Source organism: Hemibagrus wyckioides, linkage group LG23, assembly GCF_019097595.1.
Source record: "Hemibagrus wyckioides isolate EC202008001 linkage group LG23, SWU_Hwy_1.0, whole genome shotgun sequence".
Lineage (NCBI taxonomy): Eukaryota > Metazoa > Chordata > Actinopteri > Siluriformes > Bagridae > Hemibagrus > Hemibagrus wyckioides.
The window spans coordinates 3,057,517-3,127,014 of NC_080732.1; the positions used below are offsets into that span (position 1 = coordinate 3,057,517).

General features: G+C 40.8%; 8 protein-coding genes across 11 annotated transcripts in view; 4 read left to right on the forward strand and 4 right to left on the reverse strand.

The window, feature by feature from the left end:
* Positions 1 to 5,056: 5,056 nt before the first annotated feature.
* On the forward strand, positions 5,057 to 7,164 carry urad (ureidoimidazoline (2-oxo-4-hydroxy-4-carboxy-5-) decarboxylase). The gene is made up of 2 exons (XM_058376676.1): positions 5,057 to 5,294; positions 5,807 to 7,164. The coding sequence occupies exons 1-2, from the start codon at positions 5,120 to 5,122 to the stop codon at positions 6,154 to 6,156; spliced, it is 525 nt and encodes a 174-aa protein (XP_058232659.1). The 5' UTR covers positions 5,057 to 5,119; the 3' UTR covers positions 6,157 to 7,164.
* A 1,470-nt stretch (positions 7,165 to 8,634) lies between these two features.
* Positions 8,635 to 15,580, reverse strand: pdx1 (pancreatic and duodenal homeobox 1). The gene is made up of 2 exons (XM_058376675.1): positions 10,897 to 15,580; positions 8,635 to 9,170 (listed from the first exon to the last, which is right to left on the reverse strand). The coding sequence occupies exons 1-2, from the start codon at positions 11,282 to 11,284 to the stop codon at positions 8,815 to 8,817; spliced, it is 744 nt and encodes a 247-aa protein (XP_058232658.1). The 5' UTR covers positions 11,285 to 15,580; the 3' UTR covers positions 8,635 to 8,814.
* Positions 15,581 to 18,644: 3,064 nt separating this feature from the next.
* Positions 18,645 to 20,698, reverse strand: si:ch211-140b10.6 (protein POLR1D-like). The gene is made up of 3 exons (XM_058376677.1): positions 20,539 to 20,698; positions 19,655 to 19,729; positions 18,645 to 19,547 (listed from the first exon to the last, which is right to left on the reverse strand). The coding sequence occupies exons 1-3, from the start codon at positions 20,568 to 20,570 to the stop codon at positions 19,178 to 19,180; spliced, it is 477 nt and encodes a 158-aa protein (XP_058232660.1). The 5' UTR covers positions 20,571 to 20,698; the 3' UTR covers positions 18,645 to 19,177.
* A 194-nt stretch (positions 20,699 to 20,892) lies between these two features.
* lnx2a (ligand of numb-protein X 2a) lies at positions 20,893 to 38,896 on the forward strand. Of its 3 annotated transcripts, XR_009203313.1 has the most exons (12): positions 21,207 to 22,956; positions 23,563 to 24,020; positions 27,624 to 27,856; positions 28,526 to 28,663; positions 28,930 to 29,129; positions 29,505 to 29,888; positions 30,998 to 31,180; positions 31,788 to 31,965; positions 32,664 to 32,889; positions 34,139 to 34,297; positions 35,047 to 35,258; positions 38,766 to 38,896. XR_009203313.1 is itself a non-coding variant. In XM_058376672.1 (11 exons), the coding sequence occupies exons 2-11, from the start codon at positions 23,617 to 23,619 to the stop codon at positions 35,180 to 35,182; spliced, it is 2,241 nt and encodes a 746-aa protein (XP_058232655.1). In that variant the 5' UTR covers positions 20,893 to 21,098; positions 23,563 to 23,616; the 3' UTR covers positions 35,183 to 35,922. The 3 variants fall into 3 exon arrangements, 2 of the variants coding, with proteins under 2 accessions (XP_058232655.1, XP_058232654.1); XM_058376672.1 differs by lacking the exons at positions 21,207 to 22,956; positions 38,766 to 38,896 and adding an exon at positions 20,893 to 21,098 and having other exon boundaries at positions 35,047 to 35,922; XM_058376671.1 differs by lacking the exon at positions 38,766 to 38,896 and having other exon boundaries at positions 35,047 to 35,922.
* On the reverse strand, positions 36,620 to 38,896 carry gtf3ab (general transcription factor IIIA, b). Of its 2 annotated transcripts, XM_058376674.1 has the most exons (9): positions 38,763 to 38,896; positions 38,594 to 38,688; positions 38,416 to 38,512; positions 37,749 to 37,837; positions 37,600 to 37,673; positions 37,436 to 37,519; positions 37,134 to 37,366; positions 37,000 to 37,053; positions 36,620 to 36,823 (listed from the first exon to the last, which is right to left on the reverse strand). In XM_058376674.1, the coding sequence occupies exons 1-9, from the start codon at positions 38,877 to 38,879 to the stop codon at positions 36,701 to 36,703; spliced, it is 966 nt and encodes a 321-aa protein (XP_058232657.1). In that variant the 5' UTR covers positions 38,880 to 38,896; the 3' UTR covers positions 36,620 to 36,700. The 2 variants fall into 2 exon arrangements, with proteins under 2 accessions (XP_058232657.1, XP_058232656.1); XM_058376673.1 differs by having other exon boundaries at positions 37,134 to 37,519.
* An 11,903-nt stretch (positions 38,897 to 50,799) lies between these two features.
* Positions 50,800 to 53,884, reverse strand: rpl21 (ribosomal protein L21). The gene is made up of 6 exons (XM_058376224.1): positions 53,804 to 53,884; positions 53,068 to 53,146; positions 52,920 to 52,981; positions 52,202 to 52,314; positions 51,587 to 51,737; positions 50,800 to 50,923 (listed from the first exon to the last, which is right to left on the reverse strand). The coding sequence occupies exons 2-6, from the start codon at positions 53,132 to 53,134 to the stop codon at positions 50,834 to 50,836; spliced, it is 483 nt and encodes a 160-aa protein (XP_058232207.1). The 5' UTR covers positions 53,135 to 53,146; positions 53,804 to 53,884; the 3' UTR covers positions 50,800 to 50,833.
* A 467-nt stretch (positions 53,885 to 54,351) lies between these two features.
* On the forward strand, positions 54,352 to 63,535 carry usp12a (ubiquitin specific peptidase 12a). The gene is made up of 9 exons (XM_058376222.1): positions 54,352 to 54,511; positions 59,240 to 59,320; positions 59,406 to 59,619; positions 59,824 to 60,056; positions 60,204 to 60,280; positions 60,365 to 60,448; positions 60,547 to 60,744; positions 60,862 to 60,940; positions 62,050 to 63,535. The coding sequence occupies exons 1-9, from the start codon at positions 54,464 to 54,466 to the stop codon at positions 62,149 to 62,151; spliced, it is 1,116 nt and encodes a 371-aa protein (XP_058232205.1). The 5' UTR covers positions 54,352 to 54,463; the 3' UTR covers positions 62,152 to 63,535.
* A 2,565-nt stretch (positions 63,536 to 66,100) lies between these two features.
* The window catches only part of gpr12 (G protein-coupled receptor 12), a 5,874-nt gene continuing 2,476 nt past the window's right edge, over positions 66,101 to 69,498 (forward strand). Inside the window, exon 1 of the mRNA XM_058376223.1 lies at positions 66,101 to 66,341. The gene's annotated coding sequence lies outside the window, so the exon portion shown is untranslated. The remainder of the gene's footprint in view (positions 66,342 to 69,498) is intronic.

Sequence of the window (69,498 nt, forward strand, 5' to 3'; positions counted from 1 at the left end):
GTGTGCTCTATACCAGTGTACGTGGGGCACATGAACGATGTATGTCAACGGTAAATAATCTCAAAGTTCCACAGTCTGTCCAGCAACAGCTTACAGACCACCGTAACTTATCACCGTAACTCACATCTTTTGATGCCCTCTCTTTGTTTTTTTTTGTTTTTTATGAGGAGAGTTTCTGCTAGACTATTAATAGAGTATTAATTATGTAATCAAACTGTCTTCAAATTAACTTTGGAGCTCATCATTCATACTTTGTTCTCATTGATCACTCATACTGTGTGCCTCACCTTATTTGGAGCTTATATGTCACTCACACTTTGTCTCCTTATTTATGGAGCTCATCAATCACTCACTCTGGTCAGCGTGATACTGATCCCGTCCACCTCTGCCGGGTCACACTTAAGTGATGGTCCAGGTGATGTACGAGTCTAGCAAAACTCACTCTCGCACATGCCCATCATAATAATTAATAACTATGTGTAGGGAAACTATGTTTTTCGAGTTTCTGGCATTGGGTATCAAGAATGGCTTACACACACACATAGCCCCAACAGCAGGTCATAATAAACCACACACATTGTTTTGTTTTTTTTCCCTTACCCGAGCACATAACCCTGGGCCCAGCATGCTAAATTTTCTTTATTTGAAAGTATAATATTAAAAATATGAAGTGTAAAATACATATATATTCTTGATTTTTTCCCCTGCAACTGCCCAATTGACTTTTCCTATTCTCTTTTTCCTAATTCTCTACACAATGTATATGTACTCAAGAATATCTCAAATAGCACTTCCATCCAATACACATAAACATGTATACTTATCTTGATTGTATACTTATCTTATTTATCACTTGCTCACTACATAAACCACCACAACAACTAACAACAATCCTCTTATTACTGACTCTCTCAGCAAAATACGAACCTCCAAAATCACTCCAATAAGTACAATCATTTTACTTTGTTTGACCATCACTTTTGACCACACAAGGAGAGGAGCTCCTACTCCTTAGACTGACCAACCCATCAGCCAGAGGGCCCTCTTCATCCCTATCAAGCAGACCTGTTCCACACCGAACAGCGGTATCTAAGGACAACCGTGCATCTTTTCCACCTGCCCATGCAGTCCCGGCTAGCAGGGTTCTCCAGCCCACTCACCAGCAGTATCCACAGGAATTTTCTGAATCCTAAAACCACTCGCCCATTCAGACCTATTCACAGAGTATCTCATCACATCTGGTCATCCATGAGACTTCCTTTCACACACTTACACACTCACACACAGGCTCCACCAAACTAGAGGTGGGAGTTAAATTATTTGCTTATTCTTATCCACTCCTTCTCTCACCACCCTTTTTAAATTGTCACCTCGAAGCCAGCTACCCAAGCCCTCCCTGAGGCCGCCCCTAACCTCCCAGACCACAGACACAACTATGAAACAGACTTTGATTAAACAGGTGTCTGTTTACCTTGCTTTCTGTTGTGGCCCGGCCTCCGTAGCCCAGGAGGCATACGGTCCCAGTTCGGGTTGTTGGGCCTTTGCTGGCTTGTCGAGGTTCCAGGTTTCGGCACCAATAAATGTCAGAACTCAGAGTCCCTCTCGGAATGGACACACTACAGTGTGGTCCAGAGTCAATAAAATAAAATAAAGTAACTTCTTCAGGTTTGGATGAGAAGGAGCAAACTCGGCTTTATTGTAGTAAGACGATTCTTAACAAGAAACACCAAAATGGCACTCAAACACAAAGCGTCAGGCCCGGTGTGGTCAAGTGCGACAACCTGGAAACAATCCCTTCTATTTATCCTGGCATCCTGCCCCTACTATCACATATTTTTCTCAAGATTGTTTTGACTCGTTAGCACACTTTTTCTGAGAATTAACATTCCCTATAAAAACACCCCCCCATCTTTTACGTGTCTATCTTTTTACTTTAACTAATGACCCTTTGAATTCCAACCACTGACCTTTAGACACTGTCGTTTACTATATTTGTTCAAGTGATGCTCTGTTTATTCATTTTTATATTGCGAGGATTATTGTGATTAGCTGACAGTCCCGTCCCCGCCCCCCCCAAACCTGGTCGAAACCGTGACCTTATTTTTGGACATTAATGGTGTAGCTTTCTTTCCCTCTCTCCTGTCCCCTTCTGTCAGTATAACCTTTACATTTCTCAATTAAATACTTCACACAATTATCATTTATCCTATTATGAGGCCTTAACACTGCCATTTACTATTTTCACATCGTAAATATACCATCTGATCTATTTCTGATCAAATGGACCGAGCTACCTGACTTTTAAGTTACATAGGGCCTTTTCTACTACTCCCTAGCTATGTACATACTGATGCTCTTTGAGACATTCGCATATTACTTGCTCATGCATGATATTTGTATGCTGCATGTGAGTTTTAATTTTCTACATTCAGTTGTTTTGCTTACTCATATTGTCATACCCATATCTTATTGTTGTCATATCTGCTAGCTGTTGTGGCTCAGACTCTTCTCTTCAGGCGCTGCACTCGATTAGAGCTTCTTGCCCTATCTAGCAGTTTCACAGGGACATACACAGGCTTGTTGAAATTTCTGACCTGCCTTCCTTTCTCACTATGTTCTGCTTCACCAAATCTGCTAGGAAACACTCTTCAACCTCTCCAACTTATCAGAAATCTGCAGTTCTCTAGTTACATAATATTACACCACCCTGAAAGTCCTGAATGCTGTTGCGCCACGTGAAAGCTTTACATCACTAGCTCAAAGCTGGGCGTTCAGGAATCTTTGGACCTGCTGGGACTATTGGAGATGCCAATATGCTGGAAGATATTGGATCAGAATCTAATGACAGCTCTTATCTAAGAACTAAGAGGTTCCACAGGAGAGGCATGTCTCACAGATCACAGAAGGCCCAATAAAATATCAGTAGATCATTTTCATTAACCATTTTAAACCTCTGTACTACAGTGTGTGAGGGATTGAGTCCCATAGGATGTAAAGCACTGAATGACATGCTTATGATATTGTGCATGAGAAAAATGGCAAAGCTGCCTGTGAAACTCCCACCATGGATACAAGAGACAGGGCATAGCATGTGGCTTCATATAAATAGTCATTCATTTGGATCACAAAATTACACAAAAATGTTCAATATAGAATAGTAAATTGAAGAACTGAAAGATGGTTGCATTAGTTCAAGATCTCTGTGATGTACTCATCCCAAAGTTTGGGAGGCCGCCTCATCGTGTGCCAGGCTCTGCCCAGGGGGGTGGAATTCATCGTAAGTCAAAGAGCCTGAGGATGATTTCATTAGTCCCAGATCTCGTCGTCACAAAGTTTGGTAGACCGTCGGGCTCGGCTTGGATGGCTGTGTCGAGGGATCCATAGAAAGTTGAAAAACCGAAAGATGGCTGCATTAGTCCGTGATCTCTGTGATCTCCTCCTCTCCTCCCTCTGATTCTCATTTTTAGCCTAAGAAGGTGTGTATTGCACTGATGATGTCCTAGAGGACCAGGACAATCCTCCCAATAGTATACATCACTTCCATGCATTTCAGCAACCGTTTCAGACCACTTTCTTTATGTCAGTGGATGTAATTGTGCCCAGTATTGTCCACGTTAGGATTTTCAATATGCAGGTTCACAGGTTCTTGTGGCTGTTGAAAAGGCTTCATCATGTTCAAGGTTGTGTCCATGTCCAGACAAGAGTATTTAACTTGAAGAGTTTCCGTTCAGAGGATCAGCTGAGGGCCGCCTTTGTCACTACCGCTGCATATACAGACAAAAGCATCTGCAGTGTTAATAGTTGAAAGTTCGGGTAAGATCAGAACCAGATCCAGCAGATGGATGTTTTTGTTTCAGAATATCAGTTGAGCACCAGCTTAGTTACCACCTCAACACTTACAGCCGCATATAAAGGTGTGTCCAAACTTTTGACTGGTAGTATATATTAGGTCAAAATGAGCAACTTCGCTTGTTTGGTGCACCGTGGAAGACCACACTTAGAGGAGGAGTGGTGTTATTTACACACACACACACACACATTGCTAGCTATAGCCCAGGTTGCAGGTGAAAAGAAAAAGGCACACACTAATGGGTTCCATTTTCAGGAGAATGGAAATTTTGAGTTGGTCACTAGTCTTTTGCTGCAGTCCATTAAATGCCTATTGTAAATAAAGACAAAATGCTGTAAGGAGTTCTGTTCAGTCAACAGTCATTGCATGTTTTCACTGGATTCTATGCTCGAGGTTAGGGTTAACCCTAACCCCTAGGAATTCAGGAATTTCCAATTTTCAAGTAGTGCACTTCAGCAGTTAGCATAACAGCTCACAGACATTAGCGTAATACATCTCTGGGGCAGACATTTGTTTTTGGTGGCCAATGGTGAAATGGTATTTGATGCCTGTCATTATGAAGCTCCAATGCTCTACTGTACTTTCATTTCAGAAGCAGCTCCAGGATCAAAGCCAGTTTTCTGTGTTTCATGCTTTTGGGACTTCCAAAAACCCTGTGTTGGCATAAAAAATAAAAGTTGTAGAAGCTAACCTGGACAACTTCCAGCCTCCCTGTTTTTCTTAGAATAACAAGGTAGGAAATTTATTGAGCTTTTCCATGTCATTTTGATTTACGCCAATGAAACACGCATACCTTTTGATTATGTTTTAATAAGTGGTGATGGCCCTCGTATTTCTTACTTACAATTCATTTTTGTACATCTTCTATCAAATGCAAGCATTTAGGACACAACCTAAATTTGTAGTGCATGAGGTCCCTAAGAGTGAAATTAGGAAACAATCATCCTACTGGAAGTATTAACATAATACAGCAGCACAATTTTAGAATAAGAAAAATTGAATAACAAAGATTGTAAAACTGGAAACAAACTTGATCAAGAAGACTTTTTCACTTCTTAATCTCAATAATATCAGCATTTACTCTATTAGATTAAATAATCTGGTGCACAGCTAATAAGGACATATGTATAAAATGTCTCACTGGAAGCATTGTTTAACTTGTTCCCAAACAAACAAAACGGGGTTTAAAGTCTCAGCTATGCTTCCAAGGCCATTAACCCTGCCTCAGTTTCCCCTCTAGTTTTCACACTGGAGTTCGCATGAGACACAATGGATATTAACGCGGTAAACGCACTCTCATACGAGGACTTTTTGGAAATATTCGGGAACGTGGTTGAGAAATGTCCCATCATCCCAGCTGCGGTATGGATCCATCGTCCGTTCACGAGCCTAGCAGACATTGAGGCTCACATATCTGACTTCATCAACAGTCTACCTGAATCAGGTACAGTACCTGAATGAAGCTCAAAATCATTGATTTGAAGGAAGGCAGAATAATGATGGGTTAATTGCAGGAGGTGAAAAAAAATACTGAGAAATTATACTTACGTTTGGGGTTCCTCTGGGTTCTCTGGTTTCCTCCCAAAAACATTGAAGTGGGTGAACTGGCTACGTTAATTTTGTGTGTGTGTGTGTGTGTGTGTGTGTGGACTGGAAACTCATCCAGGATCAAGTTTTTAAATGCTAATGGTGAAATAATACAATTTTTTACATTGAAGAACCTAAATGCTATCTTTGTTTATGATTAGGGTGCAGATATTTACTGGATTGGAGAAGAAGAGCTTTTTAACGAACAGTTTGAATGTCGAAATAAAAACATAAGAAGTAAAATTGTATTTTGGGGCGGGTGTAGTTAAGTAGGATTGTACTCAAGTAAAGTAGTGTACTCGGTACTATTTTCCTGCTCTCTGGCTTATGGTTATCAGGCCACATGACGAAGTGAGCTTGTGCACGCAGGTAAAGAGGGAATTCTCCGGTGCCACCCGGACCTGGCGGGCAGGGAGCTGCAGAGCGGCGCGTTAACCCGGGACTCGCAGGACGAGCAGCGCGCGGCCGGCTTCACTGACCTGCAGCCTGCGGAGGTCTCGCGCTTGCGCAGCCTCAATTCTGAGTACAAGGAGCGCTTTGGCTTCCCGTTTGTCATATGCGCGCGACTGAACACCAAACGGGACATAATGCGCGAGCTGCTTCAGTGCCTCGGCAACGACCGTGCGGCGGAGAGAGCGCGCGCCATCGGCGAGGTGAAAAAGATTTGCTCGCTGCGCCTGCGCAACCTCGTGCTCTCCGACTCCACGAACAAGCTCTGAGGTGTCCAGGTTTGTTTGGTCATTGTGTTGAAAACGCACTGGAAAGATAACGACATATCCTGTATCGTTTACTTTTGTTTTATTGGTTCAGTGATCAGTGTATAACATTAACTTTAGAAGCAATAATGTAGCGTGGTTTCATGGGCAGTGCTGTTCACAATTCATAAAGAACAAATATATATATAAATGAAACCTTTAAAGTTCTGCATTTTCATAAATAATCCGGACAACGTGTATATTGTCCTATGAGAGCATTATAACATGATAGGATTGTTTACAGACATCACTCCGAATATGACTTTTATAGGAGAAGGTTTATACAGCTAATGTCAATTTGTTTGGATGTTTTTTTTTTAATACTCAGTTATAACAATATACAAAATGCCTATATTTCAAACAGATATGTGGCGTACAGTGCAACAGACTTTTTAATGAATTTCATACAGTGGGAATGACAACCTACACTTGATATACTATTTTAAATAATAATAACAACAACAACAACAACTATAATAATAATAATAATAATTGGGTCTGAAAATGAGGTATATCCCTAATGGCATCTAAGATTTAAATCTCCGCAAAAAAACAAACAAACAAACAAAAAACCCTGTTTATTCGTTTTTGTTTATTCACGTGAAGGCATCAGGTGCATTTTACTCGTGTAATGTACAGCTGCCTGGTGCAAATATACGAAATAATAACATAATATGACATGACATAGCATGAAAAAACAAAACAATATAACATAACCTAATATAAAATATATGGTGAACTAAGACAGTCTCACTAGAATAAATAAGATTTGGTCCTCACTGTGTTTAAATGAGTAAGAAAAATTAATTCAGAACTTTGTTGTAATCTTTATAATATTCTGTGTTGAAATTCAGAGATCTGAAATGGGGAAAAAAATAATGATCCACAGAAAAATATAAATGCTCCTGCTTCCCTCTAGTGGCGAACAAGCAGACCGCAGGTTGCCTAACAGGAAAAAAAAAAAATATATATATATATATATATATATATATATATATATATATAAATGCTCCTGCTGCCCTCTAGTGGCGAAAAAGCAGACTGCAGGTGGCCTAACACAGATGTAGTTAGAAATAATTTCTTACCTTATTATCTTCTATAATTTCTTACTCATTACTTTGGACTGATTTATAGGATGTTGACTGGGTCAGCATGATATCACGGTTGCAAAGGTATAATATTTTGCATTACGCAATTTGTATTGAATTGTGAAAGTGGGGAAGGTGAGCAAGAAAAAAATAAATAATAAAAAGTGAGCCATAATATCATCATACAGATAAAAAAAATGTGAGGAACTTCATTTGAAATAATATTTAAGGCAGAAAATGCTTTGCCTGAACCTAAACTTAATCTTATTAAATCTTATAGAGGAAATATTTTGACTCTTTTATTTTTTATTTTATTCATATATTTTTTTAAAGCTCTAGTTCATGTTAAACAATTGTAATTTTCCTTGTAGCTGGGGATTTGTTGTATAGATATATATATATATATATATATATATATATATATATATATATATATATATATATATATATATAAAAGTACTATCAAGATAACTAAAAAGTTCATATAACATTCCAAAACAAAAATTAAATCTACAATACTCGTGGCATTAAACCTCTTTATTATTGCACTGAAAGGTCCAGCTTCCAAAACACAGGCCCAGGTGCTGAAACTGGTTGACCACAGTTACCAGATTAAATGAACACAACAGTAATAGAATCAGAAAATCTCAGGCGTATAGTGATCAGTTTTAGTGAAGTTGGAAAATAACTCACCAGATGGAAAACATGGTCTCCCAGTACGAACCGGTCGGCTTGTGTTCTGGCAACTGGTAGCTGGTCTTGACCTTTCAGCAGGGAGGGCAATCTGCACAGTTCATTGTACGCCAAAGAATCTAAGCTAACGTGTGATGACGTGTTTGCTTTGGTCATCACAAGTGCAGTCATTTTTAATGCGGGGTGAATATTGGTCAAGTGGGACACTTAAGCTTGATCCTCTATATCTTCACCTGCTGAGTCGATGCTTAGGAAGTAAAGAGTTTCTCCAGTGTAAATTTCCAGTTGCACGAAAAGTATTAAACACACCCGGGTTGTATAAAAAAAGATTTTTATGTTTTAGGTACATTACATTACAAGCCAACTAAAATACAATGAAAGATGTTAATTAGAACATTAGCTTCTGTCCTTTCTTTTATTTGAGTTACAGCCTCATCTGAAACATTACATGGTGATAAAAGAGGCAGTAAAAAGTACGTGTTTTGGTATTTCTTCATTTTTGTGTTTAAGAACAGCGAGATCTTAAGGTGTATATATATATATATATATATATATATATATATATATATATATATATATATATGTGTGTGTGTGTGTATATATATATATACACACATATATATATATATATATATATATATATATATATATATATACCTTAAGAAAATACCAAGGTGCTATTGTCAACCGTGTCCCACTTTAGCAGTGTTCACCCTCCTCTGCACTCATTTTGGACAAAGCACTGGTGGTGACGTCACCTATAGCTTTTATTTACAAACTAGAGTCCAAGAGTTTTTAGTATTTCTGAACAAGGTCCTGAATGCCAGCACCGCTCCAGGGCTCAGGCGGGGTCTCGCGGAACCGGAGGCGCGGTGTGTGACTGCAGAGGTGAAGGAGGTGTCGCGTGCGTGCCACACGCGTCGTCCCTAAGGTCGCCGGAAGTGACGGAGGAGTCTTGCTCGGGGTCCGTGCCGCGCGCCCTCCGCTTGTCCTCCTCCTTCTTCCACTTCATGCGCCGGTTCTGGAACCAGATCTTGATGTGGCGCTCGGTGAGGCTGAGCGTGAGCGCGAGCTCGACCCGCCGCGGCCGCGAGATGTACTTGTTGAAGAGGAACTCCTTCTCCAGCTCGAGCAGCTGCGCGCGCGTGTAGGCCGTGCGCGTGCGCTTGCTCTCCTCGGGCTCCGCCGCGTACGCACCTGCCGGGAGAATTTCCAATAGATTTAGTCTTACATGTGATCGAATAGCCACGATAAGACAAGTGTCTAATGTTTTGCACTTAAGCTACAAAAAAAAACCACAAGACAAAACAAAAACGTTGCATTTAATTTTTAAAGCTAACACACTTACACTCTACACTCTGGCTTTCCTGGTCTCAGATCTTTCCTATCTTTAATATGTGTCTTTTACCTGGAAAAGTGAATATAGGACACATAACTGCACCAGAATTCATTTACAGAGTAAACCTTGTGTAAAGATACACTACAGGCACATGACTGAGTAAAACATCTATCACTTGAGAATATATGAGTGTCTTATATTTGTAATTTAGGTTTAATCCAGTCTACCTGGACAAATTAATATTCTTAAACATAGATTAGGATTTTTTGGCCCACTTTTTGTGAATGATTTTAGACACAATGAATACTTTCATATTTATTTATGCTACAATAATCCAATAGCTATTAAGCTGTAATATCTATCAAATATTTATAATGGCTACAATAAGAGTCCAGACTACTCTTACATTATTAAACATAAATGTAAAATGATTGAATGGACCTTTCGACTACACTTCTCGGCGTTGTCTAAGTGTCACATGGAGAATCCAGGTTTTGGATGAAACTGTTGCATTATCGGCTAATACACTGTCCAGTTACATGCTGTTAAATTCTTGCTTTTCTGATACGCAGTACAGTAGGTAAGTGACGATCTGAAACAAGGTGTGATTTCAATCCTCTTAAAACTCTAAAATCTTTGTAAACATTGATTTTAGTTTTAATGTAATTGTATGATGCAGTTTCTTTAGGATAATATTGACATAATAATGATCTAATAGTAGTGAGTACAGGAGAAGCTCTCTGTCCTAATGGATATGAAGAGGTGATAGGTGGAGAAAATGTCCTTATCAATATATTTGGTATTTGGATCGAAGATTGGTTTTTAGTTTAAAGGTCATTTATATATATATATATAAAATTACATTGGAAAAATCAAATAACTTTTAAAAAATATGTTATGAATATATATATATTATATATATATATATATATATATATATATATATATATATATATATATATATATAAATATATATATATATATATATATATATATATATAAATATATATATATATATTTTTCCAAGTTTAAGCTTTGTCATTTACCCTCTACTTTAAACAACTGTATAAAATGATATTAGCAAGACCACCAAGGCTAGAAATTTGAGGGATGAGAATCATACAAAGAACCGGGGAAAAAAAGTGAACGAAAATATTCTGTACTAATAAAATGATAAAGAAAGGGCCAGTGAGTATAATGAATACAAAGTATAAAAGAGTATAATGAATACAAAGAGCAGGCCGCACCATTCGTTCAGCCGCTGAACAATCCAACATTTACGCTTTTTAGTCATGTGTGAGTAAATTAATACGAAATCAGAGAATCATTCTGAGCGTTTCACAAAAGCTATAACAAATCAAGCCACATGTTTATGGAAATCCAAGCCGATTAATCCCGAAGCTCATCTAAAAATTTTTAACAAGGTAAAGGCTTAAAGACCAGATTTAACTGATTCAAGCAATTCTTAGAGATTTATACAGATTCTTATAGATTTAAGTCTCAAGGTTAGGTTTAAGACTGTAACACAAAAACCATAAATACAAATGTTTGGGTACAGATCGTTGGGCAAAGTACACCCATTACCTGTCCATTGTCCTTTCCAAGCATGCGTGTGAGATTTTGTCGATTTCATCCAAGGGAAAGGAAGATGGCACCTATTTCGTTCTGAGCACAGGTCCAGAGAGTCCCCGTAACCCGGGAAAGGTTGGAGAGGCAGCTGTTGGACTTGCGTGTGGTGCAGGTGAGGCACTGCCAGGTCTTCTCGTCCGGACACATAAGTCGTGATATCGGGAAGATGGCTGTGTTGGTCCTGGGTGCCTAAGGCTGGAGAAGCGTAAACAGATTGGTTCTGCCTGGTCATGTAAAGGCACGGCGGCGGGCTTGGGCTATACTCCTCATTGTGTGGCCTCTGATAGGCACAGGAGTCCTTGTACAGTTGACTAGCTGAGTAGAAATGTTCTTCCCGATTCATGCCTGTAATACACAGTGCGGGAACAGCGTCCTGTCCCTGTGCATTAGACTCCTGTGCTGTACCTGCGCCACTGGCGCCGCTTTAGGGCCTCCAGTAGGTGTGTCACCGGCACCATGTGACCCTGCTTCACCTTAGCCATTGGTGTCACTGTTTACACAAAGAGCCGACAACAACTTTTCATTCGTGTCTCCTTCGGGGCTCGCCAATAATTGAACAGGACCGGCCGTGTTCAGATCAATGGCTTTAACAAACATCTCTGTTTGCCCATGACTTATCAAGGCTACACCTGCAGTTGTCTAGGACGATTGAAGAGACACAAAGTGAGAGACAGAGAAAGACTCTTGCATCTGCTTTATGTGCTGACGAGACGCTAATGTCTTGAGCAGCTTAAATACTACAACTAGTACACGTTTCACCAAAATTGGAGGCGGTCTTGGATGAGCTAGATCTCTTATTGCAAAAAAGGACTGTTATCATGCAGTCTAAATTTCTTTATCAAGACACGATGGACGAAGGCAAGAAGCTGAAGTGACACATATGCAAAGAGATGAACAACAAACCACACTGGGAAGTTTCATGTTAAGCTGTTCACCATTTAATTTTTCATTTTTTTTGTGGTTGTTGTTTTGAGAAAATCAAACCAAGGTTAGAAAACAGAAAAAGTAAGCCATGAGTCACGAGACCTGCTTCATACGCTCACGGCAACGCCTGAGATTTACAAAATGTCACATCAAACGGCCCATTTAACTTTAACTCTCGTGTACGGACTGTTATGGACACCAGCAACAATCACCAGAACACATTTTCCTCTCTACCTGTTGCCCCACGTCCCTCTGAGTTTACCTACCATTAGGTACGCCTGCTGTCGGTCCATTAAACTAAAGCCCTCGTGGTTAAATAAAACCAAGATGTTCGAAGTAAACCAATTATCATGGAGTGTGACAAAGTTCTCAATTAGCAGCGAAATGTACATTGGGATGGACGCTGAGCAACCACATATCACCAGCACAGAGAGAGAAAATGCCCTGAAATAGCCAAGGCCCTGGAGAACCACTGGTCTGCACAGTTTGGTGTTTTTTCCTGTCGTGAGTCACCCAGTTTAATCTGGTCCAGGCTTGTTAATGAGTTGGAAACGGGGGAAACACCAAAACGTGTTCAGTGTGCTCCAGGATTAGAACTCAGTTCAGTTCACATTGTAACAAAATAAAACATGTACAATAACTAAAAAAAAAAAAGATGAACAACTCCATGTTATAGTACTTTACATACACTGTAATAGAACTTAAATAAAGATATTTTTTTAAAAATATGCATTTAGTCTCTGAAAACTGTAAGCCATCTAAAACATAGTGTGCACATACAGCCAAAACATTATGACCAGTGACAGGTGAAGTGAATGAGACTGATGATCTCCTCATCATGGCACCTGTTAGTGGGTGGGATTTATTAGGCAGCAAGTGAACATTTTGTCCTCAAAGTTGATGTTAGAAGCAGGAAAAATGGACAAGTGTAAGGATTTGCGCGAGTTTGACGAAGGGACAAATTGTGATGGCTAGACCACGGGATCAGAGCATCTCCAAAACTGCAGCTCTTGTGGGGTGTTCCTGGTCTGCAGTGGTCAGTATCTATCAAAAGTGGTCCAAGAAAGGAACAGTGGCGAACCGGAGACAGCGTCATGGGCGGTCAAGGCTCACTGATGCACGTGGGGAGTGAAGGCTGGCCTGTGTGATCCGGTCCAACAGACGAGCTACTGTTGCTCAAATTACTGAACAAGTTAATGCTGGTTCTGATAGAGAGGGGTCAGAATACACAGTGCAGGACGGGTCAGGGCTGTTTTGGCAGCAAAAGGGGGACCAGCACAATATTCTGCGCAACACAATTTTCATTTCATCCAAATTCTATTTTTATTATGTTAAATATATTCTATTTCTATTATTCTAGTTCTATTCGAACTAATCTATTTATGTATAAATGGCATTATTTAGAAAAACAAACTGTCTGGAGGCAATGATGATTTTAGCATCTAGTTTGCACAATACTAACTACTTTGTCTTACAAGGCCCTTAACCCTCTCTGCTCCAGGGGTGCCGTATCATGGCTGACCCTGCGCTCTGACCCCAACCTCCAAGGATGGGATATGCGAAGAAAGAATTTCACTGTGCTGTAATGTATATGTGACAAATAAAGGCTGTTTCTGTTTCTGTTCTGTTAGCTATGCTAGCCTTTAGTTAAAAAAATAAAAGACTTGTCTTTTTAACCTAGGAAAGTGCATGTGATGTACCATTAATCATATTTTAGTGTACCGCTTTACAGGCAATTCAGAGCTTCTTTTTAGAATTATTTTTAAAGATTATCGATACATACAAATCCGCAAAAGATATTTCCCACTTAGCCACTAAACACTTAATTTACTTTACCATGAGGCTGAAATAAAGTGATGGCTGAATTGTTTTTTTCTTTTCTTCTTTTATGTGGTTTATATTTATATACAGCAGGGTCTGAGGGCACTAGTGAAAATGCTCCTGTCTCGTATTCCCTTTTAAATTGAACACAAAACATTTTAATCAGAAGTTGCATTATCAGCAATAACTTGAGAAGACTCAGGAATATTTCCATGAATTTCTTAGCAGTTGCTCGTCCCCTTTTTGGCTTTAATGACATAAAACCTGATGATCCGTGTGACATCAAATCCATCGGTGTGCTCTCTGAATACACGCGTCAACAGAAGAGATTAGGCGAAACACTTAACAGGGACCTACAGTTTTTTCATTCGCTTTAGAAGGTCTCAGATGGTTTCAGATTTTTGGACATCACTCTATATTATGGAAAATTGAATTAAATAAACATCTATGATGAAGCATAATGGACTTCCTGCTCTGTAAGATACAGTACATTTCTATTATGACTCTTAACAACTAAAAGAGAAAGATAGAGAACAAAAAGACAGTAAAGGTTTGCTTTTTAGCCCGTCTGTGGCTGTCCACTACTCAGAACATCTGTGATACAATGCTGTGTTTGTCTCCACCTCTTCAGACGCTATAATGGCACTTTCTCGTATCTAAAACTGGGCTCTCGATGTTGCACCATAAAAGTACGAGCAAACCCATTCCTCTCACACCAGCCGTATGCAGTACAGCTTAATGGTGTTTATATATGACTTTCGTTTGAAAGGGAAGGAAATAGTTATCCGTGGTGATTACGGCAATGCTGCGAGAGCACAATGAGGTTTATGAAGCGTGAGAGAGACGGCGAGGTTTGATGGCACATCTACGGACGTTATAAGAGCCTTAATGGTCTTAAGTGATATGGAGTGGAGCGTTGCCCAGCCAGCAATGAAAATACAAATTTTTAAAAAGCACTGCTAGGTGAGCTCAGGTGGCGATTAAAAAGCTTTTACAGAAAAAGAAAAGGATAGGTCGTGAAACCGTTTACAATAGGGTGGGTTACGGGACATCAGGTCATGTGGCACGTGCGAGTCGCAAGATGAGTTCGTTTCTCCCTAAGCAACAATTTAATAAAAATGAAATAACAAAAATGTACTTATCTTGATCCCTGACTGAAGCATTATCCTGTATTTTTATCCAAAAAGAAATCAGTATACTTACTTCTCTGTAGCAGTTCTCCTGTACTTATACAGTATGTATAACCGTGTTTACAGCTAAACTTTAAAAATAAATGATGTACCTTAAATCAGTTTTTAAATCCAGTTGAAACATTTTGTACACATACAACAGAATAAGACTACCACCCCAGAGACTTACAGTTTAGTACCCCTTTTACCGCCCCAGAGACTGTATAGCTGTTTATGACTCTGTTGAGATGTGATATTTGACTTTGGAAAGGAACAGATATGTTGCACAAAAGATTCATTTTCTAGAATTTTCCACAAAAAAGTGACAACCACAAAATGGGGGAAACTACCAGAAATCACCTACAATATATATATATATAAGTAGGTAGAACCTTTTATTTCCTTTAGAAATGTACATTTTTGTACATAATGACCTTTTTTAAAACATTTTTAGGGCTTTGTGTTAGCTTACTAGCGAACAAAGTATGCTAGCTAACGTTATTTGAGGGGAAGATATGGCTGGAGTTGAGTTTCCTGTAACATAATCAGAAGCATGATGTTAGTTCACTTTGGACTGTCACAGTAAGACTGGTGCTAATTCTCGCTATTACAAATGACATGATCATGTTTTCTCTGTAACGTTAGCTCAGATTATCAGATGGCATTGGAGGCAAGTTCATTTTAATCTTAGCTTTGATTTTTCTCAGTCATGATTTTCAAAATAAAATATCATTGCAGTTATATTATTATTATTATTATTATTATTATTATTATTATTATTATTATTATTATTATTATTATTATTATTATTATCAGGTTTTAGTCAAATTTAGGTGTTTTCGAAGAGAAAAGGCACTGATTGAAGGTTCTTATGTGCTGAATTATTAACCAAGCAATTGATTAGAGTCTATTTCTGAGATATAATAAATAAAATGCCTTTTTGTTTAGGTCGGTTGTTTCATTTTCTGGGCCAATAATAAACTCTAGACTATATTGTGTGTTATTCTTCTGGTCTCCCTTGCTGAATAGGGATTTTAAAAATATAGATATAATTAGCCATTTAAATCATGTTATATCAGTGTTATATAAATCTAGAAAATCACAGGTATACATTCCACATTTTTCATGAAATCCTCAATGAAAAACTGATGATCACACATTTGTCTCGCAACAAATTATTAAAGCAGTCCGTCCTGTTGTATACACTGATAAGGCATAACATTATGAGCAGTGAGAGGTGAAGTGAATAAGACTGATGATTTCCTCATCATGGCACCTGTTAGTGGGTGGGATATATTAGGAACATTTTGTCCTCAAAGTTGATGTGTTAGAAGCAGGAAAAATGGACAAGCGTAAGGAATTGAGTGAGGAATTGGGGCAGATTGTGATGGCTAGACCACTGGATCAGAGCATCTCCAAAACTGCAGCTCTTGTAGAGTGTTCCCGGTCTGCAGTGGTCAGTATCTATCAAAAGTGGTCCAAGGAAGGAACAGTGGTGGACCGGCGACAGGGTCATGGGCGGCAAAGGCTCACTGATGTACGTGTTCAGTGAAGGCTGGCCCGTGTGATCCGATCCAACAGACGAGCTACTGTTGCTCAGATTGCTGAAGAAGTTAATGCTGGTTCTGATAGAAAGGTGTCAGAATACACAGTGCAGGACGGGTCAGGGCTGTTTTGGCAGCAAAAGGGGGGCCAACACAATATTAGGCAGGTGGTCATAATGTTATGCCTGATCTGTGAACACATACGTCTGATGCAAAAGTTCACATCTCTGATTTTGGAACAAATCTGTAAATATTAACATTAATATTAATAATAAGAAGCTCAGAAAGTATGCAAAGTGGTTGAAGGTGGTTTGAAAGGCAATATTGAGCATAAAGGTTTTTTTTGAGAATATTTATATCACATTGAAAAATGAAGGTAAACTATTTTCACTTGTAAAATCTTCGTACACTACTTGACCATCTTTGTTACTTGGAATAATGGAATTCTTTTTGTTTTCTTTAAATGGTGGAAACCTTTTGTTAGCTGCTTTTCAAGACAATAAGAAGAGTGGGAGGCTGGCGAGTGAACACATACATACCTAATCCATGTCAGAGCCAGGCGATAAAACATGCTTACCCAGTGGCGACAAACGAAAGCCTGCGCAAACAGTGTTGAACCGAGAGTAACGCAAAAGGAATGATAATGACATTTCGATTGAATTCAATGTCGTCCATGGAAGAAACATAACCACGTCATAAATCACGTCGTTTGACAGAGGGTGCAAAATTTGTAAAGAGAAAAGCAAATAAAAAACGAGCGAACTGGAGGAGACTCGGCGTGGTCGTCTGTTTGTTGACAAAAGTGGCTCCTTTAAAACATTTCATTTTCTTAAGAGCCTTTAATGATTAATTTGTGATTTGAAATGAAACGAGTGGTGAGTGCGACTGTGTTGCGGTCATTCGAATTCCAGACGCTCAGATCGAAGAAAGCGGACGAGTGAAGCAATCCTGTTAGCAAAGCTGTTACTTTGGCAGTGCTGGGATTCAAACTCACACCATTCTGGTCTCCAGTTCTGTCCTAAAGACATTATGATAATAATTAGTAATGAGTTACTGTTAATGTTAATATCAGGTGTGATGGAGCAGAAGCAAAAATCCACATAGAACTTAACACACTCTTTAAAAAGGTTCATACTCAAGAAATCCAATTTAACATAAAATCCAAGATGGCGCCTCTTTCTTGTAAACTATATTTTCTAAACATTTTTCTCCTTTCTTACTGATACAGTTAATGGGTTTTTTTTTTTTTTTTTATTTGATTCTATTTTTAGGACACAGAAAGCCTGAAAAAAATTCCACTGCATGTCATACTGTGTATGATTATGTACGTGGTCAATAAAATGTCTTGAATTCTTCTCACCGGTTCTTCTGTAGCCCTTCAGAACATTTTTAGAATGTAGAGATTTTATTATATTTTATCGAAATATTTTGCTATGCCGATTTGGGGTAAATTCTATATTCCCATTTTTTATTTGTGTTCTCTTTCCATGGATTTGCATGAAACCTCTACAACCTTTACGAGAAAAAGTTCAAATCAAATTCTATATCAGCATCATTGCTAGGTAACGGTGGACATGGTCAGTGTTTAACAGTATGAATGAAGGTCGTGCTGTTCAGAGAAAAATGTGTGTAGTATATTTATCATGACATCTTTTCATATTGCTGAACTCTGCAGTACTTTATATGACATTAAAAACAAAAAAGACAAGTTCAAGATACAGGCTGAGAGATAAAATAATAATAAAAAAAAGATCACACAGCAATCCAGACCGATGATGACTTGGGCTTGATTTGTACTTCTGCATGTGTAAATCTGGAAACACATGCAGCTGTCAGTGTGCAGGTGTTCACATCTGCCCTGCTCCCTCACGGTGTGAACGTGTGCACTAGGGGGCAGTGGCACCACCCGGAAAATACCAAAAAACAACAAAATAACAGGAGCTTTATTTGTTTATATATTTGAGTTCATTTCAAAATCTTGGTTTGTTCAGTTGCACCTTCATTTCCCCCACACTGATGTGCAGTCTGTACCTCAGAGCTGCAACTGCAAAGGATTTTTATTCAGTCTAAATCTCGCTCACTTTACTGACTTGCTTCCCCATGAAGCGTTCATTTAGGACAAAAGTAACGACAACCTGTAAAAGGAGAGTTGAAGCGCAACGGCCGAGCTGCATTACAGAATGATAAACGTGGCACGTTTTCTGTTCTTTTATTAGTTCTGATCATTTTGTCGTCTTTAGCTCTCTGTGAGTTTTTATGGAGGACTCTGAGGATGACAAACTCAACTATTTTTTGGTTGTTTGAACATGTTTAGTATCTTACATGTGCGCATAAAAAATATCAGTGCTATTGAATTGTTTGTATCTGAAAGATTTGCTCCTAAAAGTTTTCTTGGGAGAAACCCAAAGTAAAAAAAAATCTGCCAAAAGAGAAATAAAAGAAATGTTGTGCTCTCTTCAGGTGTCTGTAGCACTGATTATTAGCTCACTGATCATCGTTACAGGCTTTGCTATGTCAAATGATCTGAGACTTGAATGAGGCTATAGTAATCCCATTCAGAATCTAATCAGTCTGGTGGAAATTCGGTCATTTCTCACAGTGGATTTGTTCAGTGCAATAATAAAGTTAGAGCCATGTTAAAATTTTAGAGGCATGCACTTCGGCTTTGCCTCAAATTGCCTTTTTTTCTTACACCCTCTCCTGTTTCTCTTGCATCTTAGCAGAAGTATAAATCAGCCCTTAGAGAGAACATTTCATTCAGTACAAAGAGGTAGTGCATCATTTTTGAGTCCTGTTAGGGGATCTTTTGGTTGCAGGGCGTTCTCTGATGGGTGATCGGGATCGAGTTCTATTTGATTGGCTGCTGTGACGGGGGACGTGGCCTGTGGATGATAACTGACTCATAGATGAATCATGAGGTCTTGAAGATTGCGAATGTGAACGAGGACACTCTCTCGTGTGTTTGCTGTGTTCTCTGTCCTCATTGTGGTGATGTTGGTGACGTGACCGTCGATCTCTGCCGTCTTCTCTGCTGTCTTCAGCTCCTCTCGTCATAGCTGACCGACTCCCAGATCGGTGCTCAGCAGCACACGGACGCAGAGTGTTCAGCAGAAAGCGTTTATTGGTGCTTCCTAGAGGACACTTCATCCTAGAAGTAAATTCATTTTAATCAGACATCTTCATTAAGACAACTGCAGAGAAAGCCTAATTCATTCAGAAATTCATTCAGGAAATTAATGAGCCGTGTGGACTTACCACCCGGCTGGACCCATGGTCTCTGCACGCGCCCGGCCTCTATTGGCCTCTTTGAGCAGCTCCTCCACTGCACGTCTGTATGGGAGAAATTGAACAATCCGTCAGTTTCTGAACCAGCAGGAACAACAATGCATTGTGTGTTGGGAATTCACAGGCCACCAACTTCTGCTAGATTTTATTAGATTTTTCTCACAAATATATTTAAAAAAAAGTATTGTAATGGGGCCTATGAAGCAGTGTCTTTGTTATAAAATAACAGGCTTCAACTGATCTGTCTTAGTAGAGCTCGTATAAGTTTTCCTTTCACAAAAGATTGGATACAGACATGGGAAGGTGGACGGATAGATGAATAAATCTTTGACAGGCTACAAAATATCCATGTGTCATACATAATACACAAATAGTGTTTATTTATTACAATTTTATGAAGTCATAGTGATAGATTAATTAACTATTGGGTGAAATTCTAACTATGGGGTGTCATCAAATTACAGATTATTGTAAGGATTATTCTACGATTATTCCAGTAAATCCACCTGCGCGTGCACATTAGTGCATATTAAAGACCCTTAGTTAAATGAACGGACCAAAACGTCATAGCAATAAACTCCTGCAGTGATATATGCAAGAAAGCTTCTGATAAATAAAAGCAAAAACACTTAGTGTTGGCAATCGGCATAGTGCTAATACTACTACAACAACAACAACAACAACAACAACAACAACAATGAACTGAGCTAGCTAGGAAAGGTACAAGCTAGTTGGCTAACTAACCTGAAGTTAGCCTTAGCAAAGCACTGCAAATATTCCAAACTCGTTTTATTTTCTTTCTTTCTTTCTTTCTTTCTTTCTTTCTTTCTTTTTAACGAATAGAGGTCACCTACCTTTCCAGTTCATCATCATTATTCCCAGCCATTACGCAAAAGACATGTAAATACACTCGGCTTTTATTAGCGATTCATTTCACATTTGCAAACTGTTTTGGTTTTGTGAACCGAGGACCCGATTAGGACCCATTTGCTAATGTCAAACGTGTTTCCTGCTTCAATTATTAAAACGAATTATTTTGTAATCCGTCAAACAAAAACCGTCACCTGAACACGTATTTCACTGATGTATTACACACGTTGTGTTCTGAAAGAATAAAAAAAAAAATATTGAAGAAACCTAAACAACCGTCGTATTTTAATCAGGCAATGTTGAGTGTACTTCTGGGAGTTTGACAGCCTTGGAAGCTACCGTGCAGGGAAAAAAGGGGAGGCAGCTGTCCAATCACAGTGCAGCGCTGTTGATAAGGGGCGTGGCCATGCCCGAGGAGCAGCGGAGCCACGGAACGCATAGAGACCTGTCGCGACCGAAACGGATGCGGCGGATGTGACCGAAATCCTCAACATCGTCCCCTTTCGGGACAGGAATATATCGCTTGGAGGAAGCGCACGATAAGGTAGTATAATACACTGCATATTCAGCATGTTGTTCCTAATAAAATTAATCAGATCGGGGCTGTTAAATGAGACGTCACGGTCTCTGTGTGCAGGCTGTGCCGACACATTTACGACGGCCATAAATAAAATAAAATAATGAGAGAGGAGATCTGACTGTCATATATCAGGATTTTCCGTTAGAAAAAATGATCATATCACTTTATATATGTGTCTGTATATGCCTGCAAGGTATCGTTATTTATATCCTGACTTGGCAATAATCAAAACAAACAAACCAAAAAAAGGAAAACCTGGAATCTCTACATTTCAATGGTGGTTCCTACATGATGCTCATCTTCAGACAATCTGACATCATCTACATCATCACCATCATCAGATCAGCCAAGGGCAATAAGAAGGAAGATGTATCTAGTATACAGAGAAGCAGCATGACATGAGAAATACAGAGAGAGAGAGAGAGAGAGAGGGAGAGAGGGAGAGATAGAGTTGATGGCAAACAAATGGATATAACCATTACAGAAGTTTGGATGTTTATTTGCTCTTCAGCCTTCCTACCTGACTGATATATGATTTTCTAGGTCATGTCTTGTGCAGGAGTTGCCTTTTTTTGTGACTTACAGTTCACTAACAAAGATGCACTTTCGATTCCATGTCCTTGTGCCTCATATGGCTCATATGGTGGACTATAAACCACCAGCATTTACAAACACTGGTATCTGTCCGTTATGTTCTCTGGGTTTTATACATTTAAAAAGCGATGAGCAATTTCAATTAGAAAACATGCTCTGAAATGTAATCTCTATTCTTTGATGTACATACAGCAGACAGAATTAGGCTATTTACTGCTGGGTTCTATTTATTTATTAATATATGCACAGGCAGACACACACACACACACACACAGCACACACACACAGCACATCCAATCAGGAAGAAGATGCATGACTCGGACCATCAGGCAGCTCGATTACCTCATTAGGAACACTTAAAACATTGAAAACACAGACATCTAGTGTTACTGTATTATTAGAGCCTGCAACGATGCTCATGCATCTTTCTACATTGCAGTGTTCTTCTTCCTCATCTTCTTTTACATCTTCATTCCTTAATTCCAATTCACAGTCTCCATTTCCAATAATGTAGAGCAACAGATGCATTAAAGTGTCCTTGGAATACAGTGTGTGTGTGTGTGTGTGTATATGTGTGTTTATATGTGATGAGACGATGACAAGGCTTTGTTATGGGAACAGAGGAGCCTTGTATCCTCATGAATTATGCATATGCAGCTGCAAGATAAAGGAGACAGAGACGTGCAGTCACAGAGATAAAGACACAGCAGACTCTCGGCCCGTGTTTTTCTTTCTTTCTTTCTTTTCTTTTTTTTTTTTCAACCACGATGGTGGCCACGGATGCTGGTTGCCATGGATACTCAGAAAGGAGGAATGAAGGTACAGTTGTCTAGCTGCTCGCTGCCAAAGGTTTGGACAGTTAAGCTGAAGTGAGATCGTAGTCGTTTGCTTTTGCAATATCGATATTGTGTAAATGGACCAGGTGACCGGTAATGTTTTGTGAAATGCTTTGGGGATTTATTTCATATTTTTTTCGGGATGCTGTGATTATCCTGAGCAATCGGAGACGTTCCAGACGAGCGAGTGCTTCTTTGTTTTGGAGACACGTGAGCTAACAAAAGGAATCATTTCCAGCCAGCACAGTGGCAGTCAGTCATTATTTAAGGTGTTAATGAAAGTTGAACGGGTGCACTAGTGGGTTGTAATAAACTCAAAAGCGTATTTTTATGACAATTTGGAATTTTTACGTGATATTTTCGGAGCTATGAGTGTGTCTGTCGAGACAAAGGTAGGTCTATAGAATATTATGTGCCTTTCTATTCATTTTATTGTCTCAGTGCCTGTTTTTACAACAGTTTATGCTATTATTAATAATGTGTCAATAAAATATATAAACAATATAAAACAATGTATTGTTATTATTATTATTATTATTATTATTATTATTATTATTATTGTTATTATTATTAGTGTTATCATTTAGTTGTATATTCAATTACATATAAATGTACACACATCTATATGACTATTTTATGACCCATTTATTTTATTTTATTTTATTTTCCAACTCGATATCAGTGTTTTTAGTGTCTGCCAATACATAAAACTGACAAGCTAGGTAAAAGATCACCGGCTGTAGTGGTGATTTGTGTCTGTTGTTCAATCCCGAGTCAATCAGCATCTCACACAGTAAAAAAAAATATTTAAAAAATGATAGAGTGTATTGGACTGTAGAGTATGTGGGGTCAGTATTGGCTAAATGTAGATACTGTGTATTGGATATTCAGTGGATTTGTTTTTAGAACTAAGGAATAGTCCACTCTGAGAAGGAAAGTGTAGAACATGTAAGAGTGCTGTCTTTATCTCACTTCATCTCTCTCCTGCTCTGTCTAAGGCCCATGGAGCGGACGATCCCATAAGCAGCCGTTTGAGTGTGTCGAGTGGCGCGATGGGCAGCCTGGGCGAAGGTGTGGATGCCAGCATGGTTAGCGAGGCTCTCCTGGAGGCCCTGTGTCCAGAGTGTGGGCAGATCCACCGCTCCTGGGAGAACCACCTGTACAACTACAGGCTGGAGGTGGACGATGACCTGGTGTGTCACATCTGCCTGCAGCCCCTGGTGCAGCCTTTGGACACGCCGTGCGGCCACACGTTCTGTGCCCGCTGCCTACGCAGCTTCCTGCAGGAGCGCGACTTCTGCCCGCTGGATCGTGCCAGGCTGCAGCTGCAGGGCTGCCGACGATCCAGTATCCTGGTGCATAAACTGCTGGATAAACTGTCTGTCACGTGCCCGCTCACACCAGTCTGCTCTCTTAGCATGCCACGCTGTGACCTGGAGGCACATCTCAAACACAGGTACACACACGCTCAGAAAAGATTATTATCAGATCATTTGATAATGTATTTTACAACATCTGGGAAGGTTAAGATTACAAAAACGATATCCATGCAACGTTCTGAAAATATGAATTTATGAATATATGCTTGCAACTTAAATGTTTGACATATTATACACTCGCTGTGCAAGTGTTTAAGGTAGTGAAAACACTGAACCAAACTAGCTAATCACTTAAGCTAATCCCTTTGGCAGCTAGAACATGGTTTCATACTGTTTTCTTCCATAATGTAAAGGCACACTGACAGCATAAACCGGACAGAATTGTCAGGAATAACAACATTTTCCTCAGTTCTGCTGGTAAATTTCTATGAAAAGGTTCTGACATTAAATAACAACGCTTAGCATCATCTGCTAACAGCTTTGACTCTGAAAATGTCGCATTTTCCTGATAAACGTCTCATATATTTACATTTCTGGCATATGGCAGATGCCCTTATCCAGAGCTACTTACATTTTTATCTTATTTTTGTACAACTGAACAACTGAGGGTTAAGGGCCTTGCTCAGGGGCCCAGCAGTGGCAGCTTGGTGGAGCTGGAATTAGAACTCACAACCTTCTGATCAGTAGTCCAACACCTTAACCACTAAGCTACCACATCATAAAATCACTGCACATTTCACATTAAAATTTGAAAGAAACATTTCTGTAACTTTTAGGAAAAGACAGCAAATAAAATCCCACAGAAACACAGGTTCAGCTTGTAACTCAGAGCAGCACACAACACACAACCAAGTAGCATTTACAGTACACACAGCTCCCTCGGCTTAGAGAGGAATACTCTGGCATTTCCGACTCTTTCTTTGTCCACATAATCTGCAGTGCATGTGTGTTTGGTGCAGATTTTATATTTGAACGTATTTCCTGTATTGAGAAAGAAATAGTGAATCTGTTTTTACTTATTATTCGATTCTAGTGGGAGTTGTCGAAGTCCACCAGTGTCAGTGTGAAACATCTGCTTTTGTATACTTTTAGATTTGTATAGAAATAGGACTACTTTTACAGAGGGAAGAATTACCCTGTATGTCCCGCCACCAGGGATGGGTCTTACAGCCTAGACAAATCAATTACGACAAGTTATACAAGTATGATAATTATACGACTAATACTAGTTATTTATCTTAATCAGCTGCTGATTTACAACCATGGCTCAAACTTCTATGGCATAACTCCAGTGTATAACACTGAATCCTGTTAAGGTGAGAAATCCTCATGTTGACAAATCCAAAGGTGGTCAGTGGGGTTGAGGTCAGGGCTCAAGCAGGAGGCTCAAAATGTTCTAAACACAAATTTAACACAAAGTGTCTTCAGGGAGCTCTGTGCTTTGTGCACAGGGGCATTGTCATGCTGGAACAGGTCTGAGCCTCAGAGACATTCTATACGATTATATGCTTCCGTGTTTGTGGCAACAATTTGAGGAAGAACCACATATGGACAGTGATGGTCAGAAGTCCACAAGCATTTGGTCATATACTGTATTTGAAAGCTTAGTCAGCAGAAGTCTGCAACGTTTTTATTTTTGCTTTTCTGTGCTAATCACACAGTGGATAGAAAATGCGTCGAATAAACTCTAGAGTATCCCTTTAACGTGATCTCTGCACTGACGCTTCACTGAGCCGCGTAAGTATCCGACAGGTATCGATGCAAATGCTTTCTCTGGAACTGAAGCCAAGCCAGGCCTGATCTGCCATCTCATCGGGGGATTATTTGCCCCTTAGTCATGTGACAGGAGATTAGCAGAGCCCTTGAGGAATGTGTTGGCCGACTGCGTGCCCGTGTCCTCTGCGGCCATGCTGGGAAACTTCAACTCCAGAGAGCTTTTCAGCTACTTCTTTTGCAAGACTGCCAAAGGCAACCCAGGCCTATGGTGAGCGGTAAACTTGTGGTTTTAGTCCTGAGTCATGAGTTCTTGGTTTAGGTCGTCAGATTAGCCGATTGGCTTTCGGGATTAACATTAAGCGATACGCTGTGAAATGAGTGCTGTGCCTTGAACGCGCTCAGGTTTGGCTTGGATTACGGTTGGCAAGAATCGTCCAGTGGATTGTGCCAAACTTCTGTGGCTGAGCATGTGGAGTTTAGAGTCTGGATTCAGTGAAGATGCTTAGTGGGGGGGGAGAGTCCAGTTTGCATGAACGTACACTGCTTTTGTCTTGAGACGATCAAAAGAAAAGGTGATTCGCTTGATTGATTTGAATGTATGCCTAACAATTTTTCATGGAAATGACCTGTTTGTGAATACTTGCTGATAAATAAATGTATATTATGTTTAGAAAATAGCAAATATCAACTGCTGAGTCGGCTCTTTCCTGTTCTTTTAATCATCGAGAAATAATTCTATATTTTGTTTAGAAAAATGGAACAGAATTACTCACATCGAGCTAACGAAAGCTTTCCTCTGGCATGATGAAATGGTAGGTTGGTCATTTTTAGAGCTTGAAAGGACATTTGTGTACAAATTTAGTTCAGTAGCTCTGATAGCACATGGAAGTGTCCAGCATCCTTATAAAAAGATGAACTTCCTTTGGAAAGAAAATCTAAAATAAATTATTTCCTGGCAAATGATCTTTCTAGGACACCATTTATTATTATTTATTATTTTTATATGCTTATTATAACTTCTGCTGTGTGGTGGATTTTCTCTTATTGAAGCCATGGTACTGGAATCAGCTCATAACCATCAGAGCTCACAGGGGATTGTCCGTATTGAGCTCTGATTATTGTACGGAGAAAGAAAAGAGCATGGAATTATTAAAACCCTCCTTTATAACATCATTAAAGGAGACATAAAGGCAATCGTTGATAATATAATTTTCCTTACATTTATTTTAACAATTGATTCTTATTTATTTTGGAGCAGAATTGCTGTATTAAGAAAAATAATAAATTAGACTCTAGGTTTTTAGCCAGTAATTGGAAAGTGCTTTGAAATCTCAAATCGAAACTCAAACCTCTTGTAAAAGATCCCAAAATACTTAATACTTAATAACCTATACCAGGATTAAGGACTCTCCCCTCACTTGAAGAGATCACAACAAGCGGATGTGGCGAATGACGTGGCTGTTTCTGTACGTTGTGGTGAAGCAGGAGGTCAGTTAGCGGTTGAAACTCTATACGCTGGTATATTGACGCCTCTTGTCCTTTTCTGTGGTTACAAGGGTAGTGTGGGTAGTGACTGACAGAACAAGGTTGTAAGTACAGGCAGTGGAAATGAGGCGTTTCTATCTGAGCTTTGGAGTAGCTCTTACAAATGGAGAGGAGCTAGCTCAATTTGTTTTAGGAGAGCTGTATCAGGGATGTCCCAGTGGACAGAGACATCACCGCAGACCCAGTGCCCAATGCATTTAGTTTTTTACTTAACACTAGGTAAAACAATATGTATAGGAACATCTTAGACGTTTTAGGTTCTTTTTAGCTTGAAGTTAATTCATAAATTGGTTACAAAACTAGTTAGTGAATTTTACTTAATGTACATCCTCAGTTATAATATAATAAAATGATGGTAAGCTATCACCATCATGTTTTGGTCTATACTGAATAACATCTGTGTGTGCGCGTGTGTTCAGGTGTCCTGGGACACAGGGTCAGAGAGCAGTCCTGGAGGGCAGCCAGGTTAAAGGATGCGAGGACAAAACCATGGTGACCGATGCCTCCAAATCCCCACAGAGTGAGCTGAGGGAGAGCACATCGCCGCCCCCTGCTGGCTCCAATGCCTGCAGCAGCGGCAGCAACGTGCCCGTGTGGACGGAGGAGCGAGGTGTCGACAACCCGGCCTTCGAGGAGAGCACCGAGGAGGACAGTGAGTTACTTCACAGCCGTTTTTAACCAGGTGCCAGAGCTGTACTTTTCCACCAGTGGTATGGGTCTAGCAGAATCAAAGAGGTCATTCAGAAAGAAATAAGCAGAACAGAACTATATATCCAGAATAAAAATAAAGCAATAAAAAATTACAAAACAAAATGTAACATGAGATACTTAACGGTTTTTAGCTCAATTTAATGGGAGGAAAAATCCATGAATCAAATCTCTGTTCTTACTTATGTTTTACCAGAAATAAACATTCATTCAGTTACAATCTCCTCTTATTCTCTCTCTCTCTCTCTCTCTCTCTCTCTCAGGTAATTAGACAAAAAAAATCACAGAGCAGAGAAACTCCTCTGTCCTGAAAACCTTGTTTCAGGAAACTTACTGACTGTTGGATAATACAACCCCCCATTATATAAACATGTTATTTTATTTATTACTGAGTTCCTGTGGTTATTAGCTGTTATTTTATTCACTAGTTTTAGTCCAAACCTCAGAAACCTCACTTGGAAACCCTGCAATAGATGATCGTAAGGATGGGAAAAGCACATCAGCGTAATCACACAGGACAGAATGTGAGAAGTGGGAATTTTAGACTCAAAACGGAGACATTCAAACACAACAGGTAGTCTGTGTAGTATTAAACTGAGACTTGTTTCTTTAGGTGTTCAAGGTTTGGAGCGTGTCCCTCCGCGTGTAAAGCGTCCTCTCAGTAACCCCTGCATCCACCTTCTCCGCACCGGCAGCTCCACATCATCAGGCTGGGACTTTGTTGAGTCTCTGCCCTTATCTGCAGAAGAGGGTATGACTATATTCGCTGTTGTTTGTTTTCTTCTATGCTGCATCTCTGTGAAATATACTGTACATATTGCTTGATTAGCAACTCTAAGTGCAGTTGGTCTGATTGTGGGTATGTCCGTGGTGCTGTGTGATGAACTGGCATTCCATTTCGCACCTTAAGCCCAGTGTTCCCGGATCCACTGCAACCCTGACCAGGATAAAGCGGTTAATGAAGACGAATGTCTATTCACCCGAGTCAATTACGGATGTACTGTTTCCACCTGCCAGGTTGTGTAAAGTTGCCGTCGTTGCCCGAAGGCGAGATCACTACCATTGAGATTCATCGCTCAAACCCCTACGTGGAGTTGGGTATAAGTATAGTCGGGGGCAACGAGACGCCTCTCATAAACATTGTAATCCAGGAGGTGTACCGTGACGGTGTCATTGCTCGAGATGGGAGGCTGCTGGCAGGTGACCAAATTCTACAGGTAAGGAAAGTTATCATGAGCTTAAAGGTGCAGTTAGTAATGTTTCAAATGTTTCTAGACCCGATTAATCACATAAGTTTTTTTCTGGCCCAGAAATGAGCCAGCTTAGCTTTTCCTCTTAAAAAGCAATTCATACATACATTTTTATGATAACTGCAAGTTTCCTAATGGTAACAGAGGTCTCGAAAAATCACACACTGCTCCTTTAATTCTTCCATAAACAGAACTTGTCAGCATAACGTCTTACTTAGTGACCGATTGCCTGTATATCTGACAGCACAAGTCGTAAATTTCATCACTATTCGTAATGGCATCTGGTGTTTGATTGATTTAGTTACAGAGCTGCGTTTCAAGCAGCTTTCCGTCTTCCTGCAGGTAAACAACGTAGACATCAGTAACACGCCGCATAACTTCGCCCGTTCCACACTGGCTCGCCCATGTGCCACCTTACAGCTTACCGTGCTTAGAGAGCGCCGTTGCAGCGCCCGACCTCCCCCCGTGCCCGCTGTTCCTGCCCCTGCAGTGCCTGAGGGCAGCCCGGGCAGCCTGCGCATCACCCTGCACAAGCGGGACTCTACCGAACAGCTGGGCATCAAGCTGGTGCGGCGCACAGACGAGCCCGGCGTGTTCGTGCTGGAACTGCTGGAGGGGGGTTTAGCTGCCAAGGACGGACGGCTGCACAGCAACGACAGAGTGCTGGCCGTGAACGAGCATGACCTGAGGCACGGCACACCTGAGCAAGCTGCACAGATTATACAGGTAGAGAGAGAAATGTGAATAATCAGCTGGTTAAAATGTTTATTTTTACTCTCTGGAAGAACTTTTATAAAGAATCCTACAACACAGAGTTTCGCTTTCACAAAACTGAGATATTTCCTTTCTAAATATTCAGTGTAGAGGTATACAGGTGTATCAGGAGTGGGATCTGGGATCAGGATACAACAGAAATGACACAAGTGTGTCCATGTTTTACTTTCTTTTTACTTTCTTGAGGAAGGCCATTTATGGAGATGGGAAAAGGAAGTGGATAAAGAGAGAGAGAAAAAACCAAACATCACTAATGCAGAGAATGTAATGCACTAAAATCCCACAGCACTTTCCCACACCGGATTTGAATCCTAGATGCCATACTTATTAATCAGGACAAAAGCTTTGTATAATATTTATAAAGTCATTTTTCGACAACAAGCTGGAATTGCAGAGAACTTCTAACTCCTGAAAATAACCGTCACTTCTTGGCTGAACTCATCGTCACCACCTGTGAAACTGCTCTAAAAGCGCTAGCTCGATGTCACGTTTTATACAGCCGTGCACAAAAAATAGCAATAAATTTTACGATTACAGAATTAACATTTCGCCCCAGATCTGCTCCAGCTGTTTGAATGTGTCTGCTGTTCTAATGATTAAAATGAATTGTTACACAGATTTTTATTCCACATGAATGTTCTCCACATCCTAAACGAAATGGGGGCGGGGTTTCCAGAGAGTGTCCATTAATATCAGAGAGTTTGTAACACCTACACAACTGTCAATCATGTTTCTATACTGCTTGCCATTTTTAATATGGAAAATGTGTTTATTGTGGTTCTAAAGGAAGCATGTGTTCACTCTCCTGGTGGGTAACTGTCATGTGATCATGGAGAACTAGCCAGTGGGTGGCAAATGGGATTAAAAAAAGATCTTTAAATAACTCTCTCCTGATTGAGTCTTGCTTAAGCATTATTAAATGTTTTCCTGAGCTCAAAGGGACAGAAGCTAGAGTCTGTGAGGTTACACTTGGCAAAAGCCACCATGTCAGTGGTTTGGCATTAAAGCATTAAATAGCATTTGACACTGATGATGCCGTTGTGGTTACTGTATCACTTCAGGCCAGTGGAGAGAGAGTGAATCTGCTGATCAGCAGGCCTGGCAAGCAGACCATGGCTGTACACACGGGCTCGGGTTCAGCCCGTGATAGCTGGTGCCATGAACACTTCCTGCCTCCGGCGCACCACACGGCTGTGCCAAATCCCACACCCAACCTTCAGCTCAGCCGCTCTTCTACATACAGGGTGAGTGTGTGTGTGTGTTTGTGGACATTGCAGATTCCAGTGGTAGATTGTGTTAGACAGTCGCAGCTCTCTCTATTACAGCAGCCTCGACTTTGTCCTCAGTAGTAATTAATGACTCCTATTGGATGGATCAATGATTGAGTGAGTGATGGTGTGGAAGGAGCAGTACTGAGACTCCAAAGACAGCAGGAGTAACATCTTAATCCGGATTTACGCTGCTGGAGCGTTTTTATTGATTGTATGATTTTGCTGTTGGAGGCTAAAATCATGTCATAAAACAATTCTATGGAGTTTCAGATTTAGAATTGCTATGATGTGAAAATGTGAGATCTGTTAGGATGCTAGGACACCCATGATGATGGGTAACATAAAAGAAATGACGCAGAGAGAAGATCACTGATCCCACAGCATACATCATTCCATGTTGTCCTCCATGAACTTGTTTTCTAAGAGGAATAAAACATTTTAGGATGTGCAGTTATATAAATAAACCTGCAATGGGTAACTTGAGATGTCTTCAGGCTGTGTTCTGTATTGAAATAATTCCTGCTTCCTCTCTACAAAGACTTGCTTGTTTTGATTGTATATATATATATATTGGTGTTAGGACCTCTCTCAGTGTGTCACCTGCAAGGAAAAACACATCACTGTGAAGAAGGAGCCACAAGAATCGCTGGGAATGACCGTGGCTGGGGGGCGGGGGAGTAAGAGCGGCGAGCTGCCCATCTTCGTCACGAGCGTCCAACCGCATGGCTGCCTGTCACGGGACGGAAGAATCAAGCGGGGTCAGTGACAACACCTCTCACGTCTTCTCTGGATGTCTGATCATTATTATTTCCCTCCCAATTTTAGCAAACAGATTACAAACGAAACTTCTAAGATCGCATGAATGTCTTTAAAGCTGCAGTCTGTTGTAGTCCACAGATATCAGATATATTGCAAATCACGAGGTTTTTTTTTTTAAAGGAGTAGATTTTTATAGATTGCATATAATAATAATAATAATAATAATAATAATAATAATACATGTTATACATTTAAAAATAATAATAAAAATTTATATAAATAATAATATAATAATAAAATCAACTAAATAATAAAAAATAAATATAATACCCATATTAAAATAAATAGGGTCAGCTCTAGAATTATTATATTGTCTGTAGGGAAAAACATATTTAAAAAAAGGCTGTCATAAGAATTTAAATAAGTAGTTAGGACAATTTGTGGTTGAAATTTATTTCATACAGTCATTTATTAGTCCCTCACCTTTTTTTTTTTTAAAGAGGGTGCCAATAATTTTGCCACCGAGTGTAAGTAAAGCAGAAGTACCTGAAATATACTTGAGATAATAATAAAATAACAAATAACACTATGATTAAGTGGAGAGGTCGTGCTGATAATGTTTTCCATGCGAAGGCCTCTCTCTGCTGCGCGTGTCTTTAAACTCGCCTCATTAACCTTCACTTCACTGTGTGCTCAGGAGACGTGCTGCTGAGCATCAACGGTCAGGACTTGACATCCCTGAGCCACAGTGACGCAGTGGGCACGCTGAAATCCAGCGCCGCCTCGTGCTCGGTGCAGCTGCGGGCGCTGGAGGTGAGCATGGTGGACGAGCCGGGGCAGGACGAGGGCCTTCTGCCTCACCACGAGAGCGACTACGACGCCAGCTGGTCACCGTCCTGGGTCATGTGGCTGGGTCTGCCCAGGTAAGGCTTCACTTCCTGTTGGCTTAATAAAAGAATGCAATGTAAAATCTCCTGGGAGCTTTTAGAAGAGTGAGGAAGATGAATCGAGCTGCTTTTAGCTTATCTGGTCCCCAAAGCACGGAAGACACAGATCCACGACTGCTTTTAACAGGATGTGCTTTTTCAAAACACTTTCTATTTTCAGACCGGTAACCATTGTTCTTCAGGGATGCTGTAAAAATAGCTACCTGGCCTCGGTGAGCAGCGATCCGAATAAAATGACACCAGGGAGAGCGGCGTGGCAGAGAGCCATGAGCGTGTGGGGTTTTAAGTTCACCTCCTTATTCCTCGTGTCCTTAACAGAGTGTCATCACAGACAAAGGACGGTACAGAGACGAGACGAGGAAGTGGAGCTATTCTGATTACGGAGCCTCGAGGAACGCAAGTCACGTGTTTGAGATTTAGGCCAAGGGATTACGCATCAGTGTGCGCACGAGTTGTTCGTCAGCTGAAACTGCCGTGTAGTAAAATCACAATCTCTCCTTATGAGGCTGGGACACAGAGGGCTTTCAGTCTCTTCCGTCTCACTTATTCACTGTGCTTCTCTTCCGCAATCCCCCTCTCCTCTGCATCTGTCCGTCTCCTTCCTTTCTCGTGTCGTTGTGCCAAATCACCTCCATCCAGTCTTCCTTCACACCCCCCTCCTTGCCGTCCGCAGCTGTCCCTTCTTCTTTGACCATCTATGGACCTGACATTCATCTCTACTTTTCAGCCTCTTGCGCTCCGAATCCTTCCTTCTGAAATGCTTCCTGAAATTGCATGATTTTCAAAATCCCAAAATGTCTCGTCATTGGATTATGTATCTTCACCTCACAGGATCCCTGCTCTGTCTGAGCGCGAGCACCTAGAAAAAGCGTTCTGTTTGTGAGTTAAATAGCAACCGCAATGAAATCAATGACATTTCCCCTTCTCCCCTGCTTTCTCTGGGCTCCAGGCATATACACACACACACACACACACATATCCACACCTCATCACAGCTACCTGCACAAGAAACTGCAAAATGGAGGAAACCTGTGCAGACGTAGATCATGTAGATCTCCAGATGTTCATGGAGATCATGTGGATAGTGACCTGAGCTTAAGGTGGACCCACAGGTGCTGTGAGGCAGCATCGGTTTCTTCTGCTTCACCCATACGGAGTGTTTGTTTCTCATAAAAATGATTAGTGTGAAAATCATGTATCATTATTTACTCTTTGTTATTTTCAGCTACCTGAACAGTAGTCACGAAATCGTCCTGCGCCGGAGTCACCCTGGTAGCTGGGGCTTCAGCATCGTGGGCGGTTATGAGGACAACCACATCAACCAGGCATTTTTCATCAAGACTATAGTATTAGGGACTCCTGCCTATTACGACGGCCGCCTGAAGTGAGTCCGACATCCAACACGTTACCTTCTTACTTCTATTAAACACGAGCAGTGAACAGTACTTTCTTTATGCAATTACTTTTGTGTTTTTAAATGTCTAAGTAACTAATAAAATGACATTTCTATACCTCATTAAAATGACAAATAGCTAGCTAAAATGTTCATTACTAGTGATTACTAGCTTGCTAGCTCTTCTATTTAGTTATTTATTTATTTATTAACAGAAATGGGATTTACACAATTTGCAGTCTCGAATTGCGTCATCGTATCCCATTATTTTCATTTTTAAAACTTACCGAAGCTGTAAAAAATGAAAACCTTACAATGATTGTGTTCTTCACAAACATGAGCTAAATTAGCTAGCTAGATTAGCATGCAGGGTCTGTGTGTTCATTTGCACTGCGAAAATCTGTTTCATGAGATCACAAGCTGAGCTCCTTTTTACCAAAGTATGGAGAAAATACAATTTATTCATTTTCAGATGTATTCAGATTGAAATGTGAAGGGTTTTCTTTCCTTCGTGATTTTATTAGGGAAAACACTGGAAAACAGACCAGTATTCTACTAAAGATGAATGAATAAAGATTAGCAGATGCATCACAGTGCTTTGTTTTTTTCAAGCGACTTTCAAAAGCACCTGTATTTAATCTAAATAAATTTTGTATTAAGTTAAACATGTCAGTGTATAGTTTTCTCTGACACAGTGATCATAGCTTATTGGTGGATCTTATTCCTGTCTCTGTCCTCAGGTGTGGTGACATGATCGTGGCAGTGAACGGACTTCCCACAGCGGGTATGAGTCACTCGGCCCTTGTGCCCATGCTAAAGGAGCAGCGCAGTCGGGTGGCGCTCACCGTCATCTCCTGGCCTGGTAGCCTGGCGTAGTCTCTCCGTCCTCGCATCCAAGCGTTTTATCATTCCTGTGTCCCTTCTGCTCTGCCACGGATGCCATAGTGTCAGTGTGAGTCTCAAAAACTTGAATGCTTCACTCGATGCTGAAAGAAAAGAAAAGAAAAAAAAAAAAAAAAACACAACCTGGCCTTAGAGAACCCTGCCACGCCCATGAGGGAAGCCCCGCCCCTCTGGAAAGCAGCCTTAAGGCCTTCTCATGACTCCACCCTGCCAGGGGTTTTATATGTAAATGTTATCTCTATCTCGTGTGTGTGTGTGTGTGAGTGAGGGTGAATACAAGTGAGGATGTTTGAATATGTGTATGTGTACAGGTGTTTAATAAATAAATCTTTCCCAGAGACACGTGCGTGATAAAGCTCAGTGTTTGCAGTGCGGGCGTGTGGCCACAGCTTAGAGTTGAGTCAATTTACGAAAGCCTACACGAGTCACATTTGGCCAAGTGTCATCTGACCTGGTTTTTTCACCAAGATTATCAGCCCTCAGCAATGAAAAAAAAAAAAAGAGAGACAACTTACAGTTCACTAAGCACAATCTCACAGGTAAAAGAAAAAAAAATTAATCCCATGCAAACATGGCAGGATCCTGCACTTTTATCACCACAGCCCAGGTTCGATTCCCAGGCAGGGAGCTAACCCACCCATTGAAGAGTCAACTCTTAGTACCAATCCCAAGCCTAGCTAAAACAGGAGGGTAGCATCAGGGAGGGCATCCAGGCATAAAACCTAGACCTAGGGTGTCCAATCTTATCCAGAAAGGGCCGGTGTGGGTGCAGGTTTTCATTCCAACCAAGCAGAAGCTACGCCTGATTCCAACTGCCTAAATCAACTGATCTTGGCTTTCAGTAGACTCAGGTGTGGCTTCTGCTCAGTTGGAATGAAAACCTGCACCCACACCGGCCCTTTCTGGATAAGATTGGACACCCCTGACCTAGACTAAACCGAGACATGTGGACGAAATGATGCGCTGTGGCTACCCTGAACTGGGAGCAGCTAAAAGAACATTTATCCTGTAGAATAAGGTTAGCAGGTGTGAGAACACCAAGTTATGACTTGCACTAGTTTTAGAACCACACACTTTACAAGACAGCTGAACACCACTGGAGTATCTCATTAAAATAGCACCCAGCAAGGGTGTGGGATATTAAACAGCGAGTGAACAGTCAGTGTGTGTCGGAAGCAGGAAAAACCAAAGAGACACAGATCCGAGTCACTTTGTCAAACAGGACCCATCAAAGTCACTTCAGTTACAAATGAACAGTGAAGATACACATTCAAGCTGTTATAAGAAACAGACTGGACATCAGAAGTACAGTCCCAGTCTACAGACCCAGGTCATTTCACCATCCGAACAAATAAATTTACCACAAAAAACAGAGGTGCAGAGAAGTGAGTATTTAATAGTGTTTTTTTTTTTTTTTTTTTTAAATGGAATTATGCGGGATAGTGAAGGTAGAGTCGACGAACGAGGAAGTTCTCACTGACTGCATGAGATTCAGGGCACGTTCTGGGACCTGGACTGGTTTAGAGAGAGATGTTTCAGCTGTGCAGACAGTTCAGAGGCATTCGAAACGTTCGCCTTGGGTTTCTTCTTTTTCTTCTGTCCTTTTTTGGCCTTCTGAGGGTAGAAAGGGAAAAATTAAATACATTTTACATTTGTGCTTAACATTGTGGATTATTTTCTTTAAACGGGATGTACTCTATTCTTTACTTCTCATCCACACTAATCAAGAGATGCAGCAGATGAAGAGAAGAGGGTAAAATCCAGAAGTACTTAATCTCACTGAGGTTTACCTGCATCTTTTTCTTCTGAGGGTCATGGACTACAGCATGTCTCTTCAGACTCTCCTGTGAACGCAAAGGAAAGATTCTTTTTAAAACTCAAAGCCCAAACCACTCGTCACCTCCGTTTCGGAACCGTTTCTCACCTCCATGGCGAACGCTTTCCCACAGCCGTCATGAGAGCAGATGAAGGAGCGCTTGCCCTCATGGAAGGAAAGAATATGATTCTGGAGGTTGAAATGGGTTGAGTAGGTTTTCAGACATCCCTCCTTGGTGCACTTGAAGACACGGCGTACACCCATGTGGACATGGAGTTTGTGTTTCTTTAGGAACCAGGCATTATGGAAAACCTTGGTACAGCTGTCACACTGCAGAATCTCTGCATATAGAAGCAGATTATAACTCAAAAACACAAGATCACAAGATTTCCTCAGATGGAGCAGGTTACCTCTGTGCTCCGCTTTCCTGTGTGCCTGATACTCAGTCCACGTTCTTCCCTGGAAGGTACAGCCCTCTTCAGCACACGGATAACCTACGGGTTCAACATTAGGATAATATAAACAGAGTAATTAAACACAAGGGCTTTTATAATTGTTTTTATTTGAACCTTACCATCATGCACTTTCTCATGTTTCTGCAGCTTTTTAGAGGTCGCATACTTCTTCCCACAGCCCTCATATTGACATCTGTAAGAGTTCAGTTGAGCAAATCAACATGCAGGTGAGAAACGAGAAGCGTAGGTACAATCAGTCCTTACTTACTCGAACGGTAGCTGGTTCATGTGCTCACATTTGTGAGACTTCAGCTGGTTATTCTTATGGAAGGCTTTCAAACAACCCTCATGGTCACACTGAACAAAAATGGGCAAAAAAAAATAAATTAGGAAAGCTCTTCACATGGTGCAGAGTTTAACGATTACAATTTGCCATTTTTAGGAAGAAAGAAAGAAAATCATGACAGTGTCAAAACAACTTTAATCAGCTTGTTAAACTTTGCACAGGACCAGTGTTCATTGGTGTTTGCATTTTAGGAAAGAAAAAGAACTAGCTGCCAATTTATTTTGAACTATAGGAAGGGTCAGGTTAATGTAAAGAGAAATTCAATGATTTCACTAATATTAAAACAGGTAAACTTGTTACACCAGGAACATTGGAGTAAACTTAAATCACCATGTGCACAAGTTAGCATTTTTCTTGCTCAAACATCTCCCACTCAGGAAGGGCTGGTAATTAATTGACTAGTGATCAGGTGACATTTTCTCCAGGACCAGGGTTGGGAACCTGTGGCCTAACTCATCTCAGCATAAGTGAATTCACTCAGTGCACATTAAAAGTGGAGCTTTAGTTGCGTTTGATTCCTACAAACCCTTATCTTCCTTTTCAGAAAGGACATGGGTTCTCAGATGTTTGTATGGCTCACTATACTCACCACATAGTGCGTCTCCTTGTGCTGGTGCACACGTTCAACATGGTTCTTTAACCCTGCAGTACTGGTAAAGCCCTCAGAACATCCATCCACTAAACATCTGCAGATTGAGTGTACACAGTTAATGAAGCTCATCATGATTATAATAGAGGAAGATGGTGATGTGTACAGAAGGACTCACTGGTACGGCTTCTTCCCACTGTGGCTCAGATTGTGCCTGGTCAGCTGGTAGCGGGTGCAAAAACTTTTATCACAGCTATCACATGCGAAAGGTCTCTAAAGTATGAAGACAAAAGCATGAGAGAAAGTGGTCTGTGAATTGCTGTTTACTTGTCTGTTTTGTCTCTTACCAGCCCGGTGTGTTTGCAGTAATGAGCTTCCAGCTTCCAGGACTTGGAAAATGAAGCCTTGCAGTTGAAGAAGGAGCACACGAAGTTCTTAGTCGGATCTTTGAAACGTTCTCCCATTTTATTCACGATGAATTCACTCGATTTTCTTTCTTTCTTTCCCGTCGGTGGCACATCAATTAACTTTTTTCGCCGTACGACGGACAAGCGTCCTTTTGGTGCCTTTTTTATTAACCGTGGACTGTACCATTATCACCCAGGGAGGACGGAGCTGCATTTAGCGCAGACAAAATAAGTACACGGCTCGACATGTAGATATGGAGATGTATTACATATGCCGCTCGTAATTAAAGTACGGTTAAAATATATATAAAAAAAAAAAGAAAACTAGAAAGCATTTGGACGAGTCTAATTATAAGCAACTGTAACCAATTATGGGTCATTCCTAATTAGCATTAACCGACGTTACCCGTGCTTCCACGCGAGAGGTATAAAATGTTCAGCTGGATAACAACGCCATGGAACTCAGTTATATTTGTGTTTTTTCGTTTTTCTATACACTTTTTTACGTGTTTATGTTAAAAAAAATAAATAAATAAATAAATAAAAAGTCAAAAGTTATAAAGTCAAAAGTTATAATGTCAAAAGTTTTGGGACACTCCTCCAAATCATTGAATTCAGGTGGTGTGTTTCAGCACAACCTTTGGGATGAATTAGAGTGGAGACTGTGAGCCAGACCAGTACTGGGACGTCTGTCTTTACATGCACATGAATGTAATATGGAGTTGTCCCGCCCTTTACAGCTATAACAGCTTCAGCTCTTCTGGGAAGGATTTCCACAAGGTTCAGGAGTGTGTTTATGGGAATTTTTGACCATTCCACTAGAAGAGCATTTGTGAGGTCAGGCACTGATGTTGGACGAGAAGGTCTGGCTTGCAGTCTCCACTCTAATTCATCCCAAAGGTGTTCTGTCAAGTTGAGATCAGGACTTTGTGAAGTTCCTCCACACCTAACTCGCTCATCCATGTCTTTATGGACCTTGCTTTGTGCACTGGTGCGCAGTCGTGTTGGAACAGGAAGGGGTCATCCCCAAACTGTTCCCACAACTTTTGGCCGTGTAGTGTATGTGTATAACTGTAACAAAGAAATGCCATAAATGCCTGTGTTTACATTTGTAATATTGCAGAAACCTACAATTTTGGCTTAATTATTTGAGTTCTTACAACCTCCACTTTAATGCTTTAACACTTTAATCACTATATCTCTCCTCGGTATGAATTTGTGTGAGAGACTCATGCGTAGGCTTCTCAGTATCAAGAGACAACACAATGAAAACATTTATCTCTTGATAATGACATAACTTAATAGATAGACGAGAAAACTAGAAAAATGAACTTGGCACTGGAAAATGGAATGAATACGATATGTAAAATAATGTCAAATATAATGTGGACATAACTGAGCAAAACCGTCTGATTTAGCACAGCATTTTATCTGTGTTAGCCTGAACTACCCTCTTTATAGCCGCTGGCCTGTAAAACTATGCGATTGGGGATGAAGGTCTTTGGGCTAGTCTGACAAAGATTGATGGAAGGTATTAAACTGTCAAAACTGGCTCCTGAAATGTGTCTGTCTGTGTCTGAAGGACTGCCATTCATGATCAATTAATAATACACAACACCCACACACATATATACACAGAATTTATGATACACAATCCTGGTTTATCGATAACTGGTAAAGTTTATGATAAGTCTGATTTACAGCAGCCGTGTGCTATTCTTTTCTGTCATAAAGTCCGAAAACAGCCCTGTGTATCAGCTTTATATCTCTTCGGTGACTCATGATATCTTTCGATGTCCCTCAACCCGAGTCAACTGCACGACTGATGGTTATAATGATAATGATAATAAAGTGCATAAATAATGCAGATAAACGAATATAAAAATCACGATACACCAAGTACACCCTGTTCACCCATGCCGTAATATATATACATAGATCATCACCGTTTATGAAAGAAATGTTTTTATTTTCGAGATAACAAGATAGGGTGAATATTACGAAGCTCTGTTTTAATCTCAAAAGTAAAGATTATATAGGAGAGTTAGTCGGAGTAGATGATGTTTTGGTCACGTGAGCTGAGGTACAGTTCAGTACAAAAGCAAACCCACATTGATGTTGAAAGAAATTCATTTGAGCATAATCCAAAAGGCAAAATGACTTAAACAATAGTTTTAGAATGAGATTTTCATTCTGTAGACTTGACTATAAGTAAGGCAGAGTATAAATTCAGGCAGAGTTATAATAGAACCTTCAAGAAGAACTGCTAGATAATCTAATAGATTTAATCTAATATATTATATTTTTTATAACTGCAAATATCTTTAGATACACTTAAAATGGATCTGGGGGTGTGTTAACTTTTGCACACACCTGCATCAGGTTTAGTCAGCTTTGGACCATGTGCATTTGTTTCCATTAGGAAATTGCATTTATTTTGGCGTGGAGTTTTATGGTCAGCTTTTTGACTGAAGGATTTTTAAAAAAAATTAACACTGAGGTGTTTTATAAACTCCAACAGTTAATTCTGATGTAAAATGCAGTGTAATGGAGTAGCTAGCTAGCTATAAGTAGCAATGCTAAAATGTGGAGCAGTAGCTGAGATATATTCAAAATATTGTTGCTTGTCCGGTACCTCACTATTGTTTTCCACCAACTAGCTAGTTAGAGATTTTCAGAAATGAAAGTAAAGTGAGACCTGTCAATTTCACAATAAATTAGCTGCACAATAAAATCAAAATGCCCCCCCCCACACACACAGTTCAGTGTAGTTAGTTTTTCTTTGCAACTTGCTGCTTCATCGACAGAGTAGTTTGACTGTAGCTTTAGCTATTTCAGCTTGTAGCCTAACATTTTCCATTTCAAATTGCTCCCGGAAACCCGGACGTCATTTTCATGTGTTCTAGTCATGCCGTAATTGTGCGTATTCACCTTGCAAGCCAAACAATAACATTGTAGTCAGCCTTCCTGCTATCTAATCCCCGCCTTTCCTCGTCCTCCTGCCCATCCGGTCCTGCAGTGTCCCAACCCTTCTGTGGACAGGATCAATAAAACTGTCTCTGTATCTGAATGACCATGGCTCTGCACTGATAACCAGCAACAAGCAAAGAAAAAAAGACAAACACTGGCTCTTGGCCAGTGCTGGAGTTTAATTCATAGTGTGTGTTTCAAAACAACAAGGCTCTCGGTCAAACCTTCACCTCAGCCCTTTGGCTTCTTGTACATTCTATCACCACACCAGATGATAGAAGAATAGTGACAGACGCTAGAGAGGGACCATATACGAAATACGAATGAAGAAGACAAGACACCATGATGTCTCATCTTCCTATCACCTAATCTTGCGTGTTTGCTTGTTGCCGTGGTTAATATGTAACGCGAGGTCGATATGGCTGCCTCGCTGCTTGACGGCCTCAATCTGTGAGTGTCAAGCAGGCATGATTAAGGAGCTCGTACTCCATGACTGCTTTCATCCACTCCCCAGCACAACCCCACATCTCCCCCCTCAGCCTCTTCTCTTCCCTTGAGTCTATTTACTCTTGCTTTATTCAATCAGTAACTGCTTATGAGTCAGTGCCTCTCGGCTCCTCTAGCACTGCTGGGAGAACTGAGTCACGTGCCACGCGTTCAAGCCCATGTTACACAATCTGTCCAATCTGTGTTCTGCACTTTATAGCTGGACTGCAATTATATATAAGAAATAAAACAGCTGGGGATGTGCTGTTACAGGAAAATAATCAAGAATGATGTGGTTGTAGGATGCAGCATTAACTGTTATTACCCTGAAGTGGACTATTTTTCTATAAATGAAATTGCAGTTGAACACTTCATGCTGTTTAACCATTTGTGGAAATTCTGTGCGACAGTTTTATCATCACTACTAAACAAATAAATAAGACTTTTTTCTCACCTGTGTTCCTTTAGTTTCTTTTGAAATTAATAATGAAAAAAAATACAGCTTGTCATGTTTTTTCCAGAGAAACTGGAGAAGACTGAAGACTTTCACATGGGGGACAAATTACTGGCTTTAAATACTGGAAACTCCTGCCCTGTTACATAAACATAAAATCCTTACAGTAAAACTTCAATATATCAATAATTATACATTCTTGTTAAAATTCTAGCATGTTTTAAAATCTGTTGATTTTTAGCGTTAGATTATATAGCACATTGTCCGTCATACATGTTCCTGTCAGTACAATAATATAAACCCATCATTTGAATGAAAGCCAGGACTGTTGTCATTATTCAAGCGGTTGTTGAATCAACACTTTCACACATACAGCAAATTAGATCATTCAATTCCACGTGAATGTTGGCAACTTTCGGTGACATGAGATCATTGGTGACTAGATGTGGGAATATCTAGCATTGCCCACGCACTGCTTCTCTTTAACCTCTTATGATATGATTCAGATACACTGATCAGGCATAACATTATGACCACCTGCCTAATATTTTTCTTGGTCCCCATTTTGCTGCCAAAACAGCCCTGACCCGTCGAGGCATGGACTCCACTAGATCCCTGAAGGTGTGCTGTGGGATCTGGCACCAAGATGTTAGCAGCAAATCCTTTAAGTCCTGTAATTTCCGAGGTGGGGGCCTCCATGGATCGGATTTGTTTGTCCAGAACATCCCACAGATGCTGGATTGGATTGAGATCTGGTGAATTTGGAGGACATGTAAACACCTCACACTCGTTGTTGTACTCATCAAACCATTCCTGAACCGTTTTTGCTTTGTGCCATTATCCTGCTGAAAGAGGCCACAGCCATCAGGGAATACCATTGACATGAAAAGATGTAGATGGTCTGCAGCAATGCTTAGGTAGGTGGTACGTGTGGTAAGTAACATCCATGTGGACGGCAGGACGCGAGGTTTCCCAGCAGAACATTGACCAAAGCATGACACCGCCTGCGCGGCTTGTTTCATTTAGCTTCAAGAAACCCGATTTGTTGTCAGGTGGAATTCTAGACCAACCACAAAGGGATCAAAATTAGTACTATGGCAACCAGTAGTAGGAACACCCACTGCTGACCTCATAGTACGGCAACTGGAAACAGCAATAAAATCACTGTATGTGTAAAGAGCACTATTTTAAATAGCACTAACACTTCAGAAAAACAGCAGCAATTCATCAAAAATACAAGAATTCATTTAACCTGGAAAAGACAACAGGAAATACATTGTTACTACCACCAGACCACCACTTAATCTACCCAACAATAACCAGGCAGGTAATACAAGCAGGACACGTTGAGGTAGCAGTTCACAAATAAAATAAACAGAGCTAAATGATGGGATTCCCAATACAATCCATAGGTTATCATTAGAAGGTCAGAGGTCACAGTGGAAACTCGTGAACTCCCACTGGCGCTGTGGTGCATTCATGGGAAATTATTGGTTATCTGAGTGAAAACTGATGGAATGTCCACTCCATGGAGGACACTTTTGGACTTGCATGAAGCGTCCATGGCATGTCAGTCATTTTATTTGTCACAAAATGCACAGGATGCTGTGGGATGACCATTTATAGTTACATTTAACCAACACTATGGATCTTATGCAGAAATATTCCTTCATCTGCTCAGTATCTAAAGTGGTTTCAATCGAGGATGAATTTAGGCAGACCGGGTCGGACAGTCACAAGGTGTTTAGTACTAACAAGCAGCCTAACAGTTGCAAGAATTCACTTATCAATACCAGGCCGCCGTGTCACTCGCTGATGGATTGCTTTGGCTTTTGGCTCAGCGAGACCCGGTCATCTGCATTCAGCTGGTTAAATATGTGGCTGTACCAACAGCGGCATGATAGCACAGGACATATTATCATCTGCCCTCTGTGGACAACGGATATGCACAGCATTTGTTGAGGTTATCAGCCTGTTCCTGTACGTTCTCACAGAGCACGCTGACCCTTTCACCTTATTGTCGTCGTACTCACACTCAGGTCTGTGTGTCCAGAGAAGAGAACCAACACAGGTGCCAATGCAGTCGATTTGTGTTAGATGAGAAACGGATTTGTCGATATCTCATGAGGTCAAACAGATGATACAAAAGTTTAGCAACATCTGATTAGCCTGATACAATAAAGCGATTTAATTGGAGTGAGGATGGGGTGGCATGTAGATGACGTTAAAGAAAAATGAAGCTGCCTGTGAGACCATTAATAAATCAGCCCCCTCTCTCTCACACACACACACACATGTATGTGTGTGGCTCCTATCTCAGGAAACCCTAATTGAAGTAAATATTGGGTAAATTTACTGAGCAGGGACGAGATAACATATTTGTCAGATATCCAGTCAACCATTCAGCCACTCTGGATACACAAAGAACGTCAACACAGACAGAGGTGGGCCGTGTGTATGCACTGAACATCACACACACACACACACTACATTAGACTTTCACACCTGAAATGGTCCGTCCACGCAATAAGCACACAAATATATTTATACAAAACCTCTAAATTTATCGGCACCCCCTATTTAACGGGGCTGAATTAATATATAAAAATGACCAACACCTGTAACTTGTAATATTTAGACATGTGCTGTTGAATTCTCAATTCTGATTGGTCAGCTGTAACAGATGTAGAAGTTTACTGAATTAACGTTTATGAAAAGATTCTCCAGCATCATCACTTTGTACGTTCCGCAACATTAAAGCGCAACATTAAATGAATAAATAGACAATAAATAAATGGTTTTCAAATCACTCTTGTAAAAAAGGACTCCGCTACATGGCCAAATGTTTGTGAAACTCTGACCGTCAGAGTCATATGTGCTTGTTGAACATCCCATTCCAGATTTATTCCCCCTTTGTGGTTAGAATAAGCGCCACTATTCTGGGAAGGCTTTCCACTCTTGATTTTGGAGCATGGCTGTGGAGCAGTATTAGTGAGGTCAGAACTGATGATGGGTCAAGGGGTCTGGGGAGCAAGTCAGTGTTCCAGTTTATCCCAAAGGTGTTCAGTCAGGTTGAGACACTCGAGTGCTTCCACTCTAACCTCAACACACCTTGTCAAATATCTCTAATGAATGGAAATAATATTGTTACAGCATACAAAGACATTCTATACAATTGTGTACATCCATATTTGTTGCAACAGTTGCAACAGAACCGCGTAAGTGTGTGCTGGGCAGGTGTAAAAAGTATAATGCTATGAGACTGGACTTTTGATTTTTTTCTTTAACCTCAAATTAGATTGTCAGTAGTGTCGACTGGATTAACTGACCTAAGATTTGCCCAAAGACTTAATCACCTCACATTATTTTTAGCTCCCACAAGATGCTATGCCTAATATGTACAGGGTCATTCAACATATCTAATGGAGAATGTTTTCTTCTTTTTATTGTCTTTATATATGGTGAAATTGCTGAAGAAAATTTAAAAGTGATAGAAATAGGAGCATTTATGATGACATATGGTGCTTTGTAAAACGCAAACTATTGCTAGCTAAGTCTTGCTAGCTTGCTAGTTGCAATAGCATTAGCGCATGGACCCTGCGTTTACTGTTGGGTATTTTGTGATTTTGAAGTAATTATTAATACAAGAAAGAAAACTGCAACAACAAAAAATTATTTAATCAGTCTAATATTATTCAGAGTAGTTTATAAGAGAGCACTGTGGTATATTAATTAGATATTAATCACAAAAAAGGCCAGTTTTGTTTTCCTTGGTACACTTTGCTTGATTACACAAGCTTCCTAACATGGATCCTCAATCAATCCCAAATCCAGCCATAATTTGGAGAAAAGTTTAAGGTTTGTCAACACTACCCTCTAGTGTTCACTAGTTTACAGTGCTTGAAATGTGAAAATCCACGCCAACATCTCTCCTTCAACAAAACTGCCTCACTTTGTATCTGATACACTTCTTCATGGTGTCAAATTCATTATTCACTATTTAAATGTATGTTTTCCCCAGAGCAAATTTAAGAGGCGTGACTGCAAATCACAAGTACACAAATACACCGATCAGCCATTTCATTGTGAACAGTGAGAGGTGAAGTGAATAAGACTGATGAGCTCCTCATCATGGCACCTGTTAGTGGGTGGGATATATTAGACAGCACGTCAACATTTTGTCCTCAAACTTGATGTGTTAGAAGCAGGAAAAATGGACAAGCGTAAGGATTTGAGCGAGTCTGATGAAGGGCCAAATTGTGATGGCTAGACCACTGGATCAGAGCATCTCCAAAACTGCAGCTCTAGTGGGGTGTTCCCGGTCTGCAGTGGTCAGTATCTATTAAAAGTGGTCCAAGGAAGGAACAGTGGTGAACCGGCGTCAGGGTCATGGATGGCCGAGGCTCATTGGGGAGTGAAGGCTGGCCCGTGTGATCCGATCCAACAGATGAGCTACTGTTGCTCAAATTGCTGAAGACGTTCTGATAGAAAGGTGTCAGAATACAGTTTGTTGTGTATGGGTGCCCATGCTGACCCCTGTGCACCAGCGAAAGCGACCAACAATGGGCATGTGAGCATCAGAACTGGACTACGGATCAATGGACGGAGGCCTGGTCTGATGAATCACTTTCTTTTACATCATGTGGTCCGAGATGCACTATGGGAAGAAGGGAAGCCGGTGGAGGTAGTGTCATGCTTTGGTCAATGTTCTGCTGGGAAATCTTGGGTCCTGCCATCCACATGGATGTTACTTTGACACGTACCACCTACCTAAGCATTGCTGCAGACCATGTACACCCTTTCATGTAAACTGTATTCCCTGAAGGCTGTGACCTCTTTCAGCAGGATAATGCACAATGCCCCAAAGCAAAAATGGTTCAGGAATGGTTTGAGGAGTACAACAACGGGTTTGAGGTGTTGACTCTGCCTCCAAATTCCCCAGATCTCAATCCAATCAAGCATCTCTGGGATGTGCTGGACAAACAAATCCAATCCCCACCTCACAACTTAAGAGGACTTCTGCTGCTAACATCTTGGTGCCAGATACCACAGCACACCTCTAGGGATCTAGTGGAGTCCATGCCTCGACAGGTCAGGGCCGTTTTAGCAGCCAAAAGGGGGACCAGCACAATATTAGGCAGGTTCAAGATTCAAGATTCAAGATTCAAGAAGCTTTTATTGTCATTTCAACCACATACAGCTGGCGCAGTACATAGTGAAATGAAACAACGTTTCTCCAGGACCTGGTGCTACATAAACATACAACAACAAGTTCAATACAAAACAACAAACAACACCACAGAAGTTTGTCTTAGCCACGTAAAGTGCACAGTGTGCAGCTAGGTGCAAACAGAGCATAGACAAGACAGTGCAAAAAAGACAATAAATACAATAAAGACAACACAAAAGAACACAGGACACTTAGCGCTGAAAAGAAATAAAAGAACGTGTACTGGAATGTAAGTGAAATAAAATAGATAAAGTGAAATGATGTAAAAAAAAAAAAAAAAAGTATTGTGCAAAAATATTGTGCAAAAATACATAGCAGCGGTTGAGGTAGTGCAAATAGAATAAACATAAATATAACTATAGCAGCGGATGACAGGTAGAGGTAGTGCAGTAAGTAATGAACAGTATAAATTATGTGTGTGTGTGTGTGTGTGTGCGTCCACACAGTCAAGAGAGAGTGTGTGTATCTGTGTGTGAGAGAGACAGAGAGTTAATATACAGTTCAGTCCTGAGTGAGAGTGTGTGTGTGTGAGAGAGTGTAGAACAGTTCAGTCCTGAGTGAGAGTGTGTGTGTGTGTGTGTGAGAGAGTGTAGAACAGTTCAGTCCTGAGTGAGAGTGTGTGTGTGTGTGTGTGAGAGAGTGTAGAACAGTTCAGTCCTGAGTGAGAGTGTGTGTGTGTGTGTGTGAGAGAGTGTAGAACAGTTCAGTCCTGAGTGAGTGTGTGTGTGTGTGTGAGAGAGAGTGTAGAACAGTTCAGTCCTGAGTGAGAGTGTGTGTGTGTGTGTGAGAGAGTGTAGAACAGTTCAGTCCTGAGTGAGAGTGTGTGTGTGAGAGAGTGTAGAACAGTTCAGTCCTGAGTGAGAGTGTGTGTGTGTGTGTGAGAGTGTAGAACAGTTCAGTCCTGAGTGAGTGTGTGTGTGTGTGAGAGAGAGTGTAGAACAGTTCAGTCCTGAGTGAGAGTGTGTGTGTGTGTGTGAGAGTGTAGAACAGTTCAGTCCTGAGTGAGAGTGTGTGTGTGAATGTAGAACAGTTCAGTGCTGAGTGAGTGTGTGTGTGTGTGTGTGTGTGAGAGAGAGTGTAGAACAGTTCAGTCCTGAGTGTGTGTGTGTGTGTGTGAGAGAGTGTAGAACAGTTCAGTCCTGAGTGAGTGTGTGTGTGTGTGAGAGAGTGTAGAACAGTTCAGTCCTGAGTGAGAGTGTGTGTGAGAGAGTGTAGAACAGTTCAGTCCTGAGTGAGAGTGTGTGTGTGTGAGAGAGTGTAGAACAGTTCAGTCCTGAGTGAGAGTGTGTGTGTGTGTGTGAGAGAGTGTAGAACAGTTCAGTCCTGAGTGAGTGTGTGTGTGTGAGAGAGTGTAGAACAGTTCAGTCCTGAGTGAGAGTGTGTGTGTGTGAGAGAGTGTAGAACAGTTCAGTCCTGAGTGAGAGTGTGTGTGTGTGTGTGAGAGAGTGTAGAACAGTTCAGTCCTGAGTGAGAGTGTGTGTGTGTGTGTGAGAGAGTGTAGAACAGTTCAGTCCTGAGTGAGAGTGTGTGTGTGTGAGAGAGTGTAGAACAGTTCAGTCCTGAGTGAGAGTGTGTGTGTGTGTGTGAGAGAGTGTAGAACAGTTCAGTCCTGAGTGAGAGTGTGTGTGTGTGTGTGAGAGAGTGTAGAACAGTTCAGTCCTGAGTGAGTGTGTGTGTGAGAGTGTAGAACAGTTCAGTCCTGAGTGAGAGTGTAGAACAGTTCAGTCCCGGGTGTTGAGGAGCCTAATGGCTTGAGGAAAGAAACTGTTACACAGTCTGGTTGTGAGGGCCCGAATGCTCCGGTACCTCTTTCCAGATGGCAGGAGGGTGAAGAGTGTGTGTGAGGGGTGTGTGGGGTCAGCCACAATGCTGTTGGCTTTGCGGATGCAGCGTGCAGTGTAAATGTCTGTGATAGAGGGGAGAGAGACTCCGATGATCTTCTCAGCTGTCCTCACTATCCTCTGAAGGGTCTTGCGATCTGAGACGGTGCAGTTCCCAAACCAGGCAGTGATGCAGCTGCTCAGGACGCTCTCGATGGTTCCTCTGTAGAACACAGTCAGGATGGGGGAAGGGAGATGGGCTTTCCTCAGCCTCCTCAGGAAGTTGCTGGGCTTTCTTGGTGATGGAGCTGGTGTTGAGTGACCAGGTGAAGTTCTCCGCCAGATGGACACCAAGGAATTTGATGCTCTTGACGATCTCCACAGAGGAGCCATCGATGGACAGCGGAGAATGGTCACACTGTGCTCTCCTGAAGTCAACAACCATCTCTTTGGTCTTGTTGACGTTCAGGGAGAGGTTGTTGGCTCTGCACCAGGCTGTTAGATGTTGCACCTCTTCTCTGTATGCCGACTCATCATTCTTGCTGATGAGACCCACCACGGTCGTGTCATCAGCGAACTTGACGATGTGGTCATAATATGAGGTGGTCATAATGTTATGCCAGATCAGTGTAAACGCAACCAAGAGTCACCTCCTTTCACACACAGGCTACTTAGATCCTGTAATCACACTAGCCTTCAAAAGACTCTCATTCTTTAAAGGATGTATTAAATGATCTTGCTTGAAAAAGCTTGTCCAGTTTTATTTACTCCAACAAAAGCCAGCACACATGAGTGCAGAGAGCCAATCAGATTCCATTCATCATTCTGAAGGATATAGCAATAAAAGTGCATCAGAAGACATGTAATTGATTCTCATGTCTATAATAAAGACTACTTTCGAGTCACCACACTGATTTCAGGTACTAACAGTTCTCAACTCACACATTACGACAACAAGAGTTTAAAACATAGTAACGACACAATGAGCACAAGCAAAAACTGATCCACAGACAGACGTGTGTATATAACGGTCTTTATTTGGTCAGCAGATTTATGCCATGAACTCGTAGGGGATGGGCTCCAGGAGCTGGGGCTTGTTGTTCTTGGTGCTGACGAAGTGGGCTGGACGAGGGGCAGCGGGCTATGCAGAAGAAGGGGAGGGGTGGGGGTAAAAAAGAGGAAAAGAAAAGAAAGGTAAACAAAATACATAAAAACATGCAATTGAGCCATCATTGATAGCAATAAATGGATAATGAGATATGTAAGCAACTCAGTGTGGGTGTGTAAAAACTTAGAACTTAACCTGCAGTGTATTAGTGAGTACATTGTACATATAATTAACTGTAGATGGATTTCTAGCCTCTCATCAAGGCAGGCCCGAGTAATCTTTAAAATAAAACTAACTCCATGAGCATGACTTCATCAGCTTGTCTTCTTCAGGTTGAACTCCATTTGGTTGCATACCACACTGTTTGACATCTTATTCTAAACTTTACTCAAGTATTTAAAAGATTTACACAAGTTTAAAACTAGACAGAGGTTGACTTTCACACTACACAAGTGAAATCTCATTTCTGTGCTATTCCAACATCTGCAAATAAATCTTCAAACTCTGTACGTTCTTACGTATCGTCCCTGACAAAAACAATTTGCCCAATAAAAATCACCGAGTGTTTTATCCGAATTCACACAAGGATGAAGCCTGACGTTTATCTATCCTGGATCCAAATGTTGAATCAGGATTAATTAGCATCTCTCTCACCCGATCATAGGGAGGAGAGGGACACAAAATGTGCTGCGTTACCTGGCGCTTGAGCTCCACCCAGGAGTTCTTGGCCTTGGCCTCCAGCTTCCTCTTCTCGTTCTCCTTGATGCGCTGCAGGAAGCTCTCTCTGCTCTTCGAGTGCTTCACGTGCTCGATGCGCACGTTAATTCTCTTGGCCAGGATCTTGCCCCTTGCAGGAAGAAAAAACAGAAAAAAAGTCAATGAGAATGTGGTCACAGGTGAAGTGGTTCAAGTTTGATTGAGGAGAAAGGAATGAATAACTCGATGTGTCCTTATTGACAATCTGGTAGAGACATGAGACAGTCTGGCCAGGGTGCATAAGGAGGATTTCTCTCCCCCACATGAATGACCACACAGGACATAAAGAGGCCCTTGTGGCAAAGTGAAGATGGGGTATGTATGTGACACGACATCTTGCTTGGTGATAAATACTAGAAGCGAAAAATTGTATGGAAAATTTGATTTGATTTTTTTTATTGCTATATTAGATACACAATGATATTTTAGGACACATGGCAAGAAGGGAAAAAAAAGACCAACTCTGCCTTTCATTTCTTTCACCAGCTTGTGCTTTAATTAAACAGTGAACAGTTAACTCCAGCCTAAGTGTGCTAGCTGTTGCGCTGTACTTACTTGACCTGCTTGTTGACGATGATGCCTACAGCATGCTGTGTGACGTTGTACACGCGTCCAGTTTTGCCGTGGTAACACTTATGAGGCATGCCTTTCTGAATGGTTCCTGTACCCTATCAACAACAAACAATTATTAGCAGACATCAGGGTGTGACCTATCTGGGGGTAAAAAAATAAAATCACATTCCTTCTGTCCCTATTAGAAACCCTTTCTAGAGTTCATCAAGGTACAGGAAAACAAGGATGGATGTGTTAGTGTGAGGAATAACAGCATCTAGTGACAAAGGATTTAGAGTAATTAATCATCATCTCTCATTCAAGTCTATATTTAAATCATAACAGAATCTAAATCATCAAAAGCTAGAAATCTATATTTCCAGAAATGTACAAGAACGTGCCACAAATCACAGCCTCAGTAAAATTACTGTTGGCTATTAATTGAATGGCTTGCTTGTGGTCAGTTTGTAATACGTTATAACACCATTAAGACTAATGCTAGTTAATGTTCTTGTGAAATACATGGTACATGTGTTTGGCATGCAGCGCAACTTTCTGCCACTTTTTTTTTTTTTACACATAGATGAAATATTTGCAAGCAGGTGACCATCTGATATTCGATTTAAAGAGACTGAAATAAGAAAATTTTCAGTCTAATGCTACCCTATTTGACAATCTCAATCTCATACACACACACACACACACACGTCACTTTGCTTACCTTGATATCAACGATATCTCCCTTTTTGTAGATGCGCATATAAGTGGACAGAGGAACTGGGCCTGTTGGGGGGGGGAGCATCACTATAAAGACATGTACTGAAATGCAGCTGAATACATCTATCATGTCAATATATGATTTCACTCACCATGCTTGCGGAAGGGCCTGGCAAACATGTACCTGGTTCCCCTCCTCTTGCCTCTTGTGTTCGTCATGATGGCTGATTACTGAATTAAGAGGTAGACATTTTTGTAAGTTTTTAGAGTTACACATTAGTACAGATCATATGTATGAGACTGAATTAGAAAGCCCAGGGCAGACCTGTCATTATGATTATTAACGACTGGGCCCGATAGCTACATAGAAAGCTTATTATAAGACTGATCACTTCCTTTCAGATCTCTTTTCCATCATTAAATCTAATTCCCAATTTGAATGAAACGATATAAAGAACAATCTTGACACAGATCCTGACCCCACAGATCCTGACTCCTGGTTTACTGTTGGCTCTACGCACATGCGAGATCAGACCTGAACTGTGCAGAGCAGATGTGGAAATGCATCAAGTAAACTTATATAAGGAAATCATCTAGCATTTGGAACCTAATCAAGTTGGGAACACTTGAACATTTTTAACCCTGAGCTAAATAACGAGGGGAAACATCACCACCATGGAGCTGTTCATCATAACCCACATGCTCAGCCACGCGAACGCTATACGGCTCCGTTTTTTTTGCTATTTAACTCGTTTTAAAGCACTCAGACTGAACTTTTTCTAAAACATCAACAACCAGAAAAGTCTATTTCATGTTCCTAGGACGTTATAATTCGGTAAACTTGCGCAAAACACCATTTTTAGGAACAATTACGGGACTACATCTTACCCCCGGTTGCTCGCAAGATGGCGGTTAGGGCGGAAAGAGAATGATGGGGTCCTGCGACTCGGCCTTCTAAGGGGAAAAAATAGGCGTCTCTAGTAATCGCCTGAATAAAATGACGTATTATAAATGTGACGCTATGCGGTTGGATTAGACGACCAAACGCTTTTCGGTTTTTTGTTGTTTTTTTTAAACTATTGTCAGTGGCCACAGGCACGTATCTACATGTTAATAAGTCTCTATTATTAAACGCATTTCTATCTAAAATGCCATATAAGTTTGAATACGTAAGATGTAAAGATGAGGATTTGTGTTCGTTTTTGATGAAGCGTACATCTAACAACACCAGGAAACGAAGTGAAACGCGGATGTTTTTCTTAAAAAACATCTTAATCATACAGGTGCTCGGATGAGGTTGATTTAATACCGAGCACTAAGACCCAGTAGCTTGTCCATCATGGCAGAATTCCAAATAGACAACCCAGGCGCTGAATGAGTGCACTACGCTAATAGTTTGTGATGCACTTCCGCGTCCTACGTAGAGCCCTATATATCGAGAAGGAGGGATTTTGGGACACAGCCCGCGGTTAGTCTTTGCGTTCGGTCCTGACTGGGGACTCGTTTTCGCCTCCGCGCGGTGATTGGGTGGAAGATGGCGCTGGCCGAATGGAAATCCTAATGACAGTTTCCAAATTTGTCTCTTTTTGTACCATGGTAAGCGAATTTAATTGAAATCTCTCGTTTCAAGCACGGGCTATACAACACATTTCGCTATCCTTTGCCAGTTTTGTGTAAAGTCGGAGCGATTTGCTGTTTTAGGCTACCAGTTTTTTGCTTGCTTGCAGTTGCGAGCTGTTTTTCCCTGTGCGCCAACTATGGATGTTTCCGTAGGCCTAATAACAAGCTGTTGTAGTAAGCTGAGGTACAATTCGCGTTTTATTGGGCTTTTTGCTGAGAATGTACACATGTGATTTTGTTTTAACCCTGCGACCGCAAAGCGGAGGTCTGCGGTTTCGTGCTATACTAAAGCTGCAGCTTGTAGGTTAGCATGAAACATTCACAAGCCAGCAATGACAAGTGAATAACCGTAAAGCACAACGATGACACAGATCCTGATTTGAAACCCTTACGTTGATTATGTTTAATGTGATGATACGGATGTAGTGCGTATAATTCCCCAGAATCGTATTCTAACAGTAAATAACACTGGAAACTAATGGCGCTGTTGCGGTAATCAGTCTCCACTGCTTGTGTTCAAAGTAATATGGAGATTAGATCTTTTTATGACATAAAAATCACGCAGGAAGGTCACTGCATGTTGTAAATCCCATCATCATCATTTGTCCTGTACTGCTAAGATTTGATGGTTTTTGTCATGAGACTCTAATAATAATAATACGAATAATAATTATTATTATCGTCAGGATAGTAATACATATGTAATAGTGAAAGATGCTTGTAGAGTAGGTGGCACCATCCAAACACACACTGTGGCTGTTTGGGGGGGATCTGACGCCCTTTCTCAAGTCTTTATCACCAAAACCAAGCAAACACAAAATAGTTTGGTCATTTTTATAATTACAGACAGGAAGTAAAATGGAACTAGGAACGTAAAAATATCGTTCCCCACCCATGTCAGAAAGACTCGTAAGTCACATTTTTTTCAACACCCCTACAACGGACTGTACCATTTCTTTACTGTTGACACTTCCTCAAGCCCGACTCATTGACATTAATGCACTCTAAAGAGTAAAGAGAAAGGCTGGCTCATTAACTAAGCAAAACTGTGTGTGTGTGTGTGTGTGTGTGTGAGAGAGAGAGAGAGAGAGAGAGAGAGAGAGAGGAATTTAACTTGTTTATTCTCTTCATAACACACCTGGATTGTTTTATACAGTCACCATTTAGAGGAAAAGTTCATATACATCTGATTTACACACACAAATAAATTGTGAGTTATTATATATACACACGTTTATCTGTCTTAAGTATTTCCCAAGTGCTCCAGAAATTTAAACGAGTCTTTTGTGCCTTTTGTACCCATCCCTTAATTTTATGGACATCGATACAGTATCATATCTTGACAAAATCCAGAAAAACAAAAATTGTATAGAGAGATAGAAAAGTAGCTCAGTATTTTTTTTTTTTTGTGATGACTCTATGCTTGTCTTCTGTTTGTTCAAGTAAATACCCCCTAGAACGATTTTTGCCCCAACCCCGGGGGTGTGTCTTGCTTTTCACTTTTGGCTCTGCGTCTTCTCAGCTTCTCAGCTTGGCAGAGTTCGCCGTGTTTAGTTAAGCTTTGTTCTAACAGTATGTTACTATGCCTGGATATCCAAATAATATTTCTTTCGTTTAGACTCATCAGATGCCCCCTTGTGACTAGCTCATTTAGTTCCCGAAGCTACTTTCTGTTCCGGTTGGGGTGTGGTGAACCTCAGACAAACTTTATTCTGTTGTGTAAGTCAGTCAAGCATTTCAGCACACCATCACACTGACTCCCTGTTTAACAGCATCACTGCCATTAAGAATCCAGCCCCACATCTCCAGCCGTGCAAAAATGAAAGATCTGTTTAGAAAATATAGATTTCTCATTTATTTTCAGAGGCTGATTTCCTTTCCATTATTTTGTTTATTTCATCTTGTATATCTATTATACATCTATTATATATTGTATAAGAGTCCGAACGCCCGAACTGACCCACATGGGGAAAACAAGAACGAGGGTTAAGGTTAAGGAAAAGTGCAGCATCAAGCAAAAAAAGAAAAGATAAAAAAGAAGAAGTGGAACAGCTTTTAAAAGTCTAGTCTTCGGATGCGGAAAAGTCGTTACTGTCGGGTTTGTTTCTCATTAAGTGCTTTCACACAGCGCGTACGGTTTAGTCCGCAAATGACCGCAAATGGAGTCACAAATTACTTCCGCCGAATAAGCTTTCAAATACAGCATAACACCAAATGCTTGTGGACTTCTGACCATCACTGTCCATATGTGGTTCTTCCCCAAACTGTTGCCACAAACATGGAAGCATACAATCGTATAGAATGTCTCTGAGGCTCAGACCTGTTCCAGCATGACAATGCTCCTGTGCACAAAGCACAGAGCTCCCTGAAGACACTTTGTGTTAAGTTTGGTGCAAAAGATCACGAGTTTTGCTGTTTAAGCCCTGACCTCAACCCCACTGACCACCTTCAGATTTGTCATGTCCGAGAACATCAGAGTGTTGTGATGATTCCAGGTGAATTTTAGTCTGGTTGAAGTGCAGCGATGGTACGATTCTTGACTTGCCGTAAAGGAATCAGACCTTACCAGGGTTTTAGGAGTTGTTGGTGAGTAAATGCGAGCTGCTAAAGTTTGTCAAAACACAGAGCATCAGATGCGATGTGGAGAGCTGAACCATCACGCAAACAGGAAATAAACCCTGACTGATAGTTTATAGAATTATCTAATCATTTATTTAGTGCCGGATTTATCTTCCCCATGCTCCGGCCTCGTCGTTCCTCCTCAATCTGTCTGCTTTAACTTTTGTTTAATTTTATATAGTGTCAAACCAAATTATCAAACAATGCTCAGACTTTCTTTTCTTTCCGTCTGAGCGGATCGAGGAGATCCAAAACGTTTCACATGCGGCTCTGTCCACACCTAAACGTCCTGGCATTGTTATAACACGGTAATAACACAGTTATTCTTTTGTGCTGCGGCTTCTTGTGCACACAAACGTGGTGTTTTGTGTCACCGAAAACGACACTTTTCTTTCCCGGAAATGCGCAGAAATGTAAATAAACGGATATAAATAAATATAAATAAATCTGTTTTCTCTATTTTCATATGAATAGGGGGAAAAAGAAGTTTCGGTTTTGGAAAATATGCTGTGTATGGGTGTTAGTTGTGGTGAGACCAAGCTGGTGTCTGTACCACTTCACACACACACACACACACACACACACACACACACATTCTCTCTCTTATTCTTACTTCTGATGATTTATTACCACACACAACTTCAGACTGTATCAGATTCTAATACCTCGCCAGAATCAGTATTAAAAATCCGATTTCTTTGGGCTTCGTTTTCTCCTTTCGCACTTTTCCTGCTACATTTCTGTATGGTGTGTTAGACCAGAGTTTTACCCGTCTGTCTATTTAAAGAACAAGTCCACTTACCTGTCTCTCTTGTTGTCTCGCCTCCCTTTATAAGTGATGGCGAGTGTGTTTACATGTACAGAATAATCAGGTTTTGGCAATAAATTACATTTAAACACACACACACATGCACTCATTTGAAACCCTAATCAGATTTGTGTTACTAACATGGCTGTGAGAAGTAAAGCTCAGGTTCATTCCAGCTTTAATTAGTCGAGTAAAGTGAGTAATTTATCGACTGAGTAGTAAATAAACCCTGTATGCTTGAGTTTTTGACTTGCCGTGTATAATGTACTGATTCCTGAGTCGTGATGTTTTAGAGTTGCTTTTATAAAAACACGTTTCTTTTCTTTGGATCAGAACAGAATCATATAACCCCCCCGGTTGTCAGCACAACCTGCCAGTGTGTTTGTGTCTGATGTGTTTTGACAGCTCATCAGTCTAATATGCCACGGCACACACGTGAGTCTGAGAGCAAGTAACTAAAGCAGAACCTCTGCATACGAATCTAATTCGAGTTCTTAAGGCGAACGTTTGTATTGCGGAACGAATTCTGTCATAAGAAATAAAGTAAATTCTACATGGTAATCTGTTCCAGCCGCCCAAAAATATTAACAGTATGACCGATACGAAGTGTATGTAAACTGTATGGCTGCTTACAAAGAACTGACCCAAGCCAAGATTTCCATGTCAAGGCTCCTCACAGGAAGTCATGCCACAAAGCTTGGGCTAAAAATAGAACAGACCACCCACGCCATCAATCTGTTCACAAAAACAGTTCGCCAGCTTTCACCGACTGAAAAAAATAAAATTTGTAAACTCGCTTTGTTCCGCTTTTGTTCAGTTTATTCAAACTTCTTGCAAAATTCTTAAGGCGAAAATTCAAAAGGGAGGGCCGAAGTGCATCAATGAGCCTTGGACACCCATGACCCTGTCACCGGTTCACCACTGTTCCTTCCTTGGACCACTTTTGATAGATACTGACCACTGCAGACCGGGAACACCTCCACAAGAGCTGCAGTTTTGGAGATGCTCTGATCCAGTGGTCTAACCATCACAATTTGGCCCTTGCTCAAATCCAAACTCACTCAAATTCTTACGCTTGTCCATTTTTCCTGCTTCTAACACATCAACTTTGAGGACAAAATGTTGACTTGCTGCCTAATATATCCCACCCACTAACAGGTGCCATGATGAGGAGAATTATTCACTTCACCCGGCACTGGTCATAATGTTGTGCTTGATCAGTGTATAACTGCTGGAAACCCGGTGAAATTGTCATGCTGTGTATGTTTATATTGCAGGGCGCCAATGCCTCTGCTTTGGAGAAAGAAATTGGCTCGGAGCAGTTCCCTGTCAATGAGCACTACTTCGGACTGGTTAACGTAAGCACACTTACCCCTGTCTTTTTAGCACCGCTTCCGATCACATGTTCAAGTCTGACTCGAGTGTCCCGTTTTCACTCCACAGTTCGGGAACACCTGCTACTGCAACTCGGTGCTCCAGGCTCTGTATTTCTGCCGGCCGTTTCGGGAGAAGATCCTGGCCTACAGGAGTCAGCCACGGCGCAAAGAGAACCTGCTCACCTGCCTGGCCGACTTGTTCCACAGCATCGCCAACCAGAAGAGGAAGGTCGGAGTCATCCCTCCAAAGAAGTTTATCACACGGCTGCGCAAAGAGAACGGTGAGGGGAATGAGTCTGTAAAAAAAAAAAATAATAATAATAATAATATCAGTGACTATTGTAAGTGTAAAGAAGGAATATATCCCAAAGATGAAAACAATTCCATAAAACACACACCCCATCTCTTAACAGACCAAATCATTCAGTGAATCGTTTTCGAATTTGTGAATCATTTGTCATTAATCTGACTCACCGTCTCTGCAGAGCTCTTTGATAACTACATGCAGCAGGATGCACACGAGTTCCTCAACTACCTGCTGAACACTATAGCCGACCTGCTGCAGGAGGAGAAGAAGCAGGACAAGCAGAATGGCAAACTGGCCAACGGCACACTCGATTCACAGAAGAGCAACAGCACTCCTCCGTCCACCACATGGGTACACGAGATCTTCCAGGGCACGCTGACCAACGAGACGCGCTGCCTCACCTGCGAGACGGTAATGCACCCAGGATTAGCTGAGAAGCGCACTGTATGAGTAGACGCTGGGCTTATACGCCCACTTTTAAAGCCTAATGAGTCTGATATTAGTGATTATTATTAGTAGTATTAGAGATTTTTGTATCTAATATTTCCGTTTCTGCAGATAAGCAGCAAGGATGAGGACTTCTTGGATTTGTCTGTGGACGTTGAGCAGAACACTTCGATCACACACTGCCTCAGGTGTGTATCTGTTTTCGTCAGAGAGAGAGAGAGAGTTTCCATTTAAGCAATTTAATTTTTTTGTGTGTTTTGTTTTTGGTCCAGGGGCTTCAGCAATACAGAGACCCTGTGTAGTGAATATAAATACTACTGTGAGGAATGTAGGAGTAAACAGGAGGCACACAAAAGGTAATAAATTGGTCTGACCGCTCTGTCAGATTTTGTCTTGCTCAGCACACGCGTTTAGTCTCGGTGTGTTTACAGTAAATGTGTGCCGTGTGTCGCAGGATGAGGGTGAAGAAGCTGCCCATGATTTTAGCCCTGCACCTGAAGAGATTTAAATACATGGAGCAGCTCCAGCGCTACACTAAGCTAAGCTACCGCGTGGTCTTCCCTTTGGAGCTCCGCCTCTTCAACACATCCGGAGACGCGACCAATCCCGAAAGGCTTTACGACCTCGTCGCCGTGGTAGTGCATTGTGGGAGGTTGGTTTTTAGCAAACTGGACATTTTGTGACCGATATGTTTGATTATTTTCCTTCAGTAATTTTTATTATAGAATTTATATCCGTGCTTATTATCGTATTGCTCTCAACTTGACAGTGGGCCCAACCGTGGACACTACATCGCTATCGTCAAGAGTCACGACTTCTGGCTGCTTTTCGATGATGACATCGTAGAGGTAATTAAACACGTTCACAACAGCAGTGGCTCGAACCGTTCAAACCAGCATGCTACAATCATCATCTTCTTCTTCTTCTTTTTAAGCAATTCAGCTCATGAAGCTGCTTTACAGCAATACAGATTTAGATTTCGGTTTCTGTAATCAGGAAACCAGATGTTACAGTGGTGAAGAGAAACATGAGGAAGAAAGCTTTAACTCAGAAGGGACCCCACTGGATAGTGTGATTAGGAATTCTTGCTCTTACAATCCCTCCAGGAATTTGTGGTGGTGGTGTTTTTTATCGTAGAAATGAAGAGAACTCTGTCATATTCTGAGGAGTTTGTAATTTTCCGCAGACTTTCTGCAGATTTGGGTGGAGATGTGTCGTGTGAAATCACAACACGCATTCAGCCAAAGCTGTCCATCAGTCACTTGTATCAAACATGAGTACAGATCTTAAAAGAAGTCATTACATATGGTGGAATCTCACCAATTCAAGTAGATTTTCTATTCTGAAAAATAACTGCAGGAAAAATCAAATGTTTTTGGATGCAACTCTACTTATTACACCGTATACTGTACTGTATAGTCGGACAGTAAGTGCATTATGGATGGGGAAGTGAATCTTACTGCCTCGACTCGTACTTTAGTCATCGACACCAGACTCACCTGAGCCACCGACCGTCTCTGTGTCTTCTGTTCATTCTTTATTTTACTTCGTAATGTCTCTGTACACATTGCATGAGAGGACATAGATGAAGAAGCTCCTCGTTTATTGTGCAGTAAATATGAACTTTTAGCAGATAGGAACTAAAGTTAATCAGAATGTCGGCTCAGACATGCTACAGGATCATAGGGGGATGTGGGAGCTCAGTGTTTAAGGCGTTGGACTGCTGATCATCGGAGGGCTGGGAGTTCACATCCCAGGTCCACCAAGCTGCCACTGCTGGGCCCCTGAGCTTGGGCCCTGTACACTATTATCCCTCAGCTGTAAAAGTTTGATAAATGTAAATTTTAGTGGTTGAAATCATGGCACCATGTCATGCATGTACACAATAAGCGACTGTTGGCTTGTTCCTTTGTGGCAGCATGTTGTAGGTTCTAAGGTTTTTGTGTTTCCCTGACAGAAAATCGACGCCCAGGCGATCGAGGAGTTCTACGGACTTACCTCGGAAATCTCCAAGAACTCCGAGTCGGGCTACATTCTGTTCTACCAGTCCAGAGACTGAGAATGTTCAGCACAGTGGCCCCTCGCGGAACCCTGCGGAACGTGCCGGCCTGCGTTTCCGAGTCCTGCTGCGTTCCCACCCCGAGCAGGCTGGATCAGATCACGCTGAACCTCACACCCTCCCCTCCCCACCCCGACCCTTGACCCCAGCATCCCCCCCTCCGTTTGCGGCAGTCCGGAATGTGACGCAATTACAGCATTGTGTGTACGTCGTGAGAATGTTTAATCGCACTGGCTGAAATGTGTTAAATGTCCCCGGCTCTGTGATACCGACAGTCCTGACATGCTGCAACCTTTATAAGCCTGGGTTTCTGACCAAAGGCTTGTGCATGGGAAAACAGGGGGCGTGTCCTGAACAGAGGGGAGGGGCTATCAACTGAACATACGGGGCTATTTGTGGGTTTGTGTATTTCTACCTTGTACATAGTGGTATTTGTATAAATATTATGAAATTATAATAATATTAATTACTGATATAGGTGAAAAAAGATTGAAACATTGAAAATATGTATAACACTATGGTGCACTTTTGATACAGTTTTGTAGGTGTTTGGCAGGTTTGTGTGAGGGTTTGCTTGAGACGGCCTGTTGTGAAATAATTTTCTGTTTTAAAGAAAAAGAAATAAAGTGTATAGATCGAGATGTAGATGAAGATCAATGTGAGCGTTTTATTGGATTCCATTTAACCCGGTGAGATCAGTCCTAACGAAAAAAATGTCAAATTTACACTATTAGTAAAACGTCGGGTGTCGGACGTCGGCTTCTTTGGTTTTGCACTGAAGCTACTGTGTTCTTGTTGCTAATGATAATGATGAGGTCACGAATTCGCTTAACCCGTCTGTGAATACGAACAAAACGTCACTGTGGCTGGGACGTGGTAATAAAGCAGCCGTCTTATTTTACATTTTTTATTTGATTATTTTTTTAGTGAAGTTTGGTATCACTCCGCCTCCTAAAAAAAAAAGAGTCCAGGAGGTTACGCCTAATAATAATAATAATAATAATAATAATAATATAGTTCTTCTTTGAGCTTGTAGAAATATCTATGAGAAAGATTTAAGGTATCACTCGAGTGCAAAACACCAAAGACAAAATAAAGAAAGAGTAGACATTACTGTGTTTCATGGCTGTCCCTTCATTATCACTAAAACACAGAAATGAAATCAGTATCTTCCTTTCTCAGTGTGTAAATGTCTAGATGGCTTTTGAAACTTGTTTTAATGTTTGTCGTTCACGTACATTACGTTTTGAAAAAGACTGTCCATTTATTTGTATCTTGTCCTTCGGGGAGCTACAGTGCAAAACTAAAGAACTTCAGACACCAAACATGTCAAAGCTGATTTACTGCATTTGGAATAAAAATGTTTGAAAATGTGCAAAAAAAATTTTTCACTGAGCCATCATTTCTGGGCGTTGTTGCTAATCTGAGCTGGATCGCAGCCTGGTTTTAAATCAAATGTAATTTCCACCTCCTCACTAGCTGCCTGCGTCAGCGGATCCATCATGAGCTCTGTCGTGTGTGTGTGTGTGTGTGTGTGTGTGTGTGTGTGTTTGAACGACACCTTGGCTTGTCGTGTGATGACTCATCCATTCTCGACAGAGGCCTCTCAGCAATCACTTAAAGCCTGGAATGGCTCAAGTGCTCGTTAGATGCTTGATCAATTTGCCTTCAGTGAGTTCAGAGTAATGTGGAGCATTGTGATGCTGAATAAAGTCAGGTCTGATTTGTAAAGATGCGTAAACGAGACACCTGTTTAAACTGGGATTAATCTCTCCGCGGTCAGAAATCAGTTAGGCTACAAGCTAAACTACTGTGGCATTACAGAGCTCCTTCCTCCAAAGTAAGAATTTGGACAGGAATATAATCCCAGAGGTACTACAGTAGTAATTCATTTACTTCGCGCTCATATGTAAAACTAATCCCGTCTGAATAGAGTTCATCAGGTGCCATAGGGATATTTTATTTCCAAAGATATGTGACAAATGTTACAGCTGACCCCGCTTTCCCCTACATTCATGACCCACCACCTGGCCACCAGGCAGAAAAGTGAAGATCTGCAGGTCTTTGAAGGGTTACAGAGGTTTGAGGAAAAAGCAGGAAAAACTACAGGACGATTGGAGGGGAGATTGGATGACACAGATCAGCGTGCCGTTAATAGCACATTCTCAGAATAGACAGTCGCAGGGGAGCGGCGAAGTGAGCAACTTTTAAAGAAAAGGCGATCTGTTTCAACGCTTCAGCAAAAAACACCCACTCAGAACTGACACCAGGAAAGCTAATTGCTGTTGTTGAGCCAAAAAAAACAATGATCACAGCAAAAAAAAAAAAGGATGATATTGAAGTAATTTTGTGATTTCTACTACAATCACTATAATTAAACCAATATAATATCTCTAGAGATTGTATTACTGTTGCATATGTGAATCCATTTAACATTGAATGACTGGATTTTCTCCATTCAGTGCAAATTAGGTGCAATATACACCAATCAGGCATAACATACTGAGCACTGACCGGTGACGTGAATAACACTGATGATCTCCTCATCATGGCACCTGTTAGTGGGTTGGATATTTGAGTGAGTTTGACGAAGGGCCAAATTGTGATGGCTAGACCACTGGATCAGAGCATCTCCAAAACTGCAGCTCTTGTGGAGGTGTTCCCGGTCTGCAGTGGTCAGTATCTATCAAAAGTGGTCCAAGGAAGGAACAGTGGTGAACCGGCGACAGGGTCATGGGCGTCCAAGGCTCATTGATGCACATGGGGAGCGAAGGCTGGCCCGTGTGATCCGATCCAACAGACGATTGCTAAAGAAGTTAATGCTGGTTCTGATAGAAAGGTGTCAGAATACACAGTGCAGGACGGGTCAGGGCTGTTTTGGCAGGAAAAAGGGGACCAACACAATATTAGGCAGGTGGTCATAATGTTATGCCTGGTCGGTGTAGTAAGGCAACAAACAAAGGTTCTCACAGATCATTAAACGTGTATAGAGACATTAGGAAGAAAATAAGGTTTGGAAGGAATTAGCAGAAATACTATTTGTCTAAGCGTACATACATATGGTAAATAAAACTTGCTTTAATAATCTCCCAGTGAAGCTAGTTAGAAGCCTAGCATGTGAAATGTGAATCAAACTCAAACAAACAAAAAGTGATGTGTACATCTCATATAGTTGTCTGATAGATAGAAATTTTGGTTACTACAGTTTACTACAGTTTAAAAAGCGACATCAGCAGTAGCACAAAGCTAAAACATTAGCAAACTGCTAGCGACACAAGCGCTTACTCTGTGTGAACAAAACGATCGCTAAAACCAGGTGAATTAAACAAACATTGTCCATACAAAGTACAAATATACAAAAAGGACAAAGAAATAAACTGATATAGATGAAAAAAAAAAACCCACAAAAGCGAAACCTAATATTTATATTTCCTTAAATCACCTGAGGTAACTGTGCTTACTGAACATGAATAACTGAATGAACATGTTGTATAAATGCAATGAAAGAATTGTTCCATGAAGCCTAAGGAGAATTTGCACGTGTCTTGGAGATCATAATATCCTGAGGCTTTAACATTGTTAACATATTTGTGTGAGGATGAATGAATGCGTATGTACCATTTACTTAATGCCGGGTTGCCAGATTGGATAACAACGTTTCAATTGCTGTATAATGTAGGCACATTATAACACTCTTTCCACTTTTATCAGATTAATATTTATATTTTTGGATTTCCAATTGATTTCAATCTAATTATGGACATTTAAATCGTCAGGGAATTCAATCTGGCAACCCGGCCCACATGGAGCGTCACTCCTCCGTCTTTCTGCGACCTTTGGACGGATCGGTTGTGATTTTATTCTTTTTCCACCTCAGATTGGACCTCCGACGACAACAAAGCGTGACTAACGCAGTATAGTGTGTGTGTGTGTGAGTGAGTGTGGAGGAAGAAGGAGGGCGGAGGAGGAGAGATCCGGTTTCTCTCTCGCGCGCGCGCGTGCTCGTGCACGAAGGTTGCTCTGCGAAGATGCTCGTGCAGCCGCTGGCGCTCGCGCCTGCGGCCCGGTGATAAACGAGCGCTTTTTTTTTGCGGCACCGACCGTCGCCGCTGACGGGGGACATGGACATGGACACGCAACAAGGTCGCGAGCGCGTCTGAATCGCGCGTCTCGACCTCCAAGATTTCAAGGTAGGACTTATTTATAGGAGGATAATGGAGGATTTATTTTTTCTTAACAAAAAAAAAATGTCAGATTTTCAGATTCTGTATCCATGCATGGTTGGAGCTTCACGAGCTATAGGCTGCGTCCCAAACAGCAAAAGAGCATCCTACTGCATGCACTGAACAGACCAGAAATAATATATGCATATCACGGTTAATTGATTATCCATTAAAAAGGTTTATTACTACGTTTTTTAATATTATTATTATTACTTAAATAATTGCACTGCTGTGCTTTAACAGTTTAACACCTCATATAAAATCTCATTGATGCTAGCCTTGAGAGAAGCAGTGCCATCTTTATTAAATCCAATCCGCTTTCTTTTTTTTTTTAATAGATGCACCCCAGCATCATCATCATCATCATCATCATCACTTTTCTGTAGTCTACACCACAAAATCATTCAACAAAGTTAGCATTCCCTGTGGTATTTCCTGTATAACAGACAAAATCAGGCCATGACATTCCCAGTGAAATGTATTATGGATCAAGACAAGGGATGTACATTTTATTGAGGTCCAGGCTGCAGAAATGTGTCACAGATCTCACATCAGTGCTGAACGTGTACTGCACGTGTACAACGGCTAACTTCTCCCTTATGTTTGCCTTCAGTTCTTCGCCGAAGGCATTATTATGAGGTTGAATCATTTTGCTTTACAAGACCTGTTACCTGTTGATTTCACATCCGTTTTATATTCCTTAAAATTAACGATTTATGTTGAATTATATAAAAGGTCTTCTGAACAAATAAAGCATTTCCTTTGTATCCTTAGTCAAGCCGAGCCTCAAAAATATCCACAGATCTTTTTTTTTTTTGGAGAAGAAATTACCTACTTATTGTAAATGATAGATCAGAGATGTTCGTTGTTTTATGGATTGTGAATCAGAATGGACCGTTTTCCTTGAACACGATGTTCAAGTGTTTTAAGAACGATAAGCTTATTATATTACTTGATAAAGTACGCTTGTCTTTGTAAAACACCTTTCGAATCCCACACCTCTCTGTCCTCATAGCTACTTCCAGCCATAATCAAGACAACAAGACAGATTACTGTGTAATGTAATGCAAATGAAGCATAAAAATGGTTTTGTTTTTCTTAAACCCTCACAAATCCTGTCGATCAGCGCCGTAACCGTTACGTCAGTTATATAATGTCACAATTCAACATTTGTACTACATCAACTGCTAATTTAAAGAAATGTCCATCATGTGTTGTTTTTCCCCTGGTTGCAGTGAATCCTTTTTAATTCATTCATTGAAATATTTTAATTTAAGCTGATTTGTGAATTATGTTACACAACACTTTGCACTCAGGATAATAATTAGTGCTGAATGGGATCACATTTTAACGTGTCGTTAATGAATAATTTTACACTACAACTAAAGTGTTTATTTATTTAGTGTTTGTTTATTTTATTGTTTATGCAACTATGAAGTGTGTTGGCTGGGGGGGAGTGGTAGCTTAGTGGTTAAGGCGTTGGCTTACAGCTCAGAAGGTTGTGAGATTGAACCCCAAGACCACCAAACTGCCACTCCTGGGCCCTGGGGCAAGACCCCTAAACCTTTATTGTTAAAAAATTAGATAAATTGTAAGTCGCCCTGAATAAGGGCCAGAAATGTAAATTGGACAACTGAAGAAACCTTAAAGAATCAGTTGTATGAATTTGACAACTAAAGAAAAGGAAAACCTTTTTAAATGTCTGAGGTGCCTGGACCTCCTCATATCTGGTTATAATGACGCTCGCAATCATGAAGAAACGTGTGAAGATAACAGCTAACTGGAACTGGTTGTGTTGCTGTGATTCGCAGTTCTTTGTCTTCTTCATGCTGTGTTAGGGGTAACTGCTGTTCTCAAATATGATAAGAATACTGATTCAGATTATTATCGCCACATTACAGCACAAAGGAATACTTTTTCCAACATATCCCAGCTTTAGAGGTTAGGGTCAGAGCACAGGTTTAGCCGTGGTACAATACTTCTAGAGGGTTTAGGGCCTCACTCGAGGGCCCAGCAGTGTTAGCTTGACAGTGCAGAGGCTTGAACCCTGATTTTCTAAATAAACAACCCAGAGCCTTAACCACTTGATTATATTGTTCCAACGAGACTGATTTAAAGATTCAAATTAAGGCTCGGATTTTATTCATGTTTTCTGGACACTGTCATGGTCACCGTAAATGTGATATATGCTGTAGATGGAAGGAATAAATGAATACTGAAGCCAAATAAACTCCAGCCATTCTCAAATTTCTCATTTACTCATCAGATTGGAGTAAAGATTAGAGTGCTACAGTCACGAGCGCTAGAATAATAGACCAGACAGGACGACAAAAGGATGAAAAGTTGTTATAGTGGCATAATAGTGTTAAGATTAATATAATTAACTGATGGCAAGAGCAAGAGTAAAAATGTGTTATTAGTAAAACATTAGTAATAATCATGATGGTTTGAGAAAGAATGACAGCCTGGTGGTGGTGGTGATAATTATGATGATGATGATGATAATGATACTAGAGCTCTAATTGCATAGTGTTCATATTCCTCTTTTATAAAGAACAGTTTTATAACAGGATTCAGGCTCAGGGTCTAAAGCAGAGCTCTGAAATGGAGTGAAAAACGTTTTATCGAGATATTAATGATATTATCGAGATATTAACCATTCTTGGGTTAATGAAAAACAGGAGCTCTTACATGAGCTGCACACAGGCCAAGTATAATAAAATAATAATCACATGTACACCAGAGTGATTCGGATGTAAACCTGAATCTGCTGCTCTGACGTAATACAGATTTATGTTCCTGGTTCAAACTGTTCAAACAATGCACTTATTTTTAAGCACTTCCATAATATAACAGCGGACTTCTCGTTTTATTATCCCATATATAAATAAATTATGGTGCTTCGCATGAAGTGATCGCTCCTTCCGAACAAAAGTGAGATTCACAGGCCTTAAGATGTTTTTTTTCCCCCTCTGGGAAAATGTGTAAAGGTTGCATGTAGAACGTTAGAAGAATTTTGGTGTGTATAAAAGAAGAAGTGAGAGTGTTTATAAAAGAAAGTGCCTTATTAAAAAGAAAAAATCCTTGCGATGCAATTTTCTAAAATGGGTTAGGGTTCTAGACA

Excerpts from the sequence above, each read along its gene's own strand:
- urad (XM_058376676.1), top strand. The coding sequence starts at position 5,120 with ATGGATATTAACGCGGTAAACGCACTCTCATACGAGGACTTTTTGGAA. Across the intron at positions 5,295-5,806 it reads CAACAGTCTACCTGAATCAG|GTAAAGAGGGAATTCTCCGG; the intron begins GTACAGTACCTG and ends TTGTGCACGCAG.
- pdx1 (XM_058376675.1), bottom strand. The coding sequence starts at position 11,284 with ATGAATCGGGAAGAACATTTCTACTCAGCTAGTCAACTGTACAAGGAC. Across the intron at positions 9,171-10,896 it reads TTGGAAAGGACAATGGACAG|GTGCGTACGCGGCGGAGCCC; the intron begins GTAATGGGTGTA and ends TTCTCCCGGCAG.
- si:ch211-140b10.6 (XM_058376677.1), bottom strand. The coding sequence starts at position 20,570 with ATGGCTGGGAATAATGATGATGAACTGGAAAG. Across the intron at positions 19,730-20,538 it reads AATGATGATGAACTGGAAAG|ACGTGCAGTGGAGGAGCTGC; the intron begins GTAGGTGACCTC and ends TCTCCCATACAG. Across the intron at positions 19,548-19,654 it reads ACCATGGGTCCAGCCGGGTG|GATGAAGTGTCCTCTAGGAA; the intron begins GTAAGTCCACAC and ends ATTTACTTCTAG.
- lnx2a (XM_058376671.1), top strand. The coding sequence starts at position 22,933 with ATGAGTGTGTCTGTCGAGACAAAG. Across the intron at positions 31,181-31,787 it reads GCCGCTCTTCTACATACAGG|GACCTCTCTCAGTGTGTCAC; the intron begins GTGAGTGTGTGT and ends TATTGGTGTTAG. Across the intron at positions 31,966-32,663 it reads GGACGGAAGAATCAAGCGGG|GAGACGTGCTGCTGAGCATC; the intron begins GTCAGTGACAAC and ends CTGTGTGCTCAG.
- gtf3ab (XM_058376673.1), bottom strand. The coding sequence starts at position 38,879 with ATGGGAGAACGTTTCAAAGATCCGACTAAGAACTTCGTGTGCTCCTTC. Across the intron at positions 37,520-37,599 it reads ACATGAGAAAGTGCATGATG|GTTATCCGTGTGCTGAAGAG; the intron begins GTAAGGTTCAAA and ends TTGAACCCGTAG. Across the intron at positions 36,824-36,999 it reads CTCAGAAGAAAAAGATGCAG|AAGGCCAAAAAAGGACAGAA; the intron begins GTAAACCTCAGT and ends TTCTACCCTCAG.
- rpl21 (XM_058376224.1), bottom strand. The coding sequence starts at position 53,134 with ATGACGAACACAAGAGGCAAGAGGAGGGGAACCAGGTACATGTTTGCC. Across the intron at positions 52,982-53,067 it reads CAGGCCCTTCCGCAAGCATG|GCCCAGTTCCTCTGTCCACT; the intron begins GTGAGTGAAATC and ends CCCCCCCAACAG. Across the intron at positions 51,738-52,201 it reads ATCGTCAACAAGCAGGTCAA|GGGCAAGATCCTGGCCAAGA; the intron begins GTAAGTACAGCG and ends TCTTCCTGCAAG.
- usp12a (XM_058376222.1), top strand. The coding sequence starts at position 54,464 with ATGGAAATCCTAATGACAGTTTCCAAATTTGTCTCTTTTTGTACCATG. Across the intron at positions 60,281-60,364 it reads TCGATCACACACTGCCTCAG|GGGCTTCAGCAATACAGAGA; the intron begins GTGTGTATCTGT and ends TTTTTGGTCCAG. Across the intron at positions 60,745-60,861 it reads GTGGTAGTGCATTGTGGGAG|TGGGCCCAACCGTGGACACT; the intron begins GTTGGTTTTTAG and ends TCAACTTGACAG.